The 61,077-nt window shown below is 43.8% G+C and overlaps 3 protein-coding genes across 4 annotated transcripts; 1 reads left to right on the forward strand and 2 right to left on the reverse strand.

Annotated features, from left to right (window-relative positions):
* Nucleotides 1–2,040: 2,040 nt before the first annotated feature.
* On the reverse strand, nucleotides 2,041–15,427 carry slc17a9b (solute carrier family 17 member 9b). Of its 2 annotated transcripts, XM_052056695.1 has the most exons (13): nucleotides 14,858–15,426; nucleotides 13,072–13,269; nucleotides 12,820–12,959; nucleotides 11,783–11,882; nucleotides 11,573–11,703; nucleotides 11,358–11,454; nucleotides 9,388–9,484; nucleotides 8,835–8,922; nucleotides 8,717–8,751; nucleotides 8,498–8,613; nucleotides 3,058–3,113; nucleotides 2,932–2,961; nucleotides 2,041–2,419 (listed from the first exon to the last, which is right to left on the reverse strand). In XM_052056695.1, the coding sequence occupies exons 1-13, from the start codon at nucleotides 14,986–14,988 to the stop codon at nucleotides 2,241–2,243; spliced, it is 1,398 nt and encodes a 465-aa protein (XP_051912655.1). In that variant the 5' UTR covers nucleotides 14,989–15,426; the 3' UTR covers nucleotides 2,041–2,240. The 2 variants fall into 2 exon arrangements, with proteins under 2 accessions (XP_051912655.1, XP_051912663.1); XM_052056703.1 differs by lacking the exons at nucleotides 2,041–2,419; nucleotides 2,932–2,961; nucleotides 3,058–3,113 and adding an exon at nucleotides 8,073–8,402 and having other exon boundaries at nucleotides 14,858–15,427.
* Nucleotides 15,428–16,285: 858 nt separating this feature from the next.
* LOC127595246 (glucose-induced degradation protein 8-B homolog) lies at nucleotides 16,286–24,873 on the reverse strand. The gene is made up of 5 exons (XM_052056846.1): nucleotides 24,716–24,873; nucleotides 24,303–24,431; nucleotides 24,016–24,212; nucleotides 22,503–22,700; nucleotides 16,286–17,026 (listed from the first exon to the last, which is right to left on the reverse strand). The coding sequence occupies exons 1-5, from the start codon at nucleotides 24,741–24,743 to the stop codon at nucleotides 16,853–16,855; spliced, it is 726 nt and encodes a 241-aa protein (XP_051912806.1). The 5' UTR covers nucleotides 24,744–24,873; the 3' UTR covers nucleotides 16,286–16,852.
* Nucleotides 24,874–27,949: 3,076 nt separating this feature from the next.
* LOC127594459 (dynein axonemal heavy chain 12-like) lies at nucleotides 27,950–58,004 on the forward strand. The gene is made up of 73 exons (XM_052056328.1): nucleotides 27,950–28,036; nucleotides 33,682–33,808; nucleotides 33,951–33,977; nucleotides 34,064–34,253; nucleotides 34,388–34,457; nucleotides 34,560–34,718; nucleotides 34,790–34,985; nucleotides 35,145–35,333; nucleotides 35,654–35,807; nucleotides 36,684–36,775; nucleotides 36,856–37,034; nucleotides 37,122–37,257; nucleotides 37,576–37,701; nucleotides 37,793–37,927; nucleotides 38,200–38,393; nucleotides 38,466–38,706; nucleotides 38,789–38,974; nucleotides 39,102–39,302; nucleotides 39,387–39,581; nucleotides 39,669–39,790; nucleotides 39,886–40,021; nucleotides 40,115–40,261; nucleotides 44,050–44,169; nucleotides 44,339–44,495; nucleotides 44,588–44,760; nucleotides 44,854–45,006; nucleotides 45,080–45,319; nucleotides 45,469–45,714; nucleotides 45,807–45,926; nucleotides 46,039–46,148; nucleotides 46,226–46,409; nucleotides 46,490–46,630; nucleotides 46,723–46,806; nucleotides 46,950–47,138; nucleotides 47,243–47,362; nucleotides 47,501–47,689; nucleotides 47,782–47,933; nucleotides 48,018–48,156; nucleotides 48,235–48,401; nucleotides 48,492–48,747; nucleotides 48,839–49,135; nucleotides 49,316–49,494; nucleotides 49,694–49,886; nucleotides 49,989–50,150; nucleotides 50,332–50,526; nucleotides 50,649–50,782; nucleotides 50,846–51,008; nucleotides 51,097–51,177; nucleotides 51,250–51,426; nucleotides 51,497–51,628; nucleotides 51,744–51,833; nucleotides 51,916–52,056; nucleotides 52,141–52,382; nucleotides 52,466–52,613; nucleotides 52,697–52,842; nucleotides 52,979–53,193; nucleotides 53,284–53,476; nucleotides 53,558–53,750; nucleotides 53,839–54,011; nucleotides 54,269–54,409; nucleotides 54,500–54,658; nucleotides 54,767–55,062; nucleotides 55,140–55,393; nucleotides 55,470–55,610; nucleotides 55,693–55,830; nucleotides 55,900–56,133; nucleotides 56,218–56,406; nucleotides 56,536–56,639; nucleotides 56,712–56,916; nucleotides 56,989–57,126; nucleotides 57,246–57,337; nucleotides 57,448–57,515; nucleotides 57,652–58,004. Coding segments are annotated over exons 1-73 (11,748 nt in total). The 5' UTR covers nucleotides 27,950–28,034; the 3' UTR covers nucleotides 57,843–58,004.
* Nucleotides 58,005–61,077: the final 3,073 nt, after the last annotated feature.

Genomic DNA, 61,077 nt, shown 5'->3' on the forward strand with positions numbered 1-61,077 from the left:
CGAAGCCTTTTCACCTCACTGCAACCGAACTTGTAAACATGGTGAAGGGGGACAAACAGTTACAGGACATAGGAACACTACCAACAACTCAAACAAAAACACGGAAGAGACAGAACAAACGCATGCTTTAAGCATTTCCTAACTAGAATGCCACTCAAAGATGAAGGGTCATTGCAGAAGCACTTTCCCGAAAAGAGGACCATTCAATAGAGCAGCACTTCACCGAGGCTAAAATCCAAATCTATACTAGGCATGAAACTTTGACCAAAAGTCTCTGGTTGACAATGGGGAAACTTACCAGTTGATTAATTCGCCTCAACTGCTTCAAGAGACATTAAATAAGAAGCACATTCACAAAATGTAGAGAATTCTTCATTAATTTGCATCAATATTCTTGCCATCCAAACACTGCAACCTTTCCTAGAACTCCAACATCCTGTGCATGCCTTACCATCAAGATTCCCAAATAGTAATGAGAAATGAAGGCTTTGAAAGTCTACTCAATCTCTAACTGTTTGCAAAAGTGAAGACAAATTCACAAGAAATCTGCCATGATTTCTCTTTTACCAGTGTCCCACACCTTCGTAAAAATGTCATGTATATTGCTTGAGTAGTAGTTGTGTACCCCTGGAAAAAAATAATAAAAAACAAACGGAAAAAAAACCATGCATCTTAAAGGGGACTTTGTTCTAAAAACTACATCGATAAACACTTAAAACAGTCGTCCTGACTTGGCAGTAGTAGGTGATAAAATGATCAGTTGTGGGGCGGGAATCGGCCGTCTTCAGTCACATCATGTGCCCCTAATTTGATCGACAGGAAACCACTGCACCCGAGGAAAAAGAACCAGCCGGAGACAGACGGTGAGATTGTGAGGTGTTAATCATTTATCGTGTTACCGCAGGCGGAAGCATTGTGGCCTCGCAAAAATGAAAACTTCAAACCGATAACATATAGTGATGAAGGACATCACGACTAAGGTAGCCGTTTTTTTTTTGTTTTTTTTTTAAGCATTTGGTTTTACAAAGATTTACTATGAAAGCCCTAAGTGTAACATGGTCCACGTGTCAGCTATCATGGCTGATGTTTCAAACAAACCAAGTCGCTTCTCAATCGGTAACAAATTAGACGAGTAATGATGAATTCATCGGAGCCAAACTCAGTTAAGTCAATCCAAGCGAATGGAAGAGCTCCCAGCTAAAGACGGCAGCGACAGGTCGTCAACTGGCCAAGCCTCCCTTCAAGTGGTTATTCATCTTGATGGCAAGAACGCCGTGTTTCTTCGGCAGCGGCACAAATACTTTCTGGGCACAACAATGCACTTTCACTTGCTTTTCTGGCCGATCAGAAAGACTAAATTCACACGTTCATGAAATATATTTGACAGAGTGGTAAACGTCAGCATGTGCAGTACATGTGTGATAAATCACAAACAGCAATGTCTCATGTGATGGCACGCACCAATGATTGCATGCGTCAATAAATGTGGAGTGCGGAGTAGTGCCATGAGATAACAAAGACTACGACTATCTTCACATGCAGTCAATAAGCCTTTGAACCCCTTTGAAGGGTTGGAAAGGGCCCTTTAACAGCCATAAAAAAACAGAATATTCTCATATTGTGGTTTCTAAAAAGGTGAATATACAAATAACCCCTGGGGTTACTCCTTCTCTAACACAAATATTTGGTCGTGTAAACGTGTAGTCGAATACCTCCACTGAAAGGAACATTGGTTTAAGTTCTGAGCATGTGGAGGGGGGATAAGAGGGGATACACCGCAAGTCAGGGAGTAAAAGTATATGCGGGTCAAATCTGAGGCACAATATGGGGTGGGAGACGACTGATAGTTTCACAGATCATGATTACCAGGTACTCCTGTCTAACGACTGTCTTAATAAACATGACAGAAAGTGATTTCTTGTAGAGCATTGCAAACTCCCCTTTCTCATTAAAACATGGAGCTACACTTCAGTTACCACAGTGTGCTTTTTGTTCATCCTGAAAACCTTCCCCAACGATTAGCCTCCCTTATCAGTTCCCTGACACCACGCTGGTCTTTTTGTGATTTGAGTTTGTGTATTTTAGTGCGCAACAAAACACAGACTTCTTTCTGTGTGCTTTGTGCACATGTTGTACATGTGAGAGAAAGAGAGCGAGAGAGAAAGAAAGGGTGACAGACCTCCCATGCAGACAATGCAGCTGCTCAAAGGCACAATCACGTCCAGTCTGGGACAAAGTATTCAAATATGGATATGGTGATGGCGTATCTTGCTGGGGTCCACATCGACGCGGCGGGCCTCGGCGAAGGCCAAAAAGATGCACAGGCCGAGCAGATTGACGACAGTGATGAGCCCGAACATGGACGCCCATGATCCCGTGGTCTCGATGAGATAGCCCGAGAAATACACCATCAGGACTCCTGCGCGCGCGCTCGCACACACGCGCGCACGCACACGCACACACACACACACACACACACACACACACACACACACACACACACACACACACACACACACACACACACACACACACACACACACACACACACACACACACACACACACACACACACACACACACACATACACACAATGCTAGATTAGGTTAAAGAGATGAAAGGTATGTGTGATAGCGTCATGTTGCCGCTGAGGAAAATGTCACAGTTCACTGCAACTCCCCCACAGGACCAATGTCTGTCATTCTGTGTCGTCCATTATTCATCTGTCGTACACGCCATGATGCTGCTTTCTTGATGAAATAAACATGACACTCAGGAGGCGACGCCACTAACAGCGCGTGAGCTCAAAGTCATCATTTTGAGTGGTGGATTAATTATTTGACCAAAGTGTGTGTTATAAAGTGAAAAACAAAATCTGGAGGAAAGACTGATGTTGTTTTGCCCACTGTTGTCAAGTGAAAGAAACGCACCTGAGAACGCGCCGCATGTGTTCATAACACCTGTCAAAAAAATACAAACACATGGGACATGTTACACTTTACAAAAATATGGTCCTCTTGTGGTGGGTTTTCATCCAAATATTGTTTTTCACTCACCAAACAAGGCCCCTGCACAAGATGGAGCGAGATCTTGAACGTTTACCGATACACCACTGTGAAGCAAAAGTGTCATTAGCTCACCTCATTCAGTTGATCAGTGTCAAATATGAGCAACAATCAGATGGGAAAGACAAAATGAGATCCGTTCAATATAAAAATGAATAAAAGACAAAAGGGAGACAATTATGAATGCTGGTTGAGACCAAAGTATCAGTTCCACTGCTCCGACCTCTGCTTGGACCAGATCAGAACTGAGGTTTTTTTTAAATTAGCAGGAACGATTTTCACACATTTTGTTCCCTGACGAATCCCTTACAAATAGCAGAAGTAAAATATAAAGCCTGTATTTGTAGGGAAGACAACCGTTGAACCATGACTCTTTGAGAGATGGAATAAGAATAAAAGAAGACAGGCTCATGCTTTGTTTCTTCCCTTCCTGTCCGGTATGCCAATTGAAGTTGCGACACTGTACACCAGTGACAATACTGAAATGACCAGGTGAAATCCTAAATGCCAGATGTGATGTTACACAAAAAACAACCTCTATGACGGCATCCTATGTTCGAAATACATGCGGTTATAGTTTTACTTGGAACACAAATGTATTTTGTGGTTCCAACATTACCTGTACACTCAAAAGGTCAACTTGAAAAAAATAAAATAAACATCATTTTGCATAGCTCCCAAATGAAACAGCAGGCACATGGCCATGTTTTTATCAAGTTGTGAATTGGAATGCAAAAGAAAATACATATTTCCAGTTCGATGAACACAGCGGACTGGTGGAAGCTCTAGACCAGGGGGCGGCAACCCAAAATGTTGAAAGAGCCATATTGGAACAAAAACCAAATAGATTTGCCGCTGCAAAAAATTAAAAGCCTTATATAAGGCTTATCATGAAGACAACACATGCTGTATGTATTTATACATGTATCTGGGCAACAGGAGGATGCCAGCTAAGTTAAAAGCTATGATGGACAGTCCCTCCCACCCCTGCCTGCCCACCCTGACAGCACTGGGTAGCTCCTTCAGCCAGAGACACTTACACCCCCGCTGCAAGAAGGAGAGATACCGCCGCTCATTCCTACCGACTGCTGTCAGGCTGCTAAATAAAATACGTGAAAAACCAGTAACAATTGTAAATAGGTAAATAGCATAGCCACATTTTACCAGTTGCATATATGCTTTATATATATATATATATATGTATGTACACAGTTATCCCTCGCTACTTCGCGGTTCGTTTATTGCGGGTGCAGTGCATCGCGGATTTTTTCAAACATATTTAAAAAAAAACATTTTTTTTACATATACATGGAGTACAGTACTGTGTATGTTGCTTTATGTGACTCGCTGTTGTTTTGCAGCTTCTCACGGACCATTTGCGGACTTAAAAAAAATATATATATATATATATATATTTTTTTTTAAACCGGTTTATGTTAATTGGACGCTACTTCACGGATTTTCGTTTATTGCGGGTGGTTTTTGTCCCCATTAACCGCGATAAACAAGGGATTACTGTATATACATAAATGTATATCTATATTGATATTTATATTGCACTTATATTGAACTGTCATTACATTTATTTTCGTGCTTTCAAACGTTTGGTTTCTTCTTTCTACCCCCCAAATATGCTGCTGTAGACTGTAAATTTCCCCAGAGTGGGACAAATAAAGGCTATCTTAATCTTAACTATATTAGCCTACCATGGATATGACTAAGTTGGCTATGAATACACAATGAGCCTTCATGATGATTATTTTTTTTCCCTGCAGTGCATCCTGTAGAGCTGGGGTGCCCAACCTTTTTTGACCAAAGATCTACTTTTCGATCAACCAGTCTCCCGGGATCGACCCGTTACCGCATACGCACGCCCTGACACACGCGTGCCACAATGAGCAACAGCCACAACGGCCCCCTAAGATGATTGAGGCACGGGACGCACTCTTGCAGCGTGTTAACTATCGTAGCTCACGTGTACCATTTAAAAATGCTCCTCTCGGCCCTCCACATTCACATTCTTTGCCAGTACCATCTGTGAATTGTACATGAAACGCTGTTTGGTTGTTGTTTTCTTTTTAACAACTGCCACCTGCCTGGAATCCCGTCCTGCAAATAGAAACGTGTGCTGCGGGCAAATCTTCATTGACCGAAATATTGAAATGTAATATTTATTGTCCTCATTTTTACAGCATTGGAAAACATTAAGAATGTTTGTGTCATGTTTGTCCTCCTACAGAAACCATATGAAAACAATTTCAATAATAAAACATTTCCCTCCCCCATCTTTTTCCATTTTCAAAAATTTTTTAAAAAGCTCCAAGCAGCCACGAGGGCGGCGCGAAAGAGCCGTATGCAGCTCCAGATCCGCGGGTTGCCGACCCCCGCTCGAAACAGTGTGACCTTGGGTGGAGTTTATAACACTCCCTTATGTACACACATGTAAACACACGCACTTAAGGTTGCATTTTGTGCACTCCGTGGCAATTTTATGTATGTTTACGTAAACAACTTAAACCTCAGTCCTTGAAAGTGCCCAACCTTTTTTGACCTAAGATCGACTTTTCAAACAGTCAACCTTCCGTGATCGAACATTTTCGGGGGAGCTGAAAAATCCAGGCCACTGTCTCAGCTCAGCTTCATAACTGAAGGAGTAAGGATTAAAAAAAAAAAACTAATTCGACTGCACTTAAAACAACTGAACCACACTTTAAAATGTACTGTGCTGGAGTTAAAAAAAATGTTAAAAATCGATTCTTCAAAGTCCACCTCCGGCTTGTTGCACAGCTTATTATCAGAAATTGACATACTTGGTCTAGGTCCACTTTCGAAGTGATGCCTCTGCATCTCTGGCCAGACAGAATTAAAGCATTCGCCCCGCTAAGGCTGCTTGGACGGTGATACCGTGACGTGACCTCCTGGCTGCTGACTGGTGGCGAACACGGTGTTCCTGGCGGTATTAACGGGGGTGGGCACGTAACTTCTTGGGTGCCTGGACAGCGACCGTCTGCGACAAGGAGCCCTTTGTCTAGTTGGTAAGAAGCTAATGTCGTTCGGCTAGCGCTGACTATTTAGCAGCCAAGCTGCAATGTTGTTCGGCATGGGAGCTGGCAGAAACTACCACAATTTCCGGGCTATAAGCCGCTACTTTTGTCACACACTTTCAACCCTGCGGCTTATATAATGAAGCGGCCTGTTTAAAGATTTTTCCAACGGCCGCCAGGGAGCGCTCGAGCAGAAAGGATAACTGAGACGCTATCACAGTGGTCCTTAACTAGAAATGGTGTCGGTCCACTTTTTAAAAAATTTTTTATAAGACCAAGGTCCGGTCCCATGCACGGCGGTCATGGGGAGCAGGGCTATATGCCCATTTAGTATGTTCAAGCCAAGCTTATACAAATCAACACTCCTCACAACCAACCAATAATGGGGTCCATGAAAATAACAATTATTCACGTTGCCAGTACATAGCAAATAATGAGAAGTATTGTTTTGAGGCACAGGAACTCTTATTTTGTTAAGTTGTGCCTGCTTAATAATAGAAATAGCCCTTTTAGGGAAATAAGACATTTTTACTTTTACTTTGTTAAATAGTAGTTGTCTTTTTTTCCCTTAATTTAACAAAAACAAAACAAAATACTAATTTTACCAAAATAAATACTAAACCTGAAAACAAAAACATCCTTTTCATTTGTACAATTCCCCGTTTCACATCCCCTCTGAAATGACTTAAAAATATATCAGAAGAGGAGTTAAGAACCATTTTAAATACTGACACAAGGGAGCACAGGAATGTGCAGTGCTGTTCTTCCACAATAGGTGAATGCAAAGTCTGAGGCATGCAAATATTATTTGAGGAAGGCCATTGTGATGTTCATTTACCGTGTGGCGGTGTTCTGCTATTAAACAGCTGCAAAGATCCCCGGGTAGACGGAAGCAGAACTGCACACAATCGAAACCTCCCGCGATTCGTTTTGTCTAATTGTCTGTGTGCGGCTCTCCTGGTCTGAAGCTGTGAGCACACTGTGGCGTCGCGCATGCGTCTGTTTCCTGACACAATCATCCATTTTGAATGCGTGTGTATTGGGATAGATGCGTGCTGACACTTATGTATGGGGACACCTTCAGTTCAGAGGAGCCAATCAGCGCATCGTTAACGCCGACATGCCCTGCTCAGCCAGGGTCTCCAGTGAGTCAAACATTATACACAAAAAGTCGCGCTGCCGCGGTCCTCTGCATTACATCTGTTAATGCACGCAAAGAATACAACGGATAATTTTAACAAGCAATCGCGGTAATGCGCAGATTATAGTCCACAAATATAAAATGTATAACGTAAAGATCACTTTATAAATTATTATTTTATACAATTTGCCGCGGGTCCGGACAGAGGAGGTCGGCGGTCCGGTCGTGGATCGCGGTCCGCCAATTTTGGAAGAGGGCGCTATCACATGTCACAGTGAAAACAACCAGCCATGAGAGAGCGCACTTCACCTGTGTTTTTAGATGGACTGAAATCCGAAAGCGGTGTGGCTGGGTCTATGACAGACTTGACCGAACGCAAAATAATTTTTATGAAGGCTTTGTTCCCGACTGAACATAGAAAATGCAGAGCATGAATAAAATAAACGACTGCGATATGTCAAATGTACCTAACAAATAGAAAAGTATACAAAAATAGACAACAGTCGTGGCTTGTGAGCACTTTCTGGCATTTTGTATGTGCCCGAAACGCGCGGAAAACGACTAATCTCCCCTGCCTCACGGCTGTTCACACGACCTACCGTGCAACACCGTTCAAACTCCTAAACGACGATACTTTACTCTTAATATTAGCCGGGTTACAATGCCGATTGCAGATACAGTACATCAAGTCTGAATGAGCACAGCTCAGCATTCTTCTCACTTCACTTCATGGTCCAAGTCTCAGGAGATTTCCCAAGAGATTATCCAACGCTCCTTTTAAAGTGACAGTGACAGTGAAGAATGGTTAACAGAGTGTTACGGCAAGAGTGTTTTTTTTGATCATATGAAAACAAAGCATTACTCCACAGGGAACGGTGCCTTTTTTTTTTAACCAGCCGTGTGAGTACTGTTTTACTACCGTCATGATTTATAGGCACTATTTAGAAAGAAGACGTAAGATTAAGTTATTAAACGTTGAAACCTCTTTCTGTGTACCGTCTTTTTTGCCAATACCTCATGCGGCTTATAGACAGGTGCGGCTTGTGTGTGTACAAAATGTTTTTTCCTTTCAAAATGCAGTGGGTGTGTCTTATAATCAGGCGGGCTCTATAGTCCGTAAATTACGGTAATATCCATGGCTGCCTGCCTGCCTATAGGGAGTCAAACAAAACTTTAGGGAGCGCTAAAATTTGGAAATCAGCGTGTTGACACACAAAACTAAAATGTGCAAGCAGAATGACAATACCTGTGACTGAAGGTGGTGAGTCCCATTGTGGCCGACACAAACATTACAGCCCAGGAGAATGTGGTGTTTCCGCACAGAAGCAGGGTAAACACACTAGAAACCCCCATCGAAAAAAACTAGCGAGAGGCAAACGCAGAGAAAAAAAACAGATGAACCCAACATTTTACGTATGGACCATGTTTCAAGGACCAGGATATTTGCAGAGTGAATCTTCTCTACCTGCATCAACTTCCTCACCGAGGCCGTGTCAAATCCTGTTGGGATGACATTTTGACAACCGCATGAGTGAAACGACTCCATTTGAAAGCAGCGATGCGCGCAGAGTTGACTTTTGTACCTTGACTTATGAGGTGGTCAGACAGGTAGCCACTAAAGAGTGAAGAGGGGATTGCCACCAGCCAAGGAATGACATTGAACACCCAACCCTGGAGGGAGAAAATATAAATTCACCACCAAAATGCATTGGGATATTTTTGGTCAGGTTTTAAAATGTGTGCTTCCGGTGTACTAATTTCCTCATTACATTTCAACTACAGAGGAAAATTTGTCTACATACAAAATATGTTTACAGCTTCAATCATATGCTTTTGCATTATTTTGCATACGCTTCCTCCACCCCTGCAGTCCATGACAAGGAGGGACGTGTAACCATTGTAACGTGTAACCATTGTAAGTATTTGTTGTAGTAATTTCACCATATTATGATGGACAAGCACAGAAGAACATTGTGTAAAGACCAACCAGAACAAGTAATCAAATCCTCGGCTTTATGTATATTTAACGACATAATCCCGTTCGGAACAAAAGGTAGGGTCTGTTCTTGATTCTGAGAGCTTCACAACAAGTATGTTTTCATTCTTTTTGTCTCCTCCTGGAATGGATCAAGTTACCTTAGCATCGGGGAATGTGTCTTTAAAGAAGGTTGGCAGCCATGACAACAAAGTGAAGAATGTGCTTGATGTGCAAAGGTGAGTAATGATCACGGCGCTGGTCAGAGGATAAAGCAGAGCAGAGAAACATACAAAATCAATGGGAAGAAGCATTGGTACCACATGATGTAGACACACGCACACACAAACAGTGCAATTATGGATCTTTTTTTGGTTGTTGTTTTCAAAGCCAAACTTTCTGTGCTATAGGTTTCCAGTTAGGGTCACTTCCTTCCTGTCATAAAATGTAACCATTAACAATTACACTGGTAAACACATTTTTTTGATCAAACGTTTTCTGAATCTGCCCTTGTTTTTTTCACTAGCACATCAGTGTCAAAAACATGGTTTATCCATCCATCCATTTTCTGATCCACTTATCCTACCAAGGTTTGCGGGCGTACTAGAGCCTATCCCACCTGTCTTTGGGCACTAGGCAAGGGACACACTGAACCGGTTGCCAGCCAATCGCAGGGCACACACAGACGAACAAATGTCCACGCTCGCTCACACACACACACACACACACACACACACACACACACACACACACACACACACACACACACACACACACACACACACACACACACACACACACCTAGGGACAATTTAGAGTGTTCCATTGAACTGTCATGCATGTTTTTGGAATGCATGTTTTTGGAATGAGGAAACCAGAGTAGCTGGAGAAAACCCACACAGACAAGAACACATACCTGTCAACATGTACGTTTTCCCCCTATTTGATACGTTTCATTTCAAATCATGTATGGCGTATGAAAACTTTTATACGGGGAAGCCCCCCCCCCAAAAAAACAATTGTGAAACGATCTCACAAAGACCATTTTGGCTCAAATCCAGATCGTCTCACCTGCTGGTAGCCAACGACAATGCCGTCGTCGATTGCTACTATTGTTATGGCAAACCAGCAAAAGTAATCTTCAATCGTATATGTTGTTTCATCGCTGCATACGGTCGGATTGATAAAGCATAATGTGAGCATGCGCGGTAAGCCGTTGTACGGGTTTTTGTTGCTTTGTAAGGGGAATCGTAATCATTTATAAGGGCAGCTATTAGCCGAGGTTTACAGGTATGAGAACATGAAAACTCCACACAGGAAGGCAGGAAGCCGGAATCGAACCCTGCACCTCTGCACTGTGAGGCCGACGCACTAACCAGTCGAACACCGTGCCGGCCCAAAGATACGTTTAGGGACACATAAAGGCATTTCTCATTCAAGTTTGCTGTTGAACAGTATTATCTGATCTGTTAATCGTCTGGCACACCATGAAGTTAATCAGACGGGAGAGAAATTGCTTGAAAATTGAAAAAAAAAAACGTACAAATAATGCGGTGTTTGAAAACGGTCTTGACTAAGAGAGTCCTGTGAATCAATTCAACAATGTTGTTGGTTTGCATTTTAAAATAAGAACCCCATAAAATCTGACAAGGATTGGTAATCTGCACTAATTTAGTTCATTTTAGATTTTCAATTTCTTTCAATTTGGCTGCCAATTTTGGATATTAACTGAAAGAAAACTGTAGCATTCTATCAGAAAAAAATCATCACTAAAGCATTGATGTCATTGGGACCGTGATTAAAAATGAGTTTTTTCCTTATAAGATAAGATAAGATATCCTTTATTCGTCCCACACTGGGGAAATTTACAATTTATCTCATGAAATGGAGCATATGATTCGTATTCCATCATTAAAACATGAGGTGAGACATTAGTTCATCATCAGAAACTTGAAAAGGTCTAAGCTTCTGACTGGTGACCCCAACCAGATGAAGATTTTAAGAGGAGGAAGTTCCTGCCTTTCAGGTGCCGAACCCAACTTAGCCGTTGACTCTGAAAGACGGACCAAGCTGGCAGTAGTTCACCTTGAACATATATTCTCTCGACATGATCTCTTTCTCATGTTCTCACCAGACTGCCGGTTGTTTGAAGAGCCATAACCAATGCCTTTTGGTCAATTTGGACTGTGGAACACCATTTCCCAAGGACTCCAGAGTGATGATTGGCCCTGCGAGTACAAGAGAAAACCGGCAGGTTTTCATATGAGGGGACATTGAACTCATTTCAACAGATAGGAAAGGACACCAGACACCATAGATAAGACAACAAAAAAATGCCTCACTTGCCTTCTCCTCTGAGTAAGTATTTCCACATGCAGTAGGCCCACATTACTGCCAGCAGACCCGACACATAGAAGACGCTCTCCCAACCGTACAGGTCCAGCATAAGGGAACCAGCCCCTCCGATCACAAGGGTGCTGCCAAATGTCACACAGGGGCACGGGTTTTGACGGCCCCCTCTGCTCGACATATGCATTTACGTGAGACATGACTCACCCCAGGTAGGAGCCGCTGCCCACGGTGCTCATGAGGAAGCCTCGCTCACTCTCCAGCACCTTCTGAGAGCACAGGCTTGCCAAAGAAGGGTAATGAACACCTGCAATCAATAGGACACAAACAATCCCACAAAGAAAAATTGAATCAGAAGCCTAATCGAGACAAGATGCACATTGTGTTTGATATTGTAATTGGAGCTTCGAAAGAGAGATCGAGTGTACCACATCTTCACTGAGGTATGCAAACTCCACCGTAACTCTACATGACTTGTGCAATATCATCAGAGAAAATGCTTAGTTCTTAATTTTCTTCCCAGCATATTCTGATTATGCAACTCATCTTCACTTTACTCGCAATAGCTGTAGCTGTAGGCAAAACAAAATGGTAGTAACCGCTTAAGACAATGCTAAATAAGAAAACAAAAATGTCTCAGATCAAATACCATATCTCTCTTCGCACTGGAATACTGGAGGTGCAGAGTTCCATTCCGTCTTGTTTGGAGCAGTTACTAGGCGACTAGAGGAGCACGATAGACGTCTCCTTTAACCGCAACGTTGGGATCGCTGCGTAAATGACATCACGTTGGCGAAAACTGAGTTTGCTAAGTAAACGGGCTACTGTTGTTTTCTAACAGCCGAGCGTTCATCAGTTGGCAAGTAAAAAAAGAGATTGATCAGTCCAATCCTCCGGTTCCATTTTGTCGGACCTCTCACTTCACTTGACTTTCTTGCGCTCAAAAATATAAAAGTACAAGTATAAGAATAAATAAATACAAGAATAAAAGACACCACTGGACATGTTTTAAGAATGGTGATACGACAAGCCCAGCAGAAAGTTCAATTAATGATTGCCTACATTAAGGCAAAACCCATGGTTGGGTGAGTGGCACCTTGAAGAGACACGAGTGACCATATAAGGCAATATAGAAAGGGAGGAAGTTTTTTGCATGTTGAAGCATTCTGGTACCCCCGGTTGTCCGAACTAAAACAATCTCAATGACCATTGGGGTGTCATATTACGTAATCAAGCTAGTTTACCTTGTAAAAGGCCCATCAGGAAGCGGGCCAGCGTCATTGAGAAGATTGGCTGGGAGCAAAAATGAGCCAGGATGGGAGTGAAGGCTGTCATGGAGCCCCAGGCAGCAGCAGAGAGCAGGAGTACTTTTTCTCCTCCCACCCTTGAGCACATAGTCAAGTACTGCATGAGCATCAACTTGTAACTGTGACTTTATTGTGTGAGCCATCATTCATTTGAATGGGATTCATATGTCAACAAATGATGACACTCACCGGTCACTGACGTAACCGCCAAACACTTGTGTGAAGCAGTAACCCCAGAAGAAGCTGCCCAGAACCATGCCAGACTCCTTCTTGCTCCAGTTGAACTTCTCCGCCATGCTGACCGCACAGATGGGCATCGCCACCCGGGCACAGTAGAGGAGGCACGTACCAAGCAGGAGCACCACTGTCCACACCCTTGCCACCGGCCTGCACAGGAAGGATTGCTCAGTTTAAAAACAGCACATTTCATTGAGGTGCCGTGAATGCATCATCACGACAGTAGAACACGTGACATGGGATCAACGGCGCGTGTAATTTGCTTGTATCGAAAAGAAATTGTTTGCTTGATAATCCTGCTGCTCAACTATTACCGGGATCATGACTCTGACTCTGGCTTAGGGGTTGGAAGTATGGGCTCAAAAAATAAATATCTTGATATTTTTTTCATAAAACTCAATAATTCATTTGACAATATTCTTTCAAAAATACTCTCTCATTTGTGGAGAGAGTTAAGTCAAGTCAACAGAGAGAGGAGGAAATCTGCTTTGTTCCTGTGGTGAGTGACGTGAACAGAACTTGTTTCAGCGGAAATTACATGCATCTGCGTCACGAGATTCGTGGGTTGCCATTTATACAGAGTTCTTCGAATGCGGGAGCAACTGTGTCCGCTCATACGTGTAAACAGGGTTATCCCGAATGTTTCAGGAACCAACATTTTCATTTAAACCCGAATACTGACTGCATGCATACGTAGCCGCTGGCTTCCTGTCAGCCAAAGAATCAACTTGAAAATAGTTCTGCTGGTTTAAAAAGCACTGAATGATCTGGGGCCTGAATATATTTCTGATTTGCTGATCCCTGAAAATGCACCCTGACCTCTCAGGTTATCTGAAATAGGTCTGTTATCTATTCCCAAGGTCAGAACTAAACATATGTTTGTTTTTTTGTTTGTTTTTCACCCCATATACAGTCATACTTATTAAAAAATAAAATATTTCCATATAAGCAGAACATTTTTGAGCCTGAATATGTGGAACAAATTTACAGAGAACTACAGGTCTGCTCCAACTCTTAAGTTTATCAAGTCAGACTTCTGTTTGACGCCGACTTGAATGAATCCTTGCACACACTGTTTTATTTTCTGAATTCCTTATAGCTGCAATGTGATATCATTCTCATGTCCACTTTATAATCAACTGTTATAGTTGTGTGTTGATGCTTTTAATGTTTTATATAAAGCACTTTGAGTCGGCAGAATGTAAAATGTGCTCTGCAAATAAACTTGCCTCCTCTTATGTAAAATACATGCCATGCCTTATCTTACCAAAGTTGTGAAACAATTTACAAGGTACCCGTGGAAAATGTCCAATTCCACTAAATTGATCCTAAAATTATCTATTTGAACTTTGTTTTGAGTAAATTGAGACAATATCTTGTATGCAGTATTTTTTGTAACATTTTTGTTTGGTGGTGCGCCAAGAGATTTTTTTAATGGAAAAAAAAATCAAGGTTGGAAAGCGTAATTTAAATCAAAGCATCATCTTCAGCTACAGTCGTCTACACAGTCCAAACACAGAAGAGGCATATTAGGTAAGCGAGCGTCTCCTTCCAAGTCAGTTAACTACAGTTAGGAGCAAACATTAACAACTCATCAGCCCTTAAGTACTATTGCGTGCCATTTAATTCAAAGTGGAACCATGTGTTTCTTGATTTAACTTTCGAGTTAACATTGGGAACTAGCTTGATGGGTCACAGTAAACATTCGACTCTGTAATTGTTTATGCGTAAACGTTACCTTGACCAATTGTTGTTTTCGGCCCACTTCCTATGGCATCCAGGGACTCCAGTCTTGTCGGACGGATGGTTCTCTTTGTGACTGAGCAAATCTGGACCATAGTTCTTGCCATGTTTTTGAATCAGTGCCATTCAACGCGCTGTCTGTTAGCGGCAGCCTCGACCGTCGACTTCAATTTCTTCCCGGCAGTGCAGACAGGAAGACACGGCGGACTTCTGACGTTCGGCCACACATATCTCGCCTTGAAAAAAGCTCCAGGAACCGCCGACAGGATACTGAGCGAAGGAGTCCGTTTCTCCGATGCCCTGCCGAGGAGAAATCCACGTGTCAGTTCTTACCTCTGCACGTCTTTGTGTGGTCGGTAGAGGGCGCACAACCAGGAAGTGATTCCTAACGAAAACAAAATTCCGATCACAGGTCTGTGGGCAATTCAAAACTGGGAGGAAGTCAGCTCGTGCAGATTCTTTCTTTCTGGTGCACTTCAACTTTGCAAGTTGTCTTCACGGGGGCACTTGGGCCTAAGAGCCGCTGCGGATGCGCTCATGCGAAGGATGCTACGGGGCAGCATGTGTGTAATGAGTTGAGATTGACTCCCTGAACACACAGAAGCAGCCCGAGGGTATGTGCTGCTGCATTCGCAATAGTGGGAAATCGAGTTTATCTCACTCGGATTGTCCCATTTTCGACCTCAAGGCGTCGAGGCGAATGTAAACACCAAATATGTCTGATTCACAACACATAATTTCCGTTATGTATATAAATGAATGAATCTATTTTCTTCCAAGCACTTCAACAATTTCACAAAATAATAATGCAGGGAGATAACGGCACATCTTCACCCAGTCAATACAAAAAGTTATTTCGAATAACTAATTTAATGTAACAATCAATCAACAAATACAGCTACATACCTGTTTAAAATATTGCAAATTATGTCTTGACATTCACGGTCTGTGTTTCCATGGGGGTCGCTATTGTCAAGTGACGTCCACTGAAGTACAGTATACTTATAAAGCCAGGTTATTGTGTAGTTTTTATTTTTTTCACCTAAAAATATTTCTAAAGCGAAATTGAAAAGGCTTGATATAGATATACAGTACTGTTTGTAATACAGTCGCAGGGCACATAGAAATAGACAAACAACCATTCACACCCACATCATCGGTGAGTGAGAACAGATCCCACCTTGCCCACGCACAAGTCAGGCGCCAGTACCACTACACGATCTACACCGGCAGAAGATACAATTAACCTATGTATCCATTCTGTAAGCGAATTATACTTTTTGTGGTGTTTGGTGGCTTGTCGCAAGGTTTTCCCAGTGTAAAATATATACCTTAGCTATAGTAAGTGTTGGGTACCTTTCTGAGTCTCCTTATCAGAATTTGGTTAGTTCATTCCTTGTTATCGAACACTCCAAGCTTTGGGAAAATTGTAAAACTTGCATTTATTGCAAAATGAAATAACAGCGAATGAAAGCACAGCAGATATAGTAAAAGAGCAGCTTAATTCACTCATGTACATCATAGCATCCGTGTGTCTTTGTGTCTGCAGGTGCCTGAACCTTTTCAGCCATTAACAAGAAAGTTACAGTCAAACAAGCATTTAGAAACATACCCGTGTCTCATTGCTGACATGTGCAAGCTTTTTTTTGAGGACATGCACACACAGCCAATCATTTTCACTGGAAGCATAATCACACAGACTGACAACCTAATTTAGGCTTTATTCACCTTCCAATACCAACTTTCCCTGCCAAAAGACAGAAAAAAACTAGTGTACATGTAAATATGAAACAAAAAAAATACTGATTTCATTCCGTATATCTACATGATAACACCAAATAAAACAACATATTCCATTGAGTGAGAGGTCATTTTAAAATAGCATCAGTCCAGTTCAACATAAAAGGGGAAACTTTTGGTGGACAAAGATGATATCTCATTTCGTTGGGATACAAATAGATATCGGAAATGTGTCCATTTTACTCTTTCATTATTTTGGCTCCTCGATGGTCCCCTTACTGAGGTCTGTCATTTTGGGATACTTAACTTTCTTTTGATCAAGTTCATTTTGAGCCCATAGCAGCAACTTCAAGAGCTTGGCCAACTTGGGGGTTGACTCGCGATTTTCATAGTCGAGCACAGATTGATTCACTTCGCTCCACACCTGAAAGATAGACAAATAATCTTATTTCCCTGATATTTACTTCGTTACAATTAGGGCTGGGCGATATGGACTAAATTTTAATCACTGTGCAAAGACAAAGTTGTAATTCTAATTTTGTATGTTGCAAGTTTAACAAGTGTAAAACTATCATAAGGTATTGCTGAAAATGACAGTCCCTTTGCAAAGCTAAATTGATTGAGGGGGGAAAAAACAATTTAAAAAAAGCAGAATGAGAATTCAGTTATAAAATAAAAGTTAAAACTCAGCCCTCTGTGTACAAACCAATACAATCAAACAAATTGTTTTTTTTATTCTACAAATACTGAACTTAATATGCGATTACACTTTTGACCTTGTAGGCTTCTTTTGGGTGCCTTCCCAGTATTTCCATCCAAGTTTAGAACAAATAGAGCTTTGTTTGTTTATTGCTTTCGTCGGTCACCATTTGGACTACAAATACGTGAAGCATGTTTATTGATGGGGAGTGCATGGACAAATGCACAAGTGTGGCATGCATATCGATGTCCTGAAATGGTTTATTAGTGGGAAAAAAAAAAGCATCTGCAGCCTGAGTGCAAGTTCACAGTGGTTGGCGTCTGCACGATTTGGAAACTATAGACGATTGAAAAGGTGGGCGACTTAACTACATTAGCTAAGTTAATGCGCAATTTGGATTTTTGGGTGAAATCCTTTTTTTTTTCTGTGCAAGTGTTCATATTACATGTTAAATGCGACCTCAGTCTGTCTGGTGTGTGAACCAAATGTGACCCAAAAGTGACCTGCCTGTGCAGAAGAGACGTCACTCACAACATAGTGTTTATGGAAGTAAATGTGATCCAGTGTGTTGGGCCTCACCTTTTTATATAATATCATACCTACAGAGGGGCAATGTGAGGGGATGTATCAATTTTTGGGGGAGACGAGGCAAGGCTTTTTCAATCTCTGGAGACATCTACCGTATTTTCATGACTATAAGGCGCCATTAAAAGTTATTAATTTTTTAAAATTAAAAGCAATTAAATTTTCTCCAAAATGGACAGGACGCCTTATGATGTGGAGCGTCTTTTGTATGCGCTGAGTTCCGAATTCTGACTGACAGCCGACACGTTGTTTATATAGAGAAAAGGCGGAAGTGACTGTAACCAGGCATGCGGGAAAAAAGTCGGCCAATCAGGGAAGGGTGGGCATATGTGGGGAGAGCGAGAGCGAGAGCGAGAGCGAGAGCGAGAGCGAGAGCGAGAGCGAGAGCGAGAGCGAGAGCGAGAGCGAGAGAGAGAGAGAGAGAGAGAGAGAGAGAGAGAGAGAGAGAGAGAGAGAGAGAGAGAGAGAGAGAGAGAGAGAGAGAGAGAGAGAGAACAGGCATGCTGGGGAGCAGTCCGCCAATGAGTGAAGGGTGGGCGTGTAAGTGGACGCTAAAGGGACGTCGCAAGCAGGTACCAACACCTGTATAGAGTGTGGCAATGTGCATTGTTGCAAAACAACTCCGGTTTTGGTTTCTAAGAACGGCCGAAAATAAATTTGACAGAGACACGCCTATGAAGCTCAGTTCAAACTTCAAGCCATCGGTTATGCTTTTGGCATGCGTGCCCAACCGCTGGACATCGGCATCACCCCTCTGGAGCCAGGCCTGGAGGTGGGGCTCGTTGGCAGGCGCCTGGTGGCCGGGCTTACACCCATGGGGCCCGGCTGGGCACAGCCCGAAGCGGCAACGTGGGTCCCCCTTCCCATGGGCTCACCACCCATGAGAGGGGCCAAAGGGGTCGGGTGCAATGTGAGCTGGGCGGCAGCCAAAGGCGGGGACCCTGGCGGTCCGTTCCTCGGCTACAGAAGCTAGCTCTTGGGACATGGAATGTCACCTCTCTGGCAGGGAAGGAGCCTGAGCTGGTGTGTGAGGCAGAGAATTTCCGACTGGATATAGTCGGACTTGCCTCCACACACAGCCTGGGTTCTGGTACCAGTTCTCTCGAGAGGGGTTGGACTCTCTTCCACTCTGGAGTTGCTTACGGTGAGAGGCGCAGAGCAGGTGTGGGCATACTCATTGCCCCCCGGCTCAGTGCCTGTACATTGGGGTTCACACCGGTAGACGAGAGGGTTGCCTCCCTCCGCCTTCGGGTGGGTGGACGGGTCCTGACTGTTGTTTGTGCATATGCACCAAACAGCAGCTCAGCATATCCACCCTTTTTGGAGTCCTTGGAGGGTGTGCTGGAGAGTACTCCTGCTGGGGACTCCCTTGTTCTGCTGGGGGACTTCAATGCTCACGTGGGCAATGACAGTGATACCTGGAGGGGCGTGATTGGGAGGAACGGCCCCCCCGATCAGAACCCGAGTGGTGTTTTGTTATTGGACTTCTGTGCTCGTCACGGATTGTCCATAACGAACACCTTGTTCAAACATAAGGGTGTCCATATGTGCACTTGGCACCAGGACACCCTAGGCCGCAGTTCGATGATCGACTTTGTAGTTGTATCATCGGATTTGCGGCCGCATGTTCTGGACACTCGGGTGAAGAGAGGGGCGGAGCTGTCAACTGATCACCACCTGGTGGTGAGTAGGCTCCGATGGTGGGGGAAGATGCCGGTCCGTCCTGGCAGACCCAAACGTATAGTGAGGGTTTGTTGGGAGTGTCCAGAGGCAGCTGACGGGTATCGACTGGCCAAGCGGACCGCGGCTTCGGTGGTCTCCGAGGCCAAAACCCGAGCGTGGGAAGAGTTCGGTGAGGCCATGGAAGCCGACTTCCGGACGCCTTCGAGGAAATTCTGGTCCACCATCCGACGTCTCAGGAGGGGGAAGCAGTGCACCACTAACACTGTGTACAGTGGGGATGGGGCGCTGCTGACTTCGACTCGGGACGTTATGAACCGGTGGGCAGAGTACTTCGAAGACCTCCTCAACTCCACCAACACGCCTTCCTTGGAGGAAGCAGAGCCTGGGGACTCTGAGGTGGGCTCTCCTATCTCTGTGGTTGAAGTCACCGATGTGGTTAAAAAGCTCCTCGGTGGCAAGGCCCCGGGGGTGGATGAGATCCGCCCGGAGTTCCTCAAGGCTCTGGATGTTGTGGGGCTGTCCTGGTTGACACGCCTCTGCAACATCGCGTGGTCAACAGGGAGAGTGCCTCTGGATTGGCAGACCGGGGTGGTAGTCCCTCTTTTTAAAAAGGGGGACCGGAGGGTGTGTTCCAACTACAGAGGGATCACACTCCTCAGCCTCACTGGTAAGGTCTATTCAGGGGTGCTGGAGAGGAGGGTCCGTCAGGAAGTTGAGCCTCAGATTGAGGAGGAGCAGTGTGGTTTTCGTCCCGGCCGTGGAACAGTGGACCAGCTCTACACCCTTAGCAGGGTCCTTGAGGGTATGTGGGAATTCGCCCAACCAGTGTACATGTGTTTTGTGGACTTGGAGAAGGCGTTTGACCGTGTCCCTCGGGGAGTGCTGTGGGGGGTGCTTCGTGGGTATAGGGTACCGAACCCCCTTATACGGGCTGTTCGGTCACTATACCACCGATGTCAGAGTTTGGTTCGCATTGCCGGCAGTAAGTCGGAATCGTTTCCAGTGGGGGTAGGACTCCGCCAAGGCTGCCCTTTGTCGCCGATTCTGTTCATAAACTTTATGGACAGAATTTCTAGGCGCAGCCGAAGCGTTGAGGGGGTCCGTTTTGGGGGCCTCAGTATTACATCCCTGCTTTTTGCAGCTGTTGTGGTGCTGTTGGCTCCTTCAAACGGGGCTCTCCAATTCTCACTGGAGCGTTTCGCAGCCGAGTGTGAAGCGGTTGGGATGAAAATCAGCACCTCCAAATCTGAAACCATGGTCCTTCGTCGGAAAAGGGTGGAGTGCCCCCTCCGGGTCGGGGGGGGAGATCTTGCCCCAAGTGGAGGAGTTTAAGTATCTTGGGGTCTTGTTCACGAGTGAGGGCAGGAGGGAGCAAGAGATCGACAGGCGGATCGGTACAGCGTCTGCTGTCTGCTGCTCCTCACCTGAGCGCCTCCCTGGTGAGGTGTTCCGGGCATGTCCCACCGGGAGGAGACCCCGAAGAAGACCCAGGACACGCTGGAGGGACTATGTCACCCAGCTTGCCTGGGAACGACTCGGGATCCCCCGGGGAGAGCTGGAAGAAGTAGCTAGGGAGAGGGAAGTCTGGGCTTCCCCGCTAAAGCTGTTGCCCCCGCGACCCGGCCCCGGATAAGCGGTAGATAATGGATGGATGGATGCATCATTTCTGCGGAGCCACATAGCAATGAGAGTGACTCTGACAACGAGAGGGAACGCGGTGTTTTTGATGGATTACGGTACTTGCACAATTGTTCAATTCTTTCTACACACACATGCGCTGCCACCATGTTTCGCTCTGTTCTTTACTTTCAAATGTGGGAAAGCTTCACACGAGAGAAATGTTGACTTTGCTGTTGCTGCTTCTTCTTTCCGCTCGGCAATGCGTAGCAACTCACACTTTAGCATGTGATGCGTTCAATGACAACTGGGATGTGCAGTCCTCTTCTTCTGATACAGAGGATGAGGACTTTGATGGATTTCTTGGTGATGATTGATCGAAAAACGTGAGAACATTGTACGATTGCTAAATAAAATAAACCCGAACTCAGTTCTGCTTTCGTTGCCTTTTTAAAAATGTGTTTTAGCGTGTATCCGTATATCTTGGCATGCTACCGTATGCTTCAAGCTAACGTGTTAGCGTGCGCGCATGCATGCCATATGTTTAAGCTGGCGTATGTTTTACCACTGTAAAACTGCTCCCATTAATACCGTGCGGTTTGTCTGTGTAAAATACAGAAATGGCACCCATTAATGAGACTGCGCCCAACCGTACGGTGCGTCGAATGGTCGTGAAAATACGGTACTTAAAATGAGATCACATCATTGCCACGCATAAAAAGCGAAAAAAAAAAAGCCTGTGTGGCTGAATTATTACCATCACCATAAATGTCCACTTTATGTGGCAGGTTTCAAGTGGGATTACAGTTAAATATAAAGTCAACATTGTTACTCATAATAACTTTGCAGATGCACAAAAAACTGAGATTTCCCCCCCGGAAGCACTGTTTGCCACCCGCGCGGAGCCCATTTGGGGCTTTGGATGATGAATAAGTTGTTTATATGTGACCTGGGTGTACAAACTAAGGTCGCATTGTAAAATAATTTTATATGTATCTGACCTAGGACCACAAATGAAAGTGGCCCAGGTTAGATTTGAAATCAATCGGAATTGAGGCATTCAGTCTACCATCAAGAAAATCAGATACAGGTCAAATATGGGCAATAAATCCCATCTGAATTGCATCTGCCTGCAGTGTGAACCTCGCCATTGTCTAATAGAATGCCTGTGTTGGTGGGAGCATTAAATCGTATGCACAAGCACCAACGCGACCAGATGACATTCTTACTCACAGGTGCCAAAAAAAAAGTGTGCGTGTGTGTGTGTGTGGGGGGGGGGGGGGGGGGGGGTTATGCTTTTATATTTGAAAGTTACCTTTTGTCTCTGCATCATATTGAGCAGGTCTCCAAAAGGTGACTCCTCTGGATTATCAAATGCCAGCAGTGCAAGCGTCCTCTCCATCTCAGTCAGACATTCTCGACTCTCCTCTCCCTGCTCTGCTAACTGGGACTGGGCAAATTCAAGGGCAGCTTCCGTTTCCCTCAAGCGAATTAGCTCAATAAGATGCTGCTGCTGCAAACAACAAATTAAAAATATGCAAACATGAATCAAAACAACAATTGTGAAGATGTCTGCTGAATGACACAAATATTATTTGTGGAATTTTGAAAACAGATGCATCTGAGGCTTAGGGAAGATGTCAACAACAGACCACAATACTTAAACACAGAAAGAAAAAAAGCGGTGGAAGTATCAATAAAGAAGAAACCGAGTTGTTGTAACAGGCTGTTGACTCAAAGGCACTTCTTAGAGCTCACACTGCAATGTGTAAAATTATCACAGTTGATAAAACTGACTCCTCCTCTAAATTGCCCATAAACTGGATGCAAGTCAGGACACAACAATCAACAACCGCTTCGAGACGTTGGCGGGAGTTTGGTTGGAAAAATATTATGAGGTTTTTTATAACCCCAGAGATGACCGGGAAATATAAACAAGGGCAGAGTGAGTGCTGGCGGTTATATGGACAGGACAGATCAGTAGATCATGCACACATATTTTGGAAATGTCAAAGGCTGAAAGGCTATTGGGAAGAGGTTTGGAGATAACTGAAAAAGATAATCAGTTATGAAATACCAAAGACCGGCTTAGTGATGTATCTGGGCGATATAAATCAAGGTAATGTATTACCGAGAGACGAGTACTTGGTAAAAGTGTTGCTGGTAGCCAGCAAGAAGGCCATAACAAGAACATGGTTGAAAACTGACCCGCCAACAAAGAACCTGTGGCTGGAAATAGTGGGAGAAATATTTGAGTTGGAAAGATTCACATACATATTAAGGGTCCAAGTAGGGAAGTTTAAAACGAGATGGGAAAAATGGGAGGAGTACAAAAACAAATGAATGAGGGAATGACACCACAAATCGGGATAGGTCACTATAGATTACGGATATAAATCCAACATGAGGGACACCTGTTATTGTTGATCACAACATTCTACTATTTTTAGTTGTAGGGTTTTTTTCTTCTTTTTTTCCCCCAAATAGTTTTGTATGTCATTTGTTGTTTCCTATGTTGAAGGGCCGTTACAGCCATGCATGGACGTTGTAGTGGAAACTAAACACGGGTGGAAATGAACGACGTCCTCTGTATTCATATGTTCAGATTTGTATGGTCCTATGTGTGGTTGAATTAATAAAAATGCTAGTTACAAAAAAAAAAACTGGAGGCAAGTGTGAATGGTGTTTTTTTCTATTTGGGCCCTGGAATTTGCTGGCAGCCAGTCCAACATATACAACTGCCTCTTGACCAAGTCCTACGAGTTGGGCTCTGGCTCAACCCAATGAAGACAAGTGGTAGAGATTGTTTTTTAAATGGATGAAATTACCTGCAAGTGAAAGTAAAGGTAGCGATTAGTATCCAGCAGTTCCGGATGCAGACTGTTGATCAGCGCAATGGCATCCTGGATCTGCCCCTTCAGAATCATTTCTCTAATCTTTATTCTCTCGTCAAGGGATTCCAAGTCCACACTTGGCTCAATCCCAGACTCCATTCTGAACTTCTCCGCCGCCTCCTTGAAGCCCTCTGTTGCCAAAAAAAAAAAAAAAAAGATGCCATGTTCTCTGCTTTTGTTTTGCGTTCTAGGTTCATGGAAATTCATTTTGATTACCGCACCTGTCACCAAATAGTTCATAATAAGTCTGTTCATATCAGCTCGCTGAATGTGGACATTGTTGAGTTTATCCATCCATTCGTCCCTCGTGATGTCGTCTGGTTTCTCTGCATAACTCATGATGATAAAGCCTTAAATACAGGGAATACAAGTGGTCTGAGGTAACAGTCTGAAGCAAAATATTATTATTTTAAACGATAACCCCGTCGTTTTAACAGTAACAGCACCGGAAATGTACAGTCAGGCCTATGATAAAAACACAACAATGAAGCCTGGCTACAGCATAGCACCAAGTACAAACTAAATTAATTCGCTTCGTGGGCTCAAAACAAACCAGAACCCTCTGGAACGGGTGTCCACCCATAGCGCAGACCAACAATTATTTCGTTCCCGGATAAAAAGGCATTGACAATACCTTCAAACGAGTCGCTTCTGTTCAGCATTAGCAACTTTCCACTAGGATTCAACGACGGAAGCTTCTTCTTCTCCTTCTTCTTCTTCTGCCTCTGCCCGAGCTGTTTATTAGGTGCGCCTAGGACAGCACATCACTGCACCCCCTAGCTTTGACTTTCAGTTACTGCGACAGGACGAAACCAATCTGAACAAAAGTACCCACATTCTGGATTTAAAGCAGAAGTAGATATTCATTCATTCATTCATTTTCCGAACCGCTTAATCCTCGCTAGGGATCCCAGCTGTCTTCAGGCAGTAGGCGGGTGACACCCTGAGTCGGTTGCCGGCCAATCGCAGGGCACACGGAGACGAACACAAACCCACGCCCACACTCACACTTAGGGACAATTTAGAGCAGGGGTGTCCAAACTTTTTGCCAAGGGGGCCAGATTTTATGTGGTAAAATGTCGGTGGGCCGACCTTGGCTGACATTCTTTACATTGAACAACAATATTGTTCAACAAATTTTAGTAAGCCAGTCTGTTTCACATTTCCATTTTTATTTTAATTTCAACAATCTTAAGAATTTCTTTTGGTTCATTTGAAACAGGTATCTCACATGCAACTGCTCATTCACTTGACTTTTTCTTAAACAGAAGTCTCCTGAGTGCAAATTGATTGATTTGAAACATAAGATGTATCACCATGACTTTTCAATAGTCACAAAACCTTTGACTCGAACAACAGGGAAATGAACAAGCAATACACATATCCACAACTGCAAGGATCATTTGAAATATGACATATCAGTCAATATAAACACGGAGTGATGTCTTGTTAACTCGTGAGTGATGCCCTCTAGTGTCTAAATGCTATTACTCATTTAGTGAATGCTATTACTCATTTAGCCACTAGAGGGAAGCAGTACTCTATGAAACATCACTCACCAGTCTACGAGACCTCAGTCAATGCAACACGTGTTCCATTGATTTTTCCACTGATTTTATGACAGGGGCCGAGGGCCGGATGAAATTCGACCGCGGGCCGGATTTGGCCCGCGGGCCGGACTTTGGACATGAATGATTTAGCGTGTTCAATCAGCCTTCCATGCGATTCTTTGCAATGTGGGAGGAAACCAGAGTATCCGGAGAAAACCCACGCAGGCCCAGGGAGAATATGCAAAATCCACTTAGGGAGGCCAGAGCTGGAATCGAACCAGGTACCTCTGCACTGTGAAGTCGACGTGCAAACCAAATATCGCACGCCGGTAGTCCGGGCCGCCCGCAGAAGTAGATATTTGCATTAAAAAGGTCGCTAATAAAGTCATAAGCACTGATTCGACTCTTCTACTTAAATAATAGGAAGTACTCTGAAATGTATTTAAATTCAAAGTAAAAAAGTGCAAACACATTTTTACTGTCAACATACAACACCTGTTCTGATCATTTGATTGGCACAGTGGCGGCCTGAGTTTGAATGGCCCGTGCTAACCCCACATCCCCTGCCCAGGCCCCATCAACAATACCCACCAGAAGAAGCAACACTGCACTGAATGAGGCGGCAGTATAACAAGACAATACCAATCTTTGGACGCGGAGGACATGGATAAGAGTCCCGCTACACGCAAAAATGTGGATGATGATGCTTGGGTTCTCCTGTGATTGGCAGTTTTTCAATGAGCAAATTGTGCATCGTTCTAGGAAACTGAAGGTTGCACTTTCTCTCTAGAATGCCAAACTAGGAAATAACATGCAGTAATTTTCCACCTAATAGTATGACAAGAGAAATCTATGCAGGTACTTGGTATATCCCGTTAATAAATTTGTAATGGATGTTGGCGGTTACATGGTCATTTTTTTATGACAACACCAGTCAATAAATGTTTATCCATCAACCCATCCATAACAATAATAAACATAATGGGCAGCACGGTTAATCACCTGGTTAGCACATCCGTCTCACAGTGCAGAGGTGAGGGGTTCGATTCATGATTCCAGCCTTCCTGTGTGGAGTTTGCATGTTCTCCCCATTCTCCAGGTACTCCTGTTTCCTCCCACGTTCGAAAGACATGCATTCCAAATTGTCTTTAGGTGTGATTGTGACTGTTAAAGATTGTTTGTCTTTGTGTGCCCTACAATTGGCTGGCAACCAGTTCAGGGTGTACCCCGCCAACTGCCCAAAGACGGCTGAGACAGGCCCCAGCACGCCTGATACCACTGTGGGGATAAGCAGATTTGAAAATGGATTAATAATAATAATAATAATAATAATAATAATAATAATAATAATAATAATAATAATAATAATAATAATAATAATAATAACTATTGCTGTTCTTGCAATAATATAATAAGAAATATAGCAATTACGATTTAGGGGTTAGGTTTGGCAAGAAGTGTTTTTTTTTCAGAAACGTCATGCTATAAATTACAATGAATGGGAAAAAATCGTATTGCGCAAGGTTTTATAGGTCAAACTCAAACAAACAATTAAGAGAAACAAAAGCCTAATGTGCTAAAAAAAGTAAATAGCCACTGTCACAAATATGTTAGAATATGAAGGAATTTCTGAAAATTTTTTATATATATATATATATATATATTCATTCATTCATTCATCTTCCGAGCCGCTTGATCCTCACTAGGGTCGCGGGGGGTGCTGGAGCCTATCCCAGCTGTCTTCGGGCAGTAGGCGGGGGACACCCTGAATCGGTTGCCAGCCAATCGCGGGGCATATATATATATATATATATATATATATATATATATATATATATATATATATATATATATATATATATATATATATATATATAATAATTAATTGATATATTTGTTGTGTTACATGTTTAGTTTTATTGGACGTTTTTCTACGAATCCCCTGTCAATGAATTGCGAGTACAATATGAGTTTAGGAAAAGTCCACAGGGAAGAGGGGAAAAAAACAAGTTGACATGCCCCGCCTTTTTCCTGAGAAGCCTCTCGGTGGTGCTGTGACTATGGCAACGGAGCGCCGAAACATGCTGCACAAAGTCAATGGGGAAACAATCAAAAGGATTCCACTGTAAAATAGAAGCGCTGCAAAGTCTATGTGAACGAAAAGGCACTTCAAAGGTAAGTAGCCTTCGAGAAAAAAACATTTATGGAAGATCACGTGTTCAATCGTGGGGGAAAATGCCTCTGTACATGTGCTTCTCTTATTGAATAACAATAAAAACCTGTTGCTAAGAATAATACTGTACTTTGTTGCTAGAAATGTCGGCGAAGCAGAGACACACAAATCACAATCAACTCCTGGAACAGCGGTGGAAGAAAGTGCAACAACAACGACTCCATTTACCAATGTATGTTTGTACTCCCTTTACAGTTATTCTTGGGAAAAGTACTCATTCTGATTTTCAGCAGAAATACTAGATCCGAAAGGTACGCAATATTTTAAAATAGCAGCAATGCAAAAAATAAAATAAATAAATAATAATAATAATAATGATGATAATAATAATAATAATAATAATAATAATAATAATAATAATAATAATAATAATAATAATAACAAACAAACAAACAAACAAACAGAGCTTGATCACAGCAGTTGCTTTCTGGCCACCAAGAAGTTGACCTCACAGTGGAGAGGTTCGATTCCAGCTCTGGTCTTCCTGTATGGAGTTTGCATGTTCTTCCCATGCCTGTGTGGGTTTTCTCCAGGTACACCGGTTTCCTCCCACATTCCAGAAACATGCATGGCAGGCTGATTAAACACTCTAAATTGTCACAAGGTGTGAGTTTGAGCGTGAATGCTTATTTGTCTGTGTGTGCCCTGCAATTGGCTGGCAACCGGTTCAAGGTGTCACCCGCCTACTGCCTCAAGACCGCTGGGATAGGCTCCAGCACGCCCTGTGACCGTTGTGAGGATGAAGTGGTTCGGAAAATGAATGAATGAATAAAAAAATAAAAAAATACTCGTCTCACCCTTTGGGTGGTGTCCGTCCCTCATTCAGCTCGGGTCCTCTACCAGAGGCCAGGAAGCTTGAGGGTTCTGCGCAGAATCCTTGCTGTTCCCAGCACTGCACATTTCTGGACTGAGATGTCCGATGTTGTTCCCGGATCTGTTGCAACCACTCATCTAGTTTGGGGGTCACTGCTCCGAGTGCTCCGACCACCACAGGCACGACTGTCACCTTTAGCTTCAGGCTCTCTCCAGCTCCTCTCTGAGGTATTTCTCGAGTTTCTCGTGTTCCTTCTTTCTGATGTTTCCATCACTTGGGAACGCTACATCCACTACAACGGCTTTCCTCTGCTCTTTATCTATGATCACGATATCTGGTTGGTTCGCCATTACCATCTTGTCAGTCTGGATCTGGAAGTCCCACAGGATCTTCGCTCTGTCATTCTCCACCCCCTTCGGAGGTGTTTCCCATTTTGACCTTGGGGTTTCCAGTCCATACTCCTCACAGATGTTTCGGTAGACTATGCCAGCCACCTGGTTATGGTGTTCCATGTAGGCTTTCCCTGCCAGCATCTTACACCCTGCAGTTATGTGTTGGATTGTCTCAGGTGCCTCTTTGCACAACCTACACCTTGGGTCTTGTCTGGTGTGGTATATCTGGGCCTCAATGGCCCTGGTGCTCAGGGCCTGCTCCTGAGCAACCAGGATGAGTGCCTCTGTGCTATCCCTCAGGCCAGCCCTCTCTAGCCACTGATAGGACTTCTTGAGATCAGCCACTTCGGTTATGGTCCGGTGGTACGTCCCATGTAGGGGCTTGTCCTCCCATGACGGTCCCTCTTCCAGCTCCTCATCCTCTGTTCCCCGATGTCTGAGACATTCTCTGAGTACGTCATCCGTTGGAGCCTTCTCCTTGATGTAATCATGGAGCTTGGATGTTTCATCCTGGACAGTGGCTCTCACACTTACTAGTCCCTACTTCCTTTCGGCTTGCGTACAGTCTCAGGGTGCTGGATTTGGGATGGAACCCTCCATGCATGGTTAGGAGCTTTCGGGTCTTAACGTCCGTGGTCTGAATCTCTTCCTTTGGCCACCTTATTATTCCTGCAGGGTATCTGATCACTGGCAGGGCATAGCTGTTCATTGCCCGGGTCTTATTCTTGCCATTGAGCTGGCTTCTTAGGACTTGCCTCACTCGCTGGAGATATTTGGCCGTAGACGCGTTCCTTGTTGCCAGTTCGAGGTTGCCATTGGCTTGTGGTATACCGAGGTTCTTGTAGCTGTCCTCAATGTCTGCTATTGTTCTTTCAGGGAGTGAGACCCCTTCAGTGCGGACTACCTTTCCTCTCTTAGTCACCATCCGACTACATTTCTCAAGCCCGAATGACATCCCGATGTCGCTGCTGTAGATCCTGGTTGTGTGGATCCGGGAATCTATGTCCCTTTCGCTCTTAGCATACAGCTTTATGTCATCCATGTAGAGGAGGTGACTGATTGGAGCTCCATTTCTGAGGCGGTATCCATAGCCTGTCTTGGTGATTACTTGGCTTAGGGGGTTCAGTCCTATGCAGAACAGCAGTGGGGAGAGTGCATCATCTTGGTATATGCCACATTTGATGGACACTTGGGTAAGTGGCTTGCCATTGGCTTCAAGTGTGGTTTTCCACATCCTCATCGAGTTCGCAACGAAGGCTCTTAGGGTCCTGTTCACCTTATACAACTCCAAGCATTCAGTGATCCATGTATGTGGCATCGAGTCATAGGCTTTCTTGTAATCAATCCAAGCTGTGCACAGGTTGGTACGTCGGGACCTGCAGTCTTGTGCGACTGTTCTGTCAACCAGGAGCTGATGTTTGGCTCCTCTGGTATCTCTACCAATGCCCTTCTGCGCTTCGTTCATGTATTGATCCATGTGAACACTTATCTTAGCCGCAATGATGCCTGACATGAGCTTCCATGTTGTGGAGAGACAGGTTATTGGCCGATAGTTGGATGGGGCTGCACCCTTTGAGGGATCTTTCATGATCAGGATTGTTCGCCCTTCGGTTAGCCATTCTGGGTGAGTCCCATCCCTCAGCAGCTGGTTCATTTGTACTGCTAGGCGCTCATGGAGTTCTGTGAGGTTCTTTAGCCAGTAGGTGTGGACCATCGCCCTTCGGTTAGCCATTCTGGGTGAGTCCCATCCCTCAGCAGCTGGTTCATTTGTACTGCTAGGCGCTCATGGAGTGCTGTGAGGTTCTTTAGCCAGTAGGTGTGGACCATGTCCGGGCCTGGTGCTGTCCAGTTCTTCATATCTGAGACTCTTTCCTGTATGTCTGCCACTGTTATGGTAACTGGGTTCTGTTCAGGGAGGTTGCTGTGCTCCTCTCTCAGGGTCACCAGCCATTGTGCACTGCTGTTATGTGCAACCTCCTTCTCCCATATGCCTTTCCAGTACCTTTCAGTTTCCAGTCTTGGTGGGTCGGCTCTGTTGTTAGGACCCTGCCACTGAGCGTACACTTTCGCAGGTTGTGTTGCGAACAGCCTGTTTATTCGTCTGGCCTCATTCTCTTTCGTGTACCGCTTTAGGCGACCGGACAAGGCTTGGAGCCTTTGTTTGGCAGTTTCGAGTGCTTCAGGTATGGTCATCTGGATGTACCTCTCGGGTATCGGCCTTTTCATCACACCTCTCTGGGCCTCCGTCAATTGACTCACATCTTTCCGGGCCGCCTTGATCTTAGCCTCCAACCGTCTTTTCCATGGTGGGTAACGTATCTCATGGATTCCATGGTTGCTCTTATAGCCCAGAGTCTCCAGGATCACTGATGCTGAAGCGTATATCAGCTCATTGGTTTCTGTGATCGTTACGGTAGGGATCGCCCTCAGTGCTGCATTCACACTTTCTATGAGACTTTCAGATGGTACTTCACATAGCCGTTGTAATCGGTTTCTAGGTTGCCCAGCTTTCATTCTCGCCATGATCTTAGCTTTCAGGTCAGTTGCTGCCTCGCTCAGCATTTCATTCATTGGGGCTGGCCACCCAATCTCATCATCTGCATTCATTGGGGCTTGCCTCCCAATCTCTTGTATGACCTCCTCCTCTGATCTGGCAGCCTGGGGCCCTTCGCTATGGAACCTGCGTTGTACCTCATCAATCTCAAGTTGTGACAGCAGTTGCCGTTTGTGAATGTTGGAACACTGAGCTACTAGTTGTTTCGTGGTCAACCGTGACTGTGGGTTTCGAAGTAACCATTCAGCCCACATTCTCTGCATGTAACCCCTCTGACTAGGGTTGCTTGAGTAGTAGCATTCCAAGAGAGCCATGTTATCGCCTCTCGCCCATCTCCGCTTTGTTCCAGTAGCCCATTTTTCATCAAGGTGCTCTGGTTCCCCAGCACCTGACGCAGACCTTGTTTGGCCGGGCGACGTCTGAGCCGGCATGTCATTCGTTTTATTGTCTCTCATCATTGTATGAGGTAGGCATTAGCGTGAAGGATCTTGCCCAAGGACCCACACTGGATGGTGTTATGTGCTCATTTTTGCCCCAAGCGGGATTCGAACCACCGTCTCCCGTATGCCAAACCGATGCCTTACCAACTGAGCTATCCAGCCGCTATTAGCGGTATATATATACACACACACACACACACACACATCCATCCATTTTCCGAACCGCTTGATCCTCACTAGGGTCGCGGGGGGTGCTGGAGCCTATCCCAGCCGTCTTCGGGCAGTAGGCGGGTGACACCTTGAACCGGTTGCCAGCCAATTGCAATACAATACAATACAATACATTACATGATGATTTATATAGCGCTTTCACAACAGCGGCAGCTGTAACAAAGCACTTAACAAAACAGTTAACATAAAGTAAAATAATAAACACAACACATAACAAAACACGGACAGTCGTGCAGTCCGAACCACTTTTCCATCCCACGCTTTGTTGTTTGAAGCAGTTTGAGATGAAAGAGGAGAGAATCAAAGTGTCCTTTAACCAGTGGATCAGAGACGTCATGCTCAAAATGTGCACACGTCGGCTACAAGCTAAGTTTCAAAGTCAACAAGAAGCTGTAGCATCCATTGACGAAGAAAGAGATTGGTTCACTTCTCCTGTCCCATGGAAATCCATTTCAATTCCAAGCGGCGACTCACGGTTCCAAATGCGCATCGGCGCTCTGCGCCAACGCTCCTCTCTCCTCATCCTCAACTTCAGCAACCATCCATCCAGCCGCACCAACGCCGACTGTCCAACAGCGCCGACATAGCCACTGAACAAAACGGGCTTGTGAAAAATGCTGCCCATTACAGGCGCAAAAACACAAGCGCCCCGACAAGCGTCCAGCACCGACAGTCAATGGCGCCGACATTCCTCCCAATCAAAATCTGTGCTGGTACAGGCGTTGCTGCCGAGAAGGCGCAACCACCAAGCACAGATACTTCTCCTTTGACGAATGTCGTGGCCAAAAAGCGCTGAAAACAGTCCATATCAGGTCCACACGATGAAAAAACAAACAACATGTGACAAAACAAAAGACAAAAACACCAAAAAAGAACAAAAAAGCAAGGCTCTTGAGCACTTGCCGAAGGCTGCCTACTCGGGCGCCATCTTGGAAAACAAAACAAAAAAAATTGCAGGGCACACACAGACAAATAAGCATTCACGCTCAAACTAGCAAGATTGATTTTATCCAAATAATTCTAGGCGTAGACAACATCATATAATTCTGTAAATAAGGCCATGCATGGTCAATGTAGTACATATCGCAATTCAAGCTTTGCCTTTTTTTTACAATGTGTCATTGTCCTGCAGAAGTATAAAATAGTTACAAATGAGATTTGACAAAGTAATGAGTAGAAAGTACAAATATCTGTTTTCAAATGTAAGGAGCGGAAGTTTTATTTATAAGTCAGCAAACTCAATCCTCAACTAAAGCACAGGCACCTAAAAATACTATGTACCATCACAAAGTATTTGTATTTCATTACTCCCTATCAATGTTGCTCTACAATGTACAAAATACAGAGGGTCATTGTGCTGCACAGAGACTGTCAATCATTTTTCAGGCCAGTTGGCTTCCTACAAAGTGGCAGCTCCATGGCTGTGTCCCAAGCAGTGGAGGCTTACAAGCTGAACAAAGAGAAGGGGAGAATTGTGCGCAGCCCATCACCAGAGCCTCAATTCCCTCCCAGTGTAAGATATATTCTTACAAACCAATGTTCGCGCTGCTGTCACAAATCATGCATGAAAAAAAAAGTGGTATAAGATAAGATAAGATAAGATATCCTTTATTCGTCCCACATATTTCACGTATAATTCAACTTTTGCGTTACAGATGCAAAGTGAAGATCGGAAGCACAGAGTAAGTTTAGTTTTTGAAAGCCAATTCCACCTGTGGATCATTGAGTGTTCATTGGCTAAATTGAGCGACCTATTTCATGTATGCAGATGAACCGCATATTCTTGAGGCAGTGCATAGAAAGCCGCCCAGTCATTCCAATCCCGCAGGAATGGTTGGACTCCATCGACGGTCAAATCCCCCCTCAACTCAAAGACAGCCCTCAGAAAAACAAACTCCTGTATCAGCTCCTCACGGAAGTCAGTGACAACTTCCATGATGTTATCATCAAATACACAGGTATTGACCATGAGCAGTGTTTCTGTCTGTTTGTGTGTATGTACACAGGATGTACATGTGTTTGTGTGTTTTGTCCACCTAAATCTAAAAAGCATATGTCTAAAAACATCTCACATTCTGTGCATTTGTTTAAGTGGACTCATTCCTGAAGGATCCAGAATGTGAAGAACCTGCTCCAGAAAAGCAGATGTCTCTTCCACTTGAGTGAGTGTTTCCCGGCCACATATGAGTTGTACGCATTGAAGATAAAATCATGATGGTAATTGAGTTTCTTTGACACTTTTGGAATATGATTTTCTTTTGTAGTATTCTTGAATTTTCCCAAACACGACGCGAGAACTTTGTCACAAGCCGCAGGCTGATGAGGGCAAATTTGCACATTCTCCATCCCATAATGCAAACTGTTTTGGAAATTGGACACACAACATTTTCTTCAATGGCCTTGGTGGATCTGACAGGATACAGGTAAATGCAGAGAACGTCAACAAAGGAACTACCCGTGCTGTTGAACAAAGTTGTACATGATTTTTGTTCAGAGCTTTGGGACCCGTTGATGGCAAAGTGTTGCATAAAGACCTGGCTGTAGAATGCGAGACAGCAGAAGAACAAATCATGAATACCTGGTTCCCTAAAGTCATCAATTTATTAACAAGTCCAAAAACACTGGGTTCAGTTCAAGACAATGCCACGGATGCCTTCTTTGACTGCGCGTGCACCCTCATCTCGAATCAGGTGCAGTTCTGCCAGCAGACATACAGTAATCCGACATGTCTTCTTTTCAGTTTGTTTTTTGTGGCTCTGTTTTCCCCCAGATTGGTTGATTTACTTCATTGACACGGTCTGCACGCTTTCTCCAAATGTCTGTCCGATTTGTCCTTTCCAAATTCCCAGCTGAAAGCCCTGATTCAGAGGAGTGTGGAGGGGTTTGTCTACCCATTTCATCCGGACAACTACCACTACTTACCCATCTTTCACATGTCACTGACATTTAATGATGAACAGATGGGAATATCCCCCACCTTGCAGGAACTTGAAGCAGATGTTTTTGAAATTCTGAATGCCATTACAAATACACTGCAGGTAGGCTCTCTCACATGTCATAAATCTTTTTGTGCCAATTCCCCCCGCCCCAATTTGCATATTATAAGCAGGGATGTTCAGCTCTTATCCTCATGAGCTGCTGTCCTACCTCTTTTAGATGTCTCCATCCTCCAACACACCTAATTCAAATGATCAGATCATCAGCAAATACTGAAGACGCCTGCTCATGATCTTCATCATTTGAATAAGTCGTGTTTGAGAAGGAGTAGGTCTAGAACATTGCTGTCCTGCATGCTGTCCAGGACCAGGTTTGAACACCCCTTTATTAAAGTCTATTTAAAGCTGGTTGTGATCCACAGAAAGTGCAGACGGTTCAGTCATGGCTGGCAGACTCTTCATCTGCATTTGTGGATGCCAAGGTCCCTGATCACACGCTTGCTTGGGCTCATTTTACTCTCACTACAACTCTGCGCAAGAACCTAGAAGAACCTGACCGATACTTTCAGAATTATGGTGATGGAAACATCGTGCCCTATTTTTGTGGCCAGAGCAAATCTAGCGCAAAACATGGTCTAACTGCGCAAGAGTGGAGTTTTCTTTCATTTGGTATTTTCATTGAGGCACGTAGTTGCAAACAGGCGATTGCATCATTGTGGCAGTGAACAAAGCTGACTTGCTACCTGGCGAATGGAGGCAGCTCCTCTCATTCCCTTTAAATTCAGCGCGAGAGAGGGCGCATGGTCTATGTGGCAGAAGTATAAATGGAGTCTCTGGAGTCCATGCAGATCGATGCACCCAAAGCACCGTTTTAAACTACAGTAACTGCAAGATCTTCATTCATTAAGTTGGCCACTGTAAAGAGGGCACTTGGAGAGAGCCTTCCACCTCTGATTGGCCGGGGTGCTTTTAAAAATATATCGATGACGATTTTAATGATCATCCTCACCATCATCATCACGATGTGTTTAAATAATTCATTCCTATGATGATTTTTGAGGGTTCGATGAACACTGTTTTTATATTTATGAATGAAATGCGATAACATTCACCACACATTCACAGCACTCGCAATCTCTATGCCTGCAATGCAACTTAAACCTGCTTTTACCCGGCGTAAAGATTAGAATGCTTACTGCCACCAAATTGTCAGGTGTGCCTGGGAAGTGTAAAAGAAAACGCCCTCAGACGTCGCACTGTCTGAAAAATTCCCCCAAACACTTAAAAACGTGCTGCAGGAAGTTCGCAGCTGCACAAAAGTCATGATGCAACAGTTTTTACGCCCAAGCGGATTTGTGCTGTCTACAAAAATAGAGCCCATCATCTCAAATCACTTCATCATATGTACAAATATTTTAGAGTGTGTTTTTCTAACATACAATTATTTTGTAGTTGACAACTATGACTGGCTGCTCAATGGAACTGCTCAGGCTCGAGTTGAGACCTTTTTTGAAGAAACCCACTCATTTGTTGATTATGTTCAGGTGAGAATCACAACTTCAAAAGTGTCGCGGGCCCCTCCTTCCTGATGAATGTTGATGTGTGATCTGACTGTGCCTTCCAGCAAGTAGAGGAGTTCCGTGACTTGTCAAGAAAGCTTGGCAACTTCCCAACCAAAGTTCACTTTCCAATGGTCCAATTGCATTGTGAGGGTCTGAACCAGGGATTGGCTAAAAAAGCTCAAAATTATGCTGAAATACTCATCAAGAAAATGAAAACTAAACACACACAGCTAGTTCTACAGTGAGTCTCTCATTTTAAGTGGAACACGTACGTCCTTGGTGAACAAGGCTCCTTTACTGCATCAAATTGTTTTGTTTCTTTTGAAAGGATTTGCTCAGATTTTGAAACCATCCGAAGAAATGCTTTGAAAGTGCCAGAGACGACAGATGACATGGCCCAGATTGTTGACTACATTGAAACAACTAAGACACAGAGTATTGCACTTCTTCATGAGAAGATAAAGGTACAATTCACAGTCTGGTCGCTGATTTAACAATTCCCCAAAGCTTCTTGATTCAGTTATTTGGATCAAGGGTATGGAACTTTGATTCCTCCTGATCCCTAGCCTGCCTGCTTTCGATGTCTACATACTCAAACACAACTGATTCAAAGGATCAGCTCATCAGCAAGCCCTGGAGAAGTCTGAAACAATCCTGATCATGTGAATGATGTGTGTGGAGTAGGGAAACATCTAAAACAGGCAGCATATGGCTCTTGAGGAACAAGAATTTCCCAAGCCAGATTTAGTTCATTGAATGTTGTGGCTTTTATCATCTGGCAGAAAGCCCAAAGCAGACTTAGCTACCTCCTAGATGTGCACATATTTGAACCAGAAGATCTTGAACTCAATTCAACTGTCTTCATGTGGCCATTGAAAATCCAAGAGGTGTTTGAACTCAGCAATGAGGTAACGCCCTTCTTTGATCCAACATGTGCATCGTGGTGGTGTTTTTTTTTCAATTATGATTGTACCATGTCAACTGGATATTTGTTTTTAGGCTTTGCAGGAGGCCAGGATTGAAGGGGAGAAGGAGATGTTTGCAAAACGAGAAAGGGTCACTATTCATCTGGCAAAATTGGAACGAAGGGTTGAGGAGTTCCCTCACTGCTCTGAACTTGATATGATGCAGCAGGTATTGTGAATCATTTGTGATTCCATGGTTTTGAGCTTGGTTTGGCAAGAGAGCTGACCCAAAATATTTAAACTGTTATTTAAAGGACATGCCTCATTCATCTCTTCATTAGTGATAATAGACCTTCTTCTAAAGTGTATTGTATATTGCAATCCCCCCAGCAGAGCAGTTCAAGAAAAAGAAATGTATATCTACTGGTTTGCTACGGTCAGGTTATTTGCAGTATTTGGCATCTTCTCAACTATATTTAAACAATAATTTGATTTTTACAGTACTTAACAGAAGTCAGGACTGTTCAGAAGCTGCTTGAGGAGGCTGAGGAAACAATCAGTGACATCCACAAAGACGAAGTTTTTCATCAGTGGGAACAAACATCATACCCTGAAGTGGAAGTCATCAGAGACAGTGTTGAACAGTACCAGAAGTTGTTTGGACTGCTACTAAAGTGGCAACGCACAAAAAGCAGGTCTGATTTGAGTTGCGGATTACATTTGGTGATTTGTTTCGATATTGAATCTAATATTTTCTCTGGGAATAGATGGATGGATGGTTCTTTTGCAGATCTAGATGGTGAGGACATGGAGGTAAAATTGGATGAATTCTTCAGGGAGATCTTCAAGATGTTGAAGCACTTTCAGCAGAAAAAGAGCAAGAACAAACAGGATAAGAAAAAAACAACTGGATTGTCCAGACAACGGCGCAGTGAAGAAGATACAAACAAGAATGAGAGTCCTTCAATTTTATGCTCCACTGTATTAGAGGAAGTCAAAGCATTCAAGGTATCCAATGAGACTTTTGTTAAACGTGTTCATAAAGTTTCACGGGTCCATGCATTCTAATTCAATTATTCTTATATTGGAGGAGCACATCCCTTTAGTGTCAATCCTGTGTAATCCGGGCATCAGAGATCGCCACTGGAGGCAGATGTCACAGATCGTTGGGTATGATCTCACCCCTGATGCTGGGACAACACTTCGTAAATTTCTCAAACAAAACTTGACTCCTTATGTGGAAAAGCTTGAATCAATTAGTGCTGCTGCAAGTAAAGTAAGGATTCCTGAGTTTAGTTTTTTCTCCCCCCCCCCCCCCCCGACCCCCCACTCCACTTGTTCTGAAATGAAAAACAAAAACACTTGGTTTCATAACATGTATCCGCTTTTATACATCTATGTAGGAGTTTTTCATGGAAAAAGCCATGAAAAACATGGTGACTATATGGAGTAGTGTTTCTCTCCAGCATCAGCCTTACAGAGACACCGGTGTGTCCATCCTGACTGCTTTGGATGAAATTCAGGCAATTTTAGATGACCAAATTTTGAAAACTCAGACAATGAGGAGTTCACCATTCATCAAGCCCCTTGAGAAAGAGATCAAGGTTACATAACCTGTCGAACGACAATGTGTAAAGTACAATAAGGACTATCATTAATGATTTTCACCATACCGGTCTGTGATTTAGATTTGGGAGGAGCGTCTTCTTCATATCCAGGAAACCATTGATGAGTGGCTGAGGGTGCAGGCACAATGGCTTTACCTTGAGCCCATATTCTGTTCTGCCGACATCATGCAGCAAATTCCACAAGAAGGACAACTCTTCCAAATTGTTGATAAAAACTGGAAGGAGGTCATGCAGCACTGTGTTAAGGACTCAAAGGTCATTGTCAGCATAAGTTATCATCGCCTTCCATTGGTCAGTCAGTGGTTTGTTGGTGACAATAATGATGAAATTGTCTTCTACCAGCTTCTGGAGGCAACTTCAATGCCTGGTCTACTAGAGAAACTACAAGAGTCTAACAGCCACCTTGATACTATCCTGAAAGGACTAAATAATTATCTAGAGAAAAAGCGTCTCTATTTTCCAAGGTGAACAAAACAACATTGCATTCTTTCAGTTTTAGAGTACTCTATTTATAAGTCCAAAATGTTATTGATAACTGACGTTGCTGCTTGTCACCTAGGTTCTTCTTTTTGTCTAATGATGAAATGCTGGAAATTCTTTCTGAGACCAAGGATCCACTGCGCGTACAGCCCCATCTGAAGAAGTGCTTTGAGGGTGTTGCCAAGCTTGACTTTCTACCAAATCTCGACATTCAGGTCAGCATTTACAACGTGCACTTGCTGCAGTATGTGGCAACAGTTGGTTGATAGACGCCCCTCAGGTACTGTGTGTTTTTCATAATAAATCAGGCCATGTACAGCAGCGAAGGAGAGCGAGTTGCCCTAATCCAACTCATATCCACATCTGAAGCCAAAGGAGCAGTGGAGAAGTGGTTGGTACAGGTGGAAGACTTGATGATTCGCAGTGTGAGGGATGTTGTGGATCGTTCCAGAATGGTGAGATGACATTTTAACTGAAATGAGCCATGGCTCGGAACAATGTTCCCTCTAAATTTCCATCCGTCTGAGCATTCACGTTCACTCCCTGAGCATTCCTTGGACCAATGTAAGCAATATCAGATATGCAACAGCGACCAAACCAGTATCACACCTGACCAAAACTTGTATCATAACAAGTTACATGATGTAGTATGTTATGACAAAATTCAAATTACCTACATATGAAAATAGAAAATATAATTGATATAATCAATATGTGCTCCGGTTTTCCTCCCACATTCCAAAAACATGCGTGGCAGGCTGATTGAACACTCTAAATTGTCCCTAGGTGTGAGTGTGAGTGCGAATGGTTGTTCGTTTCTGTGTGCCCTGCGATTGGCTGGCAACCGATTCAGGGTGTCCCCCGCCTACTGCCCGAAGACAGCTGGGATAGCCTCCAGCACCCCCCGCGACCCTAGTGAGGATCAAGCGGCTTGGAAGATGAATGAATGAATGAATGAATAATCAATATGACATAAATAAAATTGGCCCAAGTTTGTTACTTTTACGTCAATTTAAGCATAATTAATAACGCCAGTCTCTATAACTATGGTCACACATTGTCCACTTGTAAATAAGAGAAAACATGTCGTTTAATAATACACAAGAAATTCTAGTCATCTGACCTAGGAAACGTGGGAAAGAGACTCGGTCAAGGGGCTTGTAAACTATGTCCATATTTGGACTTCCTGAATGGAACGGTCCGTGAGTCGCCTGCAGCCTCTCGTCTGTGGCGAGTGTGAGTGAATGTGTGTCAATCAGTGGTGGATGCTGGTCTGTCAAGGAGGGGAACCTCAATTTCGGTCTTCATCATAAAATGTGTCTGTTTATTTATACGTGAATTCTACTCTCCGTACCTTTTCAAGAAAATTATCTGTGACCCTGTCATACCAACTAGGCGTCTTTTCCAGGGACTTAACTAGTGTCCTCTTTATGGCCAGCAGAGCAATGCTGCTTAAACGGCCTTGGCCCGTGGTGTTGCGGGTGTAAGACTTGAGCCGCTTTAAACAGGAGAAGCTCCTCTCGACACTTGCAGATGCAGCTCCAATCAACATTTTCCCTTCAATTTTGTTGCTGTAGATTGCAAATTTATCCATTGTGGCACAAATAAAGGTTTTCTTATTCTTATAATGACAGCAGTTTGTAGACCTGAGGCATTGCACTGTCTAACTCCATGTCTTTCAGAAACAACAAGAAATCACCCAGCTTTCCCCTGTTGCCCTGCAAGTCCTGGTTTGAGTATAGGACTTGAAGTTCAGACCTCTGTCTTCCTGAATCGTTTTCATCAAAGAGAGTATCGCTAAGATGATTAGAAGAAGTCTCCAGGCCAGCCAATAAACACTCACTGTCCATAGACTCCCAGAGAGCTGAGCGTGCGATGGGCGAGGCAAAACCAGCATTTGTCCAATGACTCGTCTCATTTCAATGCATTGGGGCAACAGGCTCTGAACTCTCGAGACGCCCAGCGTCTGCGCTGTAGACGCTCAGGGTCCACACAGTTTAAAGCACAGTGAAGCTGCGGGAATGAATGAGAAGAGAGTTGCGTCGTAACCAGAAATAAGAAGCAACAGTTGAGCGTGTTGTAGCGCATATTTAGTCAATGACATGTACACACATGTATTTGATCACTTATTTTTGGACATTTTAGGGAAAGCAGTGCTTCCCTTGCAGTCTTAGAGCAATCACCTCTGGTGTCAATGTATGCATGAAACTACCATAGAACAATTGAGTGTGCACCTTCGGTCGCACAACTGAAACTGTAATGGAAGTGTGAATAGTGCGGTGGAAATGAAGGAATGAGTGTAGAAATGTTGTTTGTGTGTGATGCGCGACATCTGTCACTGTGTGCGCTGAGAGGTTGAAAGAAGTGCGCAGTTGCAAATGAGAGCATGGGTAAAGTCAAGTAAGTTCAACATTATTTATAGAGCACTTTCAAACAGCCATCGCTGCATACAAAGTGCAGTTCTTGGTTCTTCTAACAAAGACTGGACCACAGACCTGAGGCGCCGGGCAGGTGTGTAGGGGCGGATGAGCTCAGAGAGGTAAGGTGGCGCGAGATTATTCAGAGATTTGAAAACAAAGAGGAGGATCTTGAAAATAACTCTAAAATGAATGGGGAGCCAGTGAAGTCAAGTCAAGTCAACAGTATTTATAGAGCACTTTCAAACAGCCATCGCTGCATACAAAGTGCTGTACATGGAGCGATTTAACATACACAATAAACAGTAAGACGAAATGGGAATAAAGGCGGTAGAAAGCACCAAGCAGTAAAATCATGCTGAGTCGAACGCCAAAGAATACAAGTGGGTTTTGAGGAGGGCTTTAAAGATGGGCAGCGAGGAGGCTCGCCGAATGTTCAGTGGGAGGTCATTCCAGAGAAAGAGACCAGCAACAGAAAAGGCTCGATCCCCTCTGAGCCTCAGTTTAGTTCTTGGTACTTCTAACAAAGACTGGTCCACAGCCCTGAGGCGCCGGGCAGGTGTGTAGGGGCGGATGAGCTCAGAGAGGTAAGGTGGCGCGAGATTATTTAGAGATTTGAAAACAAAGAGGAGCATCTTTAAAATAACTCTAAAATGAATGGGGAGTGAAGGGATGCCAGAGTAGGAGTTATATGCTCCCTCTTACGAGTACCAGTCAAGAGGCGAGCAGCGGCATTCTGGACCAGCTGAAGGCGCTTAATGGAGGACTGGCTGACTCCAAAGTACAGGGCGTTGTAGTAATCGAGCCGGGATGTGACAAAGGCATGAATTACTGTCTCAAAGTGTTCATGTGAGAGGAGAGGTTTTATTTTGGCCAGCTGTCTTATGTAAGTTGAAAGAAGCTGGATTTAACAACGGCACCAATTTGCCGATCGAGTTTGAAATCACTGTCCACTTTAAGGCCCAAGTTTGAGACCGTTGATTTCAGATAAGGAGACAGGGGTGTCAAACATACGGCCCGCGGACCGGAACTGGCCCCCAAGGAGGTTCGATCAAGCCCGCAGGATAATTTAAAAGTGAAAAAATGCATAAAAGACACAGAATGAATACTTTTAATAAGGTGCAGTTCATGGAGTATCCGCTAGGAGACACTGTTTTGATCAGAGTAGAAGACAATAGCAGTTTCAGTCTGTCACTGAGATCCTCACAAGCTCTAACTCCACTGAAGCCCTGAGACTGTTGTTGACCCAACACAGCAGATGCTATCAAGGATGTGAATACTTTATTCTTTTCACATTTGATAGCACTCGCCTTAATTTGTAAGGTGTAGGCAGGGATTAAATTGCAATTTTGTATGCACATGTGTGAATGGTTTAAAAATTCCTGTCTTGTTAATCTCGATTACTCTGAAAGTGCATTACTATATTTTTCAAGACCAATTGCTTGTTAAGGTTTGGTGCCTTTGTACAATCAGTGGGATCAGTTGCATATATGTGAATGATAAAAGTAGATTGCACATTTGTCGAAGGAAATCTTTAAGGTGCTTCATGAAATGTTTTGGAACAGATATCTTCATTAAATGTCAACATTTTCCAAATGTTCTTGTGCTTCTATAGACCAAAATTAAGGAAAGGCATATTCATTTGGTTATTTATAGCAGAGTATGGTATGATTTTGGCCATATGTGGCCCACAATGTGAAATGAGTTTGAGACCCCTGGCTTAGAGGGAACATTGGGTCAGCTATTTTTTTTCCCCCATGTAAATGCAAACAACTTGAGTGGATGGAAAATCCAAGTCAGTTGTCGTGGAATTGTTGTCTCGGCAGGCATATGCTGCGGCTCCACGGAACCAGTGGGTGAAAGAGTGGCCTGGGCAGGTGGTAGTATGCACCTCACAAATGTTCTGGACATTGGAGGTAAACGAAGCCATCAGGGCAGGTGTTGAAGTAAGTAAGATCTCCAGAAAAGATGTTGAAGGACAAATTAAGGCTCTACATGAAGTTAGAATTTATTCACCTTCACAAATTGTCAACAATTGGTATGAGCAACTGAGTTCATTTCATGACACCTTAAAGCCAAGAAAACGGATAACAATGGATTTGACTTCCTCGACAGGGAATGAAAAACTACTTCCAGCATCTCCAGAATCAGCTGAATGACATTGTTGGGTTGGTGAGAGGGACGCTAAACAAACAAACTCGGATCACGTTGGGAGCACTGTTAACAATTGATGTCCATGCCAGGGATGTGGTTTTGGAACTCATTGAGCACGGTACCTCATGACACAAATGCTATGACTGTCTTTTTACATTACTCTGTTAAAAGAAAATGGGATTTTATTTTCAGTACATGCATAATTTATAGGTGTAGAAAATGAAAATGATTTCCGATGGCTAGCCCAGCTTCGTTACTACTGGAGCAACGGGGATGTTCGAGTTCACATCATGAACTATGATGTTAAGTATGCCTATGAGTATCTGGGGAACTCTAATCGACTGGTCATCACGCCACTGACTGACAGATGCTACCGAACTCTGGTATCAAGACCACAATGTTTGACATGAGTTTCTTGATTTTGTATTTCAACAATTCTTTTTGTTCACGAATAACATTTTCTCATGTGTTGACAGATTGGCGCTTTTTTCTTAAATTTGGGTGGGGCACCTGAGGGTCCAGCTGGAACTGGAAAGACAGAAACCACCAAGGATCTCGCCAAAGCATTAGCTGTGCAATGTGTTGTCTTCAACTGTTCCGATGGACTGGATTATCTTGCTATGGGCAAAGTAACGTCGGACCACAAAAACAAAGTCATATCCGATTAAGATATCTGAATCTAACATAGGTCCTTTTTTTCAGTTTTTCAAAGGATTAGCTTCTTCTGGAGCGTGGGCTTGCTTTGACGAATTCAACCGTATTGAGCTTGAGGTCTTGTCTGTCGTTGCACAGCAAGTACTTTGCATCCAGAGGGCTATTGAGATGAACTTGGAGTACTTTGACTTTGAAGGAACCATGCTGAAACTCAACCCCAACTGTTTTGTGTCCATCACAATGAATCCCGGTTACGCAGGGCGCTCCGAACTCCCTGACAACCTTAAGGTCTTCCAACTTGATCAGTTACACCATTGGGGCTCTTTTATCGCAACATTTGTATCAGAAAATGTGCATTTGGATTCCTTAGCATCAGATCTTGAATCATGTGCTTTTCTATTTATCTTAACATGATGCTGGCCTTTTATTTTCTTCAGGTGTTGTTTCGAACAGTGACCATGATGGTCCCCAACTATGCTCTGATCGCAGAAATCTCCCTCTATTCTTACGGATTCCTCAATGCAAAGCCTCTTTCAATCAAGATTGCAATGACTTACAGGCTCTGTTCAGAGCAGCTCTCCTCCCAGTTCCATTACGATTATGGCATGAGGGCTGTCAAAGCTGTACTTGTGGCAGCAGGAAACCTCAAGCTAAAGTATCCAGACCAAAATGAGGACATACTGGTACTCATGCTGAGCTTTATACAACCAGTGATTTTTTTTCCTAACTTACTTCATTCTGTTGATTGATCGCAGTTTTCTGTTTTAACATCAAGCTTCTGAGGTCGATCAAAGATGTTAACGAACCAAAGTTTCTTTCGCATGACATTCCGCTATTCAATGGAATCATCAGTGATTTGTTCCCTGGCATTTCCCTTCCTAAGGCTGACTATGAGGTAAGATGTGTGAATAGAAATGTATTTTAGTTTTCTACCATGCAGATTCATTGCTGGTGTATGCAGTATGTGTCATCAACTGTGATGTAATATGTGGTCATGTCTTCTTCAGTTGTTTTTAGAAGTAGCTACAGAGTGCTGTAAAAAACACAATGTACAGTCAACACAGATCTTCATTGGGAAGATGATCCAAACATATGAGATGATGATAGTACGGCATGGGTATTGTTACATTTAAAATTCCAAGTTCCATCATTTGGATCAACAAGGCGGTGTAGGTTTAAACTTTTATGCTTCAGGTTCATGCTGGTAGGAGAGTCATTTTCTGGAAAGACCAAAGTTCTCCATGTCCTTGCTGACACACTGATTCTGATGAATGAAAAAGGCTACGGAGAGGAAGAAAAGGTCATTTTCAGGACATTGAACCCAAAGGCGATCACCATGGGACAGCTCTTTGGACAGTTTGATCTTGTTTCTCATGAGGTGGGACCTGCACCTTGGAATTCAATCCACAATTTGTTTTATAGTCCTATTATCATCTGCTTGTCTTATTTTCTTTGTAGTGGACAGACGGGGTTGTGGCCAACACATTTCGCGAGTATGCGTCGACCGAAACACCAGTGCGTAAATGGGTAGTGTTTGACGGACCAATAGATACGTTGTGGATTGAAAGTATGAACACTGTGCTGGATGACAACAAAAAAGTACACATCTATTATTTAGATTCCTTATATTGTTGTTATGGTTTTATGATGATTTATTATCTTGACCATCTTTGTTTATTTTACCACTACAGTTATGTCTAATGAGTGGAGAAATTATTCAGGTGTCCAATCAGATGAGTCTAATTTTTGAGGCCATGGATCTCTCACAGGCCTCTGTAAGTTTGGAGTGATTGAAGAAGTTTCACATTTTAAAAACTATAATGTTGCTCCAACTAAAACTATTCACTGTGAATTAGCATGCAATGCTAAGGTTTTTGCAATGATGGCATGCTTTGAAACAGCATCTTTCCCTTGGCAGCCTGCCACAGTCAGTCGATGTGGTATGATCTACATGGAACCTTCTCAATTGGGCTGGGAGCCTTTAGTGATCTCCTGGATGAATACACTTCCTGATGTTCTGAAGAGTCCTGACCATAACATAATGTTGCTTGAACTCTTTCACTGGTTGCTGCCACCTTCCTTCAAGATGGTGCGTAACCACTGCAGAGTAAGTATCACGGGACAGTGGCATTATCGAGATGCAAAACCTCCAAAGGCCAAAGGAGTGTTCACCAAATTAGAATATGATTGTTGTCACCTTTCTGTTATTAGGAAGTTGTGCCCACAACCAACTGGAACACATCTGTATCCTTATGTAGACTGTTTGAGATGCTGCTAGCTGAACCATTAAAGACAGAGAAAAATGATAAAACGATTCGCATCTGGATCATGGTAAAAATCTTTACGATTTGTTACAACATTGACCATGGACTAACACTTGTACAGAACTGCTCTGACAGGCTTATTGGCTCTATATACATTTCATATCGCTTTTGCACATCAGTTTATGTGGGATATTTGGGATTGCAGGCCGCCTTTTCCTTCTCCCTGGTGTGGTCTGTGGGGGGCAGTTGTGATTCAAAGAGCAGGGAGATGTTTAGTGAGTTCATCAGGGATACAGTGGCTGGAAGATCGGCAGATCATTCAGTTCCTGAAATTGTGGGCAAATGGGAGTGCCCAGTGGACGAGAAAGGCCTGGTGTACGACTATTTCTACGAGGTACCACTGACCTACATCAGACAGAAACTTTTGTTTTTTAAATCGCTACTTTAGAATCACTCTTCTTCAGTCAAATCGAACATCTTGTTCAGTTTAAAGGAAAAGGCAAATGGATTCACTGGAATGACGCCATCAAAAGTGTCAGCCTTGGGGATAAAACCACCAAAGTGCAGGACATCATTGTTCCCACCATTGACTCGGTTCGCTACACCTTCCTAATGGACATTTGCATCACCTATGGAATGTATGTTCGTCTGTTCACAGAAATATGAATGGGATGAATTTGTCCCCTTGTGTAAACTGTTTCAATCTCTGATTCTCTGCTCAGGCCTCTGCTGTTGGCTGGCCCTACAGGCACTGGAAAGTCAGTGTATGTCATGGAGAAGTTGATGAACGGTTTGGACAAAGACCTCTTTTTACCCCTCTCAATCAATTTTTCAGCCCGCACCACTGCCAACCAAACACAGGTCAGGTGGAACCACTGATGAGTATGAATGTTCTTGCAACTTTCACTGGCCTCATTCTTTACTCTTTGTGGTTACCAGAACATCATCATGGCCAAATTAGATAAGAGACGTAAAGGTGTGTTTGGCCCTCCGATGGGGAAGAAGTACCTCATATTCATAGATGATGTGAATATGCCAGCACTGGAACAGTTTGGAGCTCAGCCTCCCGTGGAGCTTCTTCGACAGTTTATGGATCACAAGAAGTGGTATGGGCCATGGCCACCCCGACACCAACATAAAGACTGAATGGAAGAGGATACAAAACACTGATTGACTAATCCATTCTTTTCTGGCAGGTATGACCTGAAGGATACTTCCGGCATCAAATTAGTTGACATCCAGGTCATTACAGCCATGGGTCCTCCTGGTGGCGGGAGGAATGCTGTGACATCTCGCTTCCTACGTCATTTCAACATTTTTAGCATCAATTCTTTCAGTGATGAGACCATGGTTCGCATCTTCTCCATTATGGTGGCATTCTATCTCAAGAACAATGAATTTCCACCAGAATATTTTACTATTGGCAGTCAGACGGTGACAGCAACCATGGACGTGAGCCCTCCAGATCGGACTGATACCTTTATTCATATCAACAAACACTTATCTTTCCAATAACTTGAGTTTTTCAATTTTATTTTCAAAGGTCTACAAGCAAGCCATGGAAAATTTGCTTCCGACACCAGCCAAGTCTCACTACACGTTTAATTTGCGTGACTTCTCACGTGTGATACAAGGGTGCCTGCTTGTGAAAAGCAAATCTCTGGAGAACAAACGCACAATGATTCGACTGTTTGTCCACGAGGTCTTCCGCGTCTTTTATGACCGTCTGGTGGATGACAAGGACCGAGCATGGTTCTATCAAATGATGACCAAGATCCTCAAAGACCACTTCAATGAAGCCTTTAACATGGTGTTTGATCACCTGAAACAAGGCAGTAAAGTATGTTGACGTTTTGTTTTTCTGGTTGTTTATTATTCTGATGTCAGTAAGGACTATTGTGAATGATTTGAGTGACTCAGGCTTGTTTTTTGTCATGCTGCTTGAGATTACAAGTTTTGATGTTTCTAAAAATGAATCATAAAATTGAATGCAATTTTAATTTGATATCTTATTTGTCAGTTGGTCGAGGAAGATATGCACACTCTAATGTTTGGCGACTACATGACCCCCGACCTCGAAGCTAATGAACGCCTGTATGCTGAGGTGCCTTCTGTAGAAAGCTTTGCTGAAGTGGTGGAGTCATATCTCCTAGAATACAACCAGATAAACAAGAGCCACATGAATCTCATCATCTTTCGGTAAATTATAATCCTAACACCGTTGAAGTTCTAAATTAAACCCAATGATATACTGCATGCATGATGTTAAAAACTGCTGCATTCATTGATGGTTTTAAGTACACTCTTCTTCGAAAAAACAACAACATTTTTTTCTTGATAAATTCACAATGAAATACTGCTGACATGGCATTCTTAAGAATTTTTTTTTCTGACACAGTTATGTCTTGGAGCACCTGTCTCGTATAAGCCGTGTGTTGAAGCAGCCAGGAGGGCATGCTCTCCTTGTAGGAGTTGGAGGCAGTGGGCGCCAGTCCATCACTCGTTTGGCTACTTTCATTGCCAAGATGAATCTTTTTCAGCCTGAGATCTCAAAGAGCTATGGCATGGTTGAGTGGAGAGATGACCTTAAGGTCAGTGTTGTGCTTGTTACATGCATACAACACATTGCTTTGTTTTGCTATTGTGGTTTGTTCTGTGAGTGTGATGTAGCACATTTGAACTTGATATTACAGAAGCTGCTCAAGGATGCAGGAGTGAAGGGTCAAAGAGTCGTATTTTTGCTCACTGATGCTCATATCAAAGATGAGGCTTTTCTTGAAGATGTGAACAGTGTGCTGAACACAGGAGAGGTACCCAATCTGTTTGCTACGGATGAGAAACAGGATATAATTGAGGTATGACATGAATTAAAGGACAGTACTTTATGTTACTGATTATTATGTCATTGTTGGAATGGGGTTCATGTTCACGTCACTTTGTTTATTAGCACAATAGACGAGCGCAAATATGAAGTTCACCATCTGCACACCCACAGGTGTATTTATTTACCTAATCTCATTTTCTTCCCATTTCCAGACAGTGCGTCCCATTGCCCAAGCAAAGAATAAGAGTGTCGAGTTGAGCCATTTGACTCTGTTTGCCTTTTTTGTGGCACGCTGCAAGGAGAACCTGCACATCATTGTGACCTTCAGTCCCATTGGCGAAGCCTTTCGCAATCGCCTACGGCAGTTTCCGGCTCTTATTAACTGCTGCACAATTAACTGGTTCCGGGTACCGAATGCATGATGAACAGGAGTTTTTGCTGATGTTTAAAACAAGCCATACGACACAAATGTGGAAAATAGTCAACGTTTATTGGCTATCAACACACATTTTTATCTGCACCCCAACAGGCTTGGCCGGAGGAGGCTCTTGAGCGGGTAGCCAATGCCTTCCTGAAGCCGTTGGAGATGAAAGAAGATGAAAGGAAGGAAGTCATACTGATCTGCAAAACATTTCATACCTCTGCCAGGCAGCTTTCAGAGAGGTATGATATGAGTGTTCAAAGGAAGAGTTCAAATGGCTCCCGGCTGGAACCTTTCTTTTGCAGATTCCTCTCTGACCTTGGTCGCCATAATTATGTTACACCCACATGCTACATGGAGCTCATGGCAGCTTTCAGTCACCTCCTCACAATGAAAAGAGGCTCCATCATGAAGGCAAAGAAAAGATACAAAAATGGTCTCGAAAAATTAGCCTTTGCTGAATCTCAGGTACATGAAATGCTACAGTTTGATTTCAGACTTTTCCCCCCCATCACAAATATGCCATGGTTTAAACTAAATCATTGTACCTTTAAAGGTTGGTGAGATGAAACATGAGCTGGTAAATTTACAGCCCAAACTTGAAGAGGCACGGATGGAAAATGATAGAATGATGAAGGTAAAGAGATGAACAAGCATTAATTGAATTTTATGAAAATCGACACAACTATGCGACTCTGATGACGTGTAGGTGATCGAGGTTGAGTCTGTGGAGGTTGAAGCTGCGAGTAATCTTGTAAGTGTTGAAGAGGAGGCCACAGCTGTTCAAGCTGCTGAGGCTCAAGTTCTGAAGGATGAGTGTGATAGTGAATTGGCAGAAGCCATCCCTGCCCTTGAGGAAGCCATTGCAGCTTTGGACACCTTAAAAGTGAGAACTCTCTGAATTTTTGCCTTGCATGTGACCTTCACTTTGACCTTCGGTTACCTCTTAACTGCAGCCTGCTGACATTACTGTTGTAAAATCCATGAAAAACCCTCCCGCTGGAGTTAAGATGGTGATGTCAGCCGTGTGTGTAATGAAGGGAATGCCTCCAGATAAAGTGGCAGATCCTTCTGGGTCTGGAAAAAAAGTATGTATTGAAAAAATCACTCGACAATGGGGAATAATAAAAATGCTTTTGCATCTGCATATCATCATTGAACCCATGGCATTTGTTTTACCTGTACTTTTTCATAATTTCCTAGGTTTTGGACTACTGGGGTCCAAGTAAGAAACTATTAGGTGAGATGAACTTTTTGAAGGATCTGAAAGAATACGACAAAGACAATATTCCTGTGAGTGTCTCGACTGAAAATCATGAAAATCAATGCCTAAAAAAGAAAACTTGAATTTGTCTTTCCCCTCTCTTTATTACAGGAGGAGTCTATGCAAAAAATCCGTGCTACCTACATGACTAATCCTGACTTCAGCCCTGCTAAGGTGGCAAAAGCCTCCTCCGCAGCAGAGGGCCTTTGCAAGTGGATCAAAGCAATGGAGTCCTATGACAGGGTGGTGAAGGTGTGAATTCCCATTCGTTTCTTTTTTGATCTTCAAAATGGAATGCATTTCTACCTCCAGGTATACTCACTTCTGTGCTTTTAGATCGTGGCTCCCAAAAAGGCCAAACAAGCAGAGGCTCAGGCGACCCTGGCCGCTGCCATGGCCACATTATCAGAGAAGCGAGCCCAACTCAAGGAGGTTATGGACCGTTTAGCTGACCTGCAAAGAATATCTCAGGAGAAGACAGAGGAGAAAGCCAAGCTAGAAGCCCAGAGGGATTTGTGTCAACAGAAGTTGGAGAGAGCTGAAAAACTCATCGGTGGTCTGGGTGGGGAGAAAACGAGGTGACGAATGGCCCAGCATTTCTTTTTATAAGAAGCATTACAACAATGGCAGCGCAGCAGACAGCAAACATGGTTTTCCCCAGATGGTCCAAGGCTGCCGAAGATCTACAGAACACATACGACAACCTTACCGGGGATGTCCTTATCTCTGCTGGTGTCATGGCCTACCTGGGTGCTTTCACCGCCAGCTTCAGACAGGACTGCACCGGCCAATGGATTAAATTGTGTCAAGTAAATCCTTTGTTGACACACAAGGTCTTTCCCTGTCAGCTGTGACATGTATGATCGTTGTCCTCATCATTTCATTTCTCTAGTCTAAAAGTATTCCATCGTCAGATGACTTCTCTCTCAGCAAGACCCTGGGAGATCCCATTAAGATTAGGGCGTGGAATATCGCCGGTCTTCCCACCGACTCCTTCTCGATCGACAATGGTGTCATTACCAGTAATTCACGGCGATGGTGAGAAGCTTGATGCAGTTTATTGCAAAGCCGCTCTGTAAGAAGAGTATGAATGTCGTCTCTCTGCCATTGTGGCGCAGTGAAACATTTCATCATTCAGGCTCAGGACCGCGCTCATATATTCCTGCTCTTGCAGGCCTCTGATGATTGACCCTCAGGGTCAGGCCAACAAGTGGGTGAAGAATTCGGAGAAAGACAACAAGTTGAACATCATCAAATTAACGGATGATGATTACATGAGAACTTTGGAAAACTGTATCCAATTTGGAAGCCCCTTGCTGCTCGAAAATGTAGGAGAAGAGTTGGACCCCTCCCTGGAACCTCTTCTCCTCAAACAAACCTTCAAACAAGGTGGCAAAATTGTGACAGGGCCGCAAAAAGGTCACTTGAGATTGAAAAGGATGTAAAAATGTGAATTGCTGTCATGCTTGTTCCGCCTAGGTGGTGTGGAATGTATAAAACTGGGGGAGAGTGTGATTGAGTACTCCCCCGAATTCCGCTTCTACATCACCACAAAGCTGAGGAACCCGCATTATCTACCAGAACTGGCCACCAAGGTGTCTTTGCTCAATTTCATGATCACTCCAGAGGGCCTCGAGGACCAGCTGCTGGGGATTGTGGTCGCCAAAGAGAGGCACTTCACATTTCACTGAGCCTTCCCTCAAATTCTTGGGTCTCTTCATTCAAGCTATTTTTGGCTTCATCTGCTTTGCAGGCCAGAGCTTGAAGAAGAGAGGAACGCACTCATCTTACAGTCGGCTGCGAATAACAGGCAATTGAAGGAAACCGAGGACAAGATCCTTGAGACTCTTTCGTCTTCGGAGGGAAATATTTTGGAGGATGAGAGTGCCATTCAGGTCCTCGACTCTGCAAAGATCATGTCCAATGAAATTACCAAGAAACAAAAGGCATGTACTTTGCTCAACATAAGCGATCTGTGCGGCTGATGCGATGGATTTTTTCTCTCTGACTGCAATGTCTCAATGAATTCTCCAGATTGCAGAGGAGACTGAGATCATGATTGCCGAGTCTCGAGAGTGTTACAGAGCTATTGCCAAGCACTCATCTGTGCTGTTCTTCACCATTGCTGACCTGACCAACATTGACCCAATGTATCAGTACTCGCTCAGCTGGTTTGTCAACCTCTACATAAACTCTATCCAAGACAGGTGAGTGACACACCCAGGGTTTCTCTGTAATGAGTGTCGTGGGATTCAATTTACAGGATGAGACTTTTATGATAATAACCTGCTGCCCAAATTTCGCAATGCTTGCATGCTACTTCTGGTGGTAGATCTTACTGTGCAGTCTTGAACATTAAGTTACGAAGTGAATACCTTTGACATTGTGCGGATTCAAAGACACCATTTGTCGATTTTCAGCACCTGAAGTGCACTCCACTCAGAAGCCTCTTATTTTCATTTAGCAAGAAGTCCAAAATCCTGGAAAAGAGGGTTATGTACCTGATCGATCACTTCACCTACAACTTGTTTTGCAATGTCTGTCGCTCGCTGTTTGAGAAGGATAAACTTCTCTTCTCCTTCATCCTCTGCTGCAATCTGCTTCTGTGAGTGTCACAAACCATTTAGACTCATTGACGCATCTGGATCACTCCAATGCCTGCTGGAAATAAAACTGAATCTGACATTCCCATCAGGTCCAAGGGTGAGATAGAGTACTGTGACTTGATCTTCTTGATGACGGGAGGCGTGGGCCTGCAGAACACCCTTGCGAATCCTGATCCTAGCTGGCTGCAAGAGAAGAGCTGGGATGAGATATGTCGAGCCAATGAGCTTCCAGGCTTGAAAGGAGTCAAGTGAGAAAATGATTCAAAGGTTTATGTCATTGTTCTCGATTCAATAAAGTGAGACTATGACTCAACCCTTTTAAAAATGGCGACACCTTCATTGTGTTTCTTCCACAGAGACGCTTTCATCGCAGGCCCTGGACTTTTCAAGCCTGTCTTTGAAAGCAAAGATCCGAGCAACGTTCCTTTGCCCTCACCCTGGGACGATAAACTCAGCGATTTGCAGAAGATGATCGTTGTCCGCTGCCTCAGGCCTGACAAGATTGTGCCAGCTGTGAACAAATATGTGATCACTAAGCTGGGGAAAAATTTTGTTCAGCCCCCTCCCTTTGACCTCAGCAAGAGCTACATGGACTCGAACGCCACCATCCCGCTGGTGTTTGTGCTTTCTCCTGGCGCTGATCCCATGGCGAGTAGGTTCTGCAGTTTACTTCTCAAACTTCACGGGGCTCTGCCGCTCAAAGCTTCATGACACATTCACGCTTCACAGGCTTACTGAAGTTTGCAGCTGACAAGGACATGGGTGGCAACAATTTCCAGTCCATTTCTCTGGGACAGGGCCAAGGACCCATCGCTTCCAAAATGATCTCCACAGCCATGCAGAATGGGACATGGGTGTGTTTGCAGAATTGTCATCTGGCTGTGTCTTGGATGTCCACCCTGGAGAAGATCTGCGAGGACTTTAGTCCTGCAACATGCCACGAAGACTTCCGACTCTGGCTCACAAGCTACCCTTCGCCAAAGGTAAAGTGCAAGCGGATGTGCAGCAGTTTGGATTTGCCTGGTTCGGGCCCTGAAGCCGCCTCCTCTGTGAAACCAGTTTCCAGTGACTCTTCTTCAGAATGGAGTAAAAATGACAAACGAGCCCCCGACAGGACTGCGACTAAACATTCTGCAATCGTACATGTCAGATCCTGTTTGTGACCAAAACTTCTTCAATAATTGCATGAATAAAGAACTGGTGAGTTCGAGGTTCAGATTCAATTATAAGTCGATGCATACGGGTTCTTTTCTTACACCGGTTCGACTGCATCTGCTTTTAGGTCTGGGAAAAGCTCCTGTATGGCCTGTGCTTTTTCCACGCGCTTGTTCAGGAGCGAAGGAAGTTTGGCCCACTTGGCTGGAACATTCCTTACGGCTTCAATGAGACTGACCTTCACATCAGCATTCGACAGCTCCAGGTCATCATTTGTCACTCCCCAAATTGCTCCTGTCACGTGCATCCTAAGGTTTGTCCTCCTCTTCTGTAGTTGTTCATCAATCAATACGATGAGGTGCCCTTCGAGGCCATAACTTACCTGACTGGGGAGTGCAACTACGGAGGCCGCGTAACCGACAACTGGGATCGGCGCCTCCTGAACACCATGTTGGCTGACTTCTACAACAGGGATGTTGTGGAGAAACCCTCTTATCCTTTCTCACCAAGCGGCGACTATGTTACCCCCCCTAAGTCTTCCTATGATGACTACCTGCGATTTATTAAGGTAAGGCATCACACCGTACTTTGTGTCGTCGTGGGTTGCCTTGCAAGACTTTCAAAGCGTAACCATACCTTTGCGCCGTACCAGGAGCTTCCAGTCAGCCAGCACCCAGAAATATTTGGGATGCACGAAAATGTGGACATTTCGAAGGACCTGCAGCAGACCAAGTTGTTGTTCGATTCGCTGCTTCTCACCCAGGGACGGGGCTCGAAGGGAGGAGGTAGCTCTGGGACTGACAATGCGCTCTATGACATAGCCAATGACATCCTCACTAAGGTACCATGGAATATATCTTTTCATTTTCCATCTCCAAGAGTGGTCATCTGATTGAATAATATTGCACAGTTTCGTCAATGTATATCATGTGTTTTACAAGTAATACTTGCGTTCATTTAATCCCATCAGCTTCCAAATAATTTTGACATCGAAGTCTCTCTCTCAAAGTATCCAGTGCTCTACAGGGAGAGTATGAACACTGTGCTTGTCCAAGAAATGGAGCGCTACAACACGTAAGGGCAAACATTTTGTATCAAATTTGATGTCAAGTAAATCTCTTCATTTGACCTGTTTTTCCTTTGCAGGCTTTGTAGTACCATCCGTGTGAGCCTTCAGAACCTGCTCAAGGCCCTTAAGGGTTTAGTGGTGATGGACGCAGAGCTAGAGGGAATTGCAAATAGTTTGGGAGTGGGCAAGGTACCAGAGCAGTGGGCCAAACGCTCGTACCCGAGCCTCAAGCCCCTGGGCAGCTACATTAATGACTTTCTCGCAAGGCTCAAGTTTTTGCAGGTCAGTCACATTTTTCTCGAAATGAGATGTCCTGTCCAATTTGGTTTTCACATGAATCCTGTGTGCTCATAGGACTGGTTCAACACTGGTAAGCCGAGTGTGTTCTGGCTGTCTGGATTTTTCTTCACCCAGGCCTTCCTTACGGGCGCTACGCAGAACTATGCCAGGAAATACAATGTTCCAATTGACCTGTTGGGCTTTGACTTTGAGGTCAACACACACTATTTTTCCTTTCTTCAACACAACCGAACAGTCAGTCATGATCTTAAATGCTCATTGTAGACTTCGTTCGGCCGTTTTATGTGCGATTTTGGGATTTGATCCTTCAGGTTCTACCACTTGATGAATCAGACACGCCTCCGGAAGATGGTGTCTACATTTATGGATTGTTTCTTGATGGTGCTCGATGGGACAAAGAAAGGTAGTGGGGACCGCAGAAGTATCTTTGACAACAACGATCATTATTTGAAGTGCAAGTTGACCACCTGAAAAGCAGCTTAAAAAATCAAATTGTGTCTTTTCTATTATCAGTGGAGTGTTAGCGGAGCAGTATCCCAAAATCTTGTTTGACACTGTGCCCATTATCTGGATAAGACCAAGTAAGTATGCATTTGGATGTACACAGGGATAACAGCCATTTTGTGTTTTCATTCCTCCGGGATCTTAACCTTTCTTACTTTATCTCATTGTTGTCAGTGCTCATATTTTCTTTGCTTATCTTTCTCCTTCATGCAGCAAAAGACATCCCAGACGAATCTGACAGTCATTACATTTCTCCTCTTTACAAGACTAGTGAGAGAAGGGGAACCCTTTCTACAACAGGACATTCCACCAATTTTGTCATTCCGATGTTGTTGCCCACCGCCAAACGCCCTCAGCACTGGATAAAGCGCGGTGTGGCTCTGCTTTGTCAGCTTGATGACTAAGAGAATCTTTCGCTATCAAAGATGATTTGTTCTGACATTAAAAACAGTACAAATAAAATATATATGAGTAGGTAGAAAAACTGTATATGTGCAAATATAAGCATCATTACACGTATTTCTAATTGAGCCTCTAACTGAAAATAAAGTTATGATCAAGCTTCACATGACTTGTTTTTATGAAACCAAACAAATGTTACTAATTATAATGCAAATCAACCTAGGATATTTCACATTCCAAAAACATCCATGGCAGGTTGATTCGACACTCCAAATACAATACAATACAATACATTCTGATTTATATAGCGCTTTCACAACAGCGGCAGCTGTAACAAAGCGCTTTACAAAACAGTTAACATAAAGTAAAATAATAAACACAACACCTAACATAAAACACGGACAGTCGTGCAGTCCTAACCACTTTTCCGTCACACGCTTTGTTGTTTGAAGCGGTTTGAGATGAAAGAGGAGAGAATCAAAGTGTCCTTTAACCAATAGTCCCTAGGTATGACTGTGAGTGTTAATGGTTGTGGAAAAATCGTAGCGAACACGAGTAGCATGCAGGTTCTGTCGTCGTTCAAAGTTAAGATTAAGATATCCTTTATTTGTCCCGCAATGGGGAAATTAAAATCAGACAGAAAGGAAAACGCCGGGTAGGGAGAGGGAAAAAAACCACGCTCGAACTATCCTCTTCTGAGAATAATTTAAGTCCAGGATAAAAAAAAAAGACCCTAGCACATGAATAAGCATATGTTACAACAAGTCACAAGACATAACATGTATAAGCGGGAGGATGAATGGGAAGGGGGCGGGGGGTAACCGCGACGTGACCGTCCTGACTAGCTGCACGGACCCACGTGCGCTCTGCAGATCGAACCACGTCACGGGGGAAAAAGAATCGGAGCGATGAAGATGTTGATAACAAGGATGTGTATGCGCGTGTGGTTGTCCAGTTGTGTATGTGTATGCGTGTACAGGTCATAGCTGCTTCGTCGAGGTCTGCTCATCATGACGACAGTCCCGGCTTATCAGGCCGAGAAGGAGGGGGGTAATGGTGGGGGCCCTAGATTCCATGCGTACTTCCAAATCAGATGCGGATTTGGAACTGGGAGTCGCAGCTTGGAGTTTGAAGCGGATTACGTGGGACAGGAGAAGTGAACTAATGCTACAGCTTCGTGTTTGCTTTCAAAACTTAGCTTATAGCAGACGTGTGCACATTTTCAGCATGACGTCTCTGACCCACTGGTGAAAGGACACTTTGGTTCTCTCCTCTTTCAGCTATAACTGCTTCAGACAACAAAGTGTATGCAGAAATGTGGTGAAGATTGCACGAATGTCAATGTCCTATGTGTTGTGTTATTTTTGTTATTTTGACTTCAAAATGGCGCCACGAGAGTGGCTGCCTTTCCAGCAGATCCTATATTTTGTTGTTCTACTTCTTCCTTTCATAACTTTGCTGCTGTGAATTGGGAATTTCTTCATTGCGAGACTAATAAAGGTTTTCTTATCTTAACATGACTCGGAAAATGATGATTATAATTCCTGAGCAGATTCATCTGTGCAAAGTTAGCAGGATCAGCACAGTCAATGTTACATGAGCATACATTCACGGATTTCATTTCAGTGTTATTTTGATTGAATTGATTGATTGAAAGTCATAGCTGCAGTTTAGAGGTCCTTCTCTTGGGGTCACTCTTGATCCAGCAATGACAAGCTGGTTTGAGTGCCAAACGCCAACCCTCCAACCGCTGTGTGGATGCGATGGAGGTCTATGAGGAGTTTGGCATCTTCAAAGCTGGAAAATGTCTGAGCCAGGGCAGTTTGACTTGTCTGCAGAAGCTTCTCAGTTGACAAAGTATGTTTCCTTATCATAAGATTGTTTCTTTCTGAGAATGAGCATTTGTCAACGCAAAGTGGGAAGATTCCTTGGTGACAGACATGGTGTAGCAGCCTCGGCTCTGGGGGTCTTGGAGAGGATGGTCCACTTGTGGGATATTCATTACAACTGCAATCACTCGTCAGCAAAATGTATGTGGACATCTCAACTTGTACCAACATTAACTGATAAAAATAAGACAACCCAATATTTTGTATCTTATAGACGGAGGTATATATTCATTCATTCATTCATCTTCCGAGCCGCTTGATCCTCACTAGGGTCGCGGGGGGTGCTGGAGCCTATCCCAGCTGTCTCCGGGCAGTAGGCGGGGGACACCCTGAATCGGTTGCCAGCCAATCGCAGGGCACACAGAAACGAACAACCATTCGCACTCACACTCACACCTAGGGACAATTTAGAGTGTTCAATCAGCCTGCCACGCATGTTTTTGGAATGTGGGAGGAAACCGGAGCACCCGGAGAAAACCCACGCAGGCCCGGGGAGAACATGCAAACTCCACACATGGAGGCCGGAGCTGGAATCAAACCCGGTACCTCCGCACTGTGAAGCCGAGGTGCTAACCACTGGACTACCGGGCCGCCCGGAGGTATATAGATATTGTGAATTTCCCCAGTGTGGGACGAATAAAGGATATCTTATCTTATCTTATCTTATCTTATCTTATCTTATCTTATCTTATCTTATAATATGAGGTGAGCGACTGGCTGAGACATCAGTCAAAAGATTTTTACGCAAGGGAATATGGAAGATGTGCACAGATGGGAAAAGTGTTTCACAGTGCTGGGAGACGACGTTGAAAAAGAAAAAAAAAGGATATTTCTGTCTGTATTAGAAGTCCTTATATCGAAAAATTCACCTTATTTATTGAATGGCCCTCCTACATATAATAACATCAACATTACAATAGTTTTGTTTTAAACTCTGATTTAAAGGTGACAGACCTGTTGCTATCTTCAGAGAGCAGAGGCACAAAAGGGTCGTCAGAGGTTGGGCATTCCAAGGACGACTTTAAAAGGCTTATGGCTCCCCTTTGGATGAAATCAGCTCTTTCTCGGGGCAGAAGAAAAAGTTAATTGCACCGTGAGTTGACCATCTGGCTCTGAAAAACACACAGAGGGGTGACTTTGCCCCTCTGAAGTCTTTTGGGGAGTTCAAACGACTAAGGTGTAAATGCACTTAGACTGTCTCGGGCACAATCGCAGTGCGCAACTGCGGAGGGACCTGTTACATTGAGGTCGGCAAGTAAAGAGCCATTTGAACACATTTCAATAAAGAAACCACAGGAGCCACAAACCTTTTGGACGTATAAAATGAAGAGCAGGCGGCCCGGTAGTC

Source organism: Hippocampus zosterae, chromosome 2 (genome assembly GCF_025434085.1).
Source record: "Hippocampus zosterae strain Florida chromosome 2, ASM2543408v3, whole genome shotgun sequence".
NCBI classification, from domain to species: Eukaryota; Metazoa; Chordata; class Actinopteri; order Syngnathiformes; family Syngnathidae; genus Hippocampus; species Hippocampus zosterae.

What these genes read in the sequence shown, in the direction of transcription:
- slc17a9b (XM_052056695.1), bottom strand. Translation starts at nt 14,988, where the DNA reads ATGGCACTGATTCAAAAACATGGCAAGAACTATGGTCCAGATTTGCTC. An exon ending in GGCAGCGGCTCCTACCTGGG is followed by an intron (nt 11,704 to 11,782) that starts GTGAGTCATGTC and finishes GACATTTGGCAG; the next exon opens with CACCCTTGTGATCGGAGGGG. An exon ending in CTCACCACCTTCAGTCACAG is followed by an intron (nt 3,114 to 8,497) that starts GTATTGTCATTC and finishes TTTGCTTCACAG; the next exon opens with TGGTGTATCGGTAAACGTTC.
- LOC127595246 (XM_052056846.1), bottom strand. Translation starts at nt 24,743, where the DNA reads ATGCTGAACAGAAGCGACTCGTTTGAAG. An exon ending in TATGAACTATTTGGTGACAG is followed by an intron (nt 24,213 to 24,302) that starts GTGCGGTAATCA and finishes TTTTGGCAACAG; the next exon opens with AGGGCTTCAAGGAGGCGGCG. An exon ending in ATATGATGCAGAGACAAAAG is followed by an intron (nt 17,027 to 22,502) that starts GTAACTTTCAAA and finishes TCTATCTTTCAG; the next exon opens with GTGTGGAGCGAAGTGAATCA.
- LOC127594459 (XM_052056328.1), top strand. An exon ending in CATTTGTTGATTATGTTCAG is followed by an intron (nt 36,776 to 36,855) that starts GTGAGAATCACA and finishes TGTGCCTTCCAG; the next exon opens with CAAGTAGAGGAGTTCCGTGA. An exon ending in ATTGTGGTCGCCAAAGAGAG is followed by an intron (nt 53,477 to 53,557) that starts GCACTTCACATT and finishes TCTGCTTTGCAG; the next exon opens with GCCAGAGCTTGAAGAAGAGA.